Source organism: Eriocheir sinensis, chromosome 10 (genome assembly GCF_024679095.1).
Source record: "Eriocheir sinensis breed Jianghai 21 chromosome 10, ASM2467909v1, whole genome shotgun sequence".
Classification (NCBI taxonomy): domain Eukaryota; kingdom Metazoa; phylum Arthropoda; class Malacostraca; order Decapoda; family Varunidae; genus Eriocheir; species Eriocheir sinensis.
The window spans coordinates 13,808,658-13,879,545 of record NC_066518.1 but is presented as its reverse complement, the minus strand read 5'-3'; the positions used below and the strand labels follow the sequence as shown (position 1 = coordinate 13,879,545).

Genomic DNA, 70,888 nt, shown 5'->3' with positions numbered 1-70,888 from the left:
AACCTACCAAGACTACATCAGACAGAGAGACGCCTGCACCAAGACACTCAGGAAAGTGCGAAAAGACTATGAGCAAAAACTTTTTGAAGAGGTGAAAACAAACCCCAAAGCACTCAATAGATATGTGAATAGCAATAAAAGGGTCAAAGAACATGTTGGCAGGCTATTGAAAAGCAGTAATGAACTCATTTCGGACAACCTAGACACAGCAAATGAACTGAACCTCTTTTTCAAGTCTGTTTTCACAAAGGAGGATGACCAAATGGAACTTCTACTCAATGAATCTGCCCCCCTCCTGTATGAAGTAGACACACCACAACCACTCACTGCCAGCGTAGTTGGAAACACGATTGATGTAGACATAATCCACATACGTGAAGCCACAGTTAAAGCAAAGTTGAAAGCCCTAAATGAATACAATTAAGACTCCAGAACCAGACAACCTTCACTCAAAACTGCTGAAAGAACTAGCAGAAGAGCTTTGCCACCCACTCACCATCTTGTACAATAAATCCATACAAACAGCCACTGTACCCAAATTGTGGAAAGAAGTCATAGTATCCCCAATCCACTAAAAGGTATCCAAGAGCCAAGCCAAAAATTACAGACCTATAAGCCTCACAAGTATTTTATGCAAAGTTTTAAAAGAAATAGTAAGAGACACATTGATAACCAATTATGAAGAAAAACAAACCCTATGCGACAATCAACATGGCTTTCGAAAAGCAAGATCCTGCCTTACAAATTTATTAACTGCAATCACAGACTGGTCAGACTTGCACGACAACAACCACCCATTTGATATAATCTATTTTGACTTTGAAAAAGCTTTTGACACTGCGCCACACAAGAGACTCATCCACAAGCTCCATCAAACTGGTGTTAAGGCACACATACTCGGCTGGATTGAAGACTTCCTCGCAAACAGAGTCCAGAAGGTGAGGGTGAATGGAGCCTTGTCCGCTCCAGCCAGGGTAACCAGCGGCCGTACTGGGACCCTTGCTCTTCTTGATCTACATAAATGACCTCCCTATCAACATTACTTCACAATGCAAACTCTTTGCAGATGACACAAAATTATATGGCAAAAGCAGCACAATTGCAGAAAAGAACACCATACAAGAAGACATCAACAAACTGATGGAATGGTCCAAAACATGGCTGCTTAGATTCAACATCCCCAAATGTAAAGTGATGCACATTGGCCACCATAATGACAGACACCCTTACAAGATGGAAGACATCTACATAAATCAAATAACAGAAGAAAAGGATCTGGGTTCTGTTCTCAGAAGATGAGATGATTTACGCATCACATTGAAAATATAACATCGAAAGCAAATAGCATGTTAGGCCTCCTCAAACGTACTTTCAAGCACTGGACAGAGGAAGGCTTTGCCAGTGTATACAGAACATACATACGCCCCCATCTGGAATACGCTGTGCAAGTGTGGAGTCCACAAGGTAGAGTAAACATCAATAGAATAGAAAAAGTACAAAGAAGAGCCACCAAAATTATCCCGTCACTTAAGAACCTCCCTTATGAAGAGCGGCTGAGAAGCATTCCCAAGCTGGAGGATAGGAAAGAGAGAGGGGACATGATCGAAGTCTTCAAAAATAACGAGTGGCATGGAAAACATTGACAAACACACACTTTTCCAAACCACAAACACAACACGAAGTGGCCACTCCAAACAAATATACAAACAGAGATGTAAAACGCAAACACAACACACTTTCACGCACAGAGTTATAAATACATGGAACTCGATCACTACCAGAACACGTAGTAAATGCTACATCCACAACATCATTCAAAAACAAAATGACAAACACAAAACACAGATGAATATGGAGGCGGGCAACAGGATCTATGTAGATCATATGTAAATCCCGTGGATTTTATTGGTAAGTCTTATTGGTAAGTCTCTTTCACTGCTTCCATCACTCGTCCATTCTTGACTCGGATCCACTCAGCCCCGACAGCAGCAGCACCATGGTCCACTCTCTTCCAGTCCTCGCAACAAACACATTAATTCCACTCTCCTAAACAGTCAAAAACACTTGCAGTATTTTCGTTCACATGGAGAACACTATTGAGGTGGTCCCTTAGTCTGAGAGGGTGACTCCCGACCTCAAGTTCAAGTTCAAGCTCCACAACACTGAAGGGACTGAAGAAGAAGAAGAGGAAGGCGAGCTCGTGTTGACATTTGACAGGCCGCTGCTGGGCTTTGGTGCCATCATGGAGAAAATGGACGTCACCGCGGGCAGCACGACGGACGGGGTGCACCTCAGCAACGAAGTGGTGGGTTTGAACGAGGGTGCAAGACTAAAAGGGGGCCAGCAAGAAACCAGTCGGCCTTCCCTCCACGGCTGCTGCGGGGAACGTGATACTATTCACCGCCAGCTGCCTTCCATGATTTACTCTCAGTCCTCCCCAATTCACCATCTGTCCTCCTCCTTTCAACATCTGTCCTCCCCCATTCACCATCTGTTCTTCCCTATTCACCATCTGCCTTCCATAATTCGCTATCAACCCTCCTTATTTCACCATCTGCTCTCCCCAATTCTGCATCTACCTTCTTTATATGCGTGTTATGCACCTGAAAGGTGCCCTGCGCATCATTATCCAGATCCAGATCCATATCTAATTCACTATCATCCTATAGTGCTGCTTTCTATTTTTGTTTTTTTCTTCCATCTGATATTTTTTTAGTTCGAGTAATTTGAGGCCTCATTTGTTGTGCAAATGAATAATGCAACAATGTGGAAGCACAAAGGGGTTGAAGGGGTGGAGCCCTGCCGTTAGGAGGTTACATATATATATTCACTTGTCTTATAGTGACCTTAAGTGGGATCAAGGGCAAAGCACCCCTGTTATTAAGAGCATGAACACTGTAGGGTACTCCACCTCTATATCCGGATTCATTTATGTGCAGTGATGAAGAGGTAGAATAACCTATTAATAAGTTGCTTTTGATTTAACAGTTCTGATAAAATAAAAATTTAGCACAAAATAAGAACGTTATATTATACTTGGACAGCTGTTTTTTATCTTTATTGTATTTTCAGTTTATGTCTGAGCTGACTTTGATGTTCCACAATGCTCGAGTGAAGGGAGAAGTAGTAACAACCATAAAACGATGTGAGTATGAAACTTGATGCAACTCTTTAAGGTTTTTACACTCATGGCCGCTGAGCTGTTTTAGAAATTATTGAATTGAATCACACCATTATAAGGCATTTATTCTTTTGTTGAACATGGGTATATCTTTTTAAATTGTCATTTTAGTTGTTTTAGTATCGTGATGTTTTATTGCTTCACGTCTTCTTGCAAAGATATGTTATGGGGCTTACTGGCTTGGGCCTTTTCTCAGCCACCATAGATACAGAGTTGCCCAGTGTTATTTACTTGATTTGCAGGATTATTAATTCACAGTGTCCACCTGATAATATCTATTACTCCTAAATATGTATCAATTTTTCCCAGATGACGGGCGAACTCGTCCTCACCCCAAGCCAAGGAAACTCAAAAATGGAAAAATGTCCAAGGTCACTCCCCTCCCTGAGCCTGATGAGTACACTTGTTTAGTGAGAGCCAAGGCAAAACACAAGAAAATAAGCACAGTTGTAAGTAATAGCAGAAGCTACTGTATGGTTAATGGCATGCATAGCAATGGATGAAGATGCAGAGAGGATTCCTGAATTGTACATGACAAAAATTAACTATATTCTGGAACAGTCTTCCTTCCACTGTATTTCCTGCTCCTTACAACTTCAGACTATTCAAAGTGGAAATATTAAGACACCCCTGGTACTAAATTTCCTTGCATTTTTTACTTTTGATTTTTGGAGGAGTGCATTGTGGGCATTATAATTTTCCTCCCTTTGGTGGATGTTCTCTACCATAAAAGGTGTGGAACTAAGTTTCCACACTGAGTGTGGTAGGACATATTAACTTAAAGGCAGGCATTGTGGCTGTGCTTTGGTTGAGTTGTTGTAGTGAATGTGTTGGTACAGAGTGGAAGGTCCATATTTATGTACTTCAGTTCTGATCTTGCAATTATCAAATCACTCATAAAATATAAACTAGGCCTCAGCAGGCACTCACTTTGCAAAGCAGAATATATACTCTGTCCATACCCTTCAAAAAGAACCCAGATCCCAGAATTGACTGCCTCAGCATCTCAGCTTGTGATGAGCATAGTAATAAATCTCAAAACATTAGGTAATTTTTTCCACAGCATGTTTAATTATGCAGGACACTGTTCGAATAGTTATTTTCTTTGATTTACTTTGCTCCCCTTTCATCTCATCATAGAAAGTAAAGGGATAATGGATGTTGTGAAAAAAAAACTGAAAATAAAGGAAAGTATAATTTGTTTCAGGTGTCTGCAGCAGATGCTATGAAATTTCAACTTCAGTTTGCTCAGTTCCTTCGTTCCAATATGGATGGACTCAGGAAAGAGAAGAAGACCAAGAAAAAAGTGAAAAAGGCTGCTCAGTAGACACTTAGGATTGTAGGAGTAAAGTATGTTAACTGTTGAAACCATCAGGGAGTGATGGCACTGTGAAGGGCTTGGGTTTGTCAGTGGCATCTCTCCATTGGTCAAATTTATCTAACGTGATGGTAAAAAATATGGAAAGAAGAAACACCAATGTGCTCTTAGGATTTTTTATCACTTTCATTTTCACAATTCAATATAAGAAAATGAGGGTGAGGTTGTGTCTGGTATTGGTGCAATATGTATTGGTGTATTGGAAGTGGCCACATTTTTTACTCTTTAATATCCCAGAGGGACTAAAGCTGAGTCTAGCACTGTATGATGACACAATACAGGCCAGCAGAATGGCTTTATAATGACTGTCACAAATACTCATGACAAGAACTTGCTGCAGGTCTCTAAAAGTTGGTGTTAGAATAATAATGCAAAGCCAATACCTCCTGTGAACTGTTTCATTTTATAGAAATTCTGTTATTAAAACTTTGATAATCGCAAACACTTTTTATGTAAGGTATATTTTCAAAGTTAACCCGGTAGCAGCGGGGATCATGTGTCTTGATGGTCCCTCCAAGCGAGAAAAATGAGAAAAAATCATCACTCACACAAGCCATTTCAAAATGTATATCAAAGCATTTGTGATCAGTTTATGCATCATCTATTTTGGGGGGTTTATATCATGGCACAAATTTGGCCCGTCGCTGCTACATGATAAAGCCACAAATTTTGCCGTCACTGCTACCGGGTTAAAGTTATAAAGTAGTTAATTTTCATGATCCAGTAGCCACATCATAAACAGAAAGGAGTGAAAAGCTCCCACCAGGTTCCTGAAGCTTAGGCACAGGAAAGGATAATGGCTGTGATAATTGATTGGCATCATCATTCTTTTGAAGTTTTGAAACTAGAAAAAAATATATAGGCATCATATGAGAGATGATTGACAAACTATTTCTTGGACTTGTATATAACATTTTGCCTTTCATTAAATTTTGTATTACTATTGTATTTACTGTTTTCTAATAAATATTCAACAGTAAACAAATTAGTCATTTGCATATAGGGAAAACATATCATGTATCTTAGGGAATCTAAGGTAGACTTGTGGTGTTCTTACATGTACGAATAAGTAGCATGTGTGACTCCAACAGAGGCAAACCTTCTGGCATGGAGACACCCACTCTTGGAGCCCTGCAGCTCTTTGTTGGTTTAGTCAGACTCAGCTATGAAGCCTGGTTGGGCGGAGCACTTGGGGAGTCTCCTGATCATAGCGCTGCCAACTCTTATGTATACAGAATATTTTATACACTATTTCAAACATTATGCAGCTGACATTTGAGAGAGAGAGCGATGTATTGGGGGTGATGCAGGAGTGCTGTGAAGAGGTACGGGCCTCACCCTAATGGACTTCATAATTGTGTTGGAATATAGTTTTGTCATGCTTCAGTGTCTTCATGTTCCATATCAAGGTTGTCTGAATGGACTTGGGGTTTTCTACTTCTTAAGGTGGAAGTGGACAAATGAGCTGCTTTAAAAGTCACCTGAATTGTGTATGAAGCACATCCAGGCTGCAGCTTTCATCCCCTTGGCCCGAGGACTACAGATATAGGAACATTTTGATTTGTCAGATGCCACCATTGGATGACAGTAAAATTATCCCTGCCCTGGTTGCCATGCTAAGAATGTTTTTGATTTATGATACACCATCTATGGAACCTCATTTTCATGCTTGTTTTGCTATATTCCTAATAAGAGCCTAAATATAATTTGTGATTTGATTATCCCACACAAGACTCAAAGCAAAATGTCACTATAGAAGTTGTTGCCACTGTACTCTTTGTTATCTTAATTCTTCTGAAAACTAAATTACTAGAGAGAGAGAGAGAGAGAGAGAGAGAGAGAGAGAGAACTATAGCATAAGTTCCTGAGGTCCCTCACCAGCTCTATAATAATTAAAGGCTCAGAGGTTGCCAAGGCACTCATGGATGACACTGAGGCCTACCAACCTAACTCGAACTGCAGGAACATGACCTTCAATGACCTTCATTGAGTACTCCATAGGCAAAAGATATTATGGTTTATAAACATGGGAAGAAAATATAGGGCTACACGTTTAAGTACAACAAAATATGACTAATTTCCTACACTATTATTGCTTGACAGGAGTAAAAAAAAAAAAAAAGACCCGCACAAAGGTATCTGATATGACTCAGTGTCCAGCCAGATCCTCATTGAAGTGATAAGTAGGTATATCTAATCTCAATAGACTTTACAGTCTCCTAGTGGTGCTCCTCTTTTCAGTGAACCTGGGTATTGGCACGTGAGAGGAACACTACCCTAGCCCAATACCCATATAATAGTGAGATGGTGTGAACAGGAAGAGAAAGGGAAGGGAAGAAAAGGAGAGAGAGAAAGAAGAAAAGGAGTGAGCGAAAAGAAAGTACTAGATATATAAGAGAGAGGAAGATGAGTAGTGAAACAAGGGGGCTCTTTATGCCTTATCTCCCCTAGAATCTGCCCTCGTCAAAGGAAATGATGACCATATTGTTTTAAGGATAAGGGTGGAAACAGTGTGAGCAGGAACTACTCACTGATGGCCTTATTGTTCAACTAGAGGTGGCAACAGAGAGATGGTGTGAGCAGGAACTGTTCAATGAGGACCCAATGAAATGATGGCCATATTCTTCTACTAGAGGTGGAAACAGTCATCGTCATTGCATTAGACATAGAAAGGAAAGAAAAGAAAGTTCAAAGGTACTTACAGAACGCGAAAGGAAGTAAAGAAATCATAATGGTGAAATATATATAGGCTGGAATGCTTATATGCTAACATGAGAAGGGGAAAACGTGGGCTCTCTCAGGAGAATAAATGTGAATAGATGAAATAGTGAATTCCAAAACGGGGACAGACAAGGACGTATTCAAGGATGTATAATTTTCCATATGAATCCGGGGAGATGGAGCCTCGACACTACAAGCTGGAGGTTAGTAAATTATATGATGTTTTTTTATGTTTGCTTTTGTTGATGAAAATAAAGTAACGCTCCAATACCCAAGAGTTTCACTGGCACAAATCACAGAGCCTTGTTCATTTATTTTTTAGCTCATAAAGATGACTCATCAGTGCAATTCTTGAAACCCCATTGTAGTAGTTGGCTATATCTCAGCATAGTTTAATACCCTAGTTTATGATAAGAGCTGAAACGTGATAAAAAAGGGCGTTCACTATTATGGAGTCTCTCTCTCTCTCTCTCTCTACTTTCTTTTTCCTTTCCATTTTTGTACCATTTTGCTTTTTAATTTCTTTCTCTCGTACGTACTTAAATTCTCTCTCTCTCTCTCTCTCTCTCTCTACTTTCTTTTTCCTTTCCATTTTTGTACCATTTTGCTTTTTAATTTCTTTCTCTAGTACGTACTTAACTTCTCTCTCTCTGTCTATCAATCTTTCTATCCATCTATCTACCGCAGTGGTTGTCCATGCTGGGGGCCGTGTCCGTCGCCCTCGTCCTCCTGGCTGTGGCTTACTTCATCAACAACCACGAGGGATTTCAGAAGATCGCCTTTATCTGCATTGTGATAGCCGGTGGGTAACCTACTACTATACAGCCATCACATAATAATTATATCTTTAACCAGCCAAGATATACGAAACGTGCACAACTGGATGAGACCTCTATATCATGGCTACTCAACTGGTGGCCCGCGGTCCGAATCTGGACCTTCTGAGTGTTGTGGTTGGACCCCAGGCTCCAAGGAGTAGAAAAATATAAGTAAATAACATGAAGGTACTGGCAATGGATTCTTGCAAGTGTATTTCCTCAACTGACTGTAGGCCCCACAATCAGTCGAAGAAATGCACTTGGAAGAATCCATCGCCAGGACCTTCATGTTGTTTAATTATATTTTTTTACTCGTGGAGCCAGTCAATATTTATCCGGACCTCTGCATACATTTGAATTTTTCTAACCGGACCTTTGCTTATAATAGTTGAGTAGCCCTGCTCTATATTATAAGCTTAATTTAGTCTGGAATTTTGCGTGGTGAGGACCTTGAATTTTTTTGTAATGTTTTTTTTTTCTTCATCTAATTAATACGTCACAGCTTGGCAGCCCCAGCCAGCCCTCGAAGGTGTCTATCTGTCTTTTTCTTCATCTGCCTGTTTGTTGGTCTGCTTTATTTTTCCTTTAATTCCTCCCTTTCTTCTATTTTACCTCATTCTCATTTCTCATTCTCTGACAATATCTCGTGTTTTATTTTATTAGTTTCCTTTCGTATTCCCTTTTCTTTCAAGCTGTCTGTTTTTTTTCTTTGGTTGTCTGTCTGTCTGTTTGTTTCTTTTCCTCCCTCCCTCCTGTATCACCTCATTGTAGCCTAACTCCTCCCCTCTGAACTATATAGGCTACAAGGGCACATATGATAAAGCAAGGGCATCTCAAGTAATGGACGGCTTTTACTACTCTTTTGATTTTGCGGTTCCCTTGTCATTAAGCCGCGAATTTAGGAAAATCAACCGCTTTGGTGCGAATCGCCATAACTGATCCCTTATTTTTGGAGCTACAGTAAAAAATTTTGGTATCAATCGACGTCAAAATGAAAGGGCTATATTTGTTTAAATTAGCGACCGGGCTCAAAAACCGACTCGAAAAGGTAAACAATCGAATAAATTCGCAAAAAACGACTGAAAAACAACAACTATTTTTGAGTTCCCAACTTTGAAACCCACTCATTTTTTGAGAATTTAAAAAAACTTATTTCACAAAGGATTTAGCCCTGCCAATGTGCTTTCCAATGTGATACATAACATATCCTTACTCCCAGTAATTTTGTCGCTAGAGCTCGAAACGTAAACCCTGTCGAGAGCGATTTTGACGAACTCCAGACACTTTGCCGTTTTTGTCTAGTGTGGCCTTGCTAATGCCTTTAGAAGGCTGTAATATGCCATGTAGCCCCTCTTGGCAATGTAGTTTGACCAACTTGAAGGATTTGTTGATAGCTTGATTCCAAGTTCGTCGTCGAGCTGTCACAAAATAGCCTGTTTTTCGGTCCTTTTGCCGCGATTTGGATACGTCCTAGTTTTTTGCTTATAACTTTTTTTCATTTTTAAATGCTTTCCTTTTTTTCTGATTATTAATCTGTATTAAAAGAGCTTTCATTTTCCACCAAGCACGCCTTCCTTGCTTCAGTAGTTTTCGCTCGAGCTCGACCAGAAGTAGTATACGTTCGTGTTTAACTAACTTACTTGATTTTTTTCATTATATTTTTGATGTGTTCTATGAAAGCAGATCAGTAGATATCATATATCTGGATTTTCAAAAGGCATTTGATAAGGTCCCCCACCAACGATTGCTCAGCAAACTATTGGCGCACGGTATCTCGGGTAACATTCACAATTGGCTTGCAGGACTGGCTTTCTGAGCGGAAACAGAGAGTAGTTCTAAATGGTGTTACATCTAACTGACTCGATGTCAGAAGCGGCGTACCACAAGGATCAGCGCTTGGCCCCATGCTCTTCTTAATTTATGTTAATGATATCGATGATGGGCTCACTTGCAAAGTATCAAAATTTGCTGATGACACAAAAATTGCTAGTAAAGTAACTGCGACACTCGACGAAGAAGCTTTACAATCAGATCTAGATCGACTTGCACTTTGGGCCAATCAATGGCAAATTAGATTTAACGTTGACAAATGTAAAGTGTTGCACATTGGAAAAAATAACAATCGCGTTCGGTACGTAATGAATGGCAAACAACTTTCTGCAGTAAGTAAAGAAAAGGATCCTGGAATCACTATATCAAGCGATTTAAAGCCAGGTCAGCATTGTTTAGAGATAGTTAAAACTGCAAACAAATTGGTTGGCTTCATCGGACGAGTCTTTAATAAAAAATCGGAAAAAGTGATATTAAAACTATAATTCGTTGGTTCGACCCCGTCTAGAGTACTGTGTACAGTTTAGGTCTCCCTACTACAGAAAATACATAGAAAAGTTGGAACGGGTTCAACGAAGAGTAACAAAGATGATTCCTAGGTTGAGAAATTTATCATATGAACAAAGGCTTAAAGAAGTAAATTCATTCAGTCTATCAAAACGAAGAATGCGAGGCGACCTAACAGAAGTGTTTAAAATGTTTAAGGGATTCAGTGATATTAATGCGGAAGATTACTTCACAATTGATCGATCAAATAGAACAAGAAGAAATCACAATTTGAAGATAAGTGGTAAAAGATTATCGTCGCACGAAGCTAAACACTTCTTCTTCAATCGAGTTGTTAATGTTTGGAACTCTCTACCCTGTGATGTCGTTGATAGTACAACAGTTACGGCCTTCAAGAATAGATTAGACAAGTATTTTGAATCCAACCAGCAACTAAGATATTACTCATTGTCGTAATAACGTCAAGTTCTTTCGAATACTGGTGTCCTTGTCCGCCTTTATCGCCCGGTTAGTGGTAGCAGTAATGGTAGTTCTTTCCTCTTTCCTACATAAATTCCATGCAGTTTTTCCATGCTGCATGGTTCTTTTTCCTTTCCTGCCAGCTTTGGCTGGGGGGATGGGGGGGTGGGGAGGAGCCTTCGCCTTTGCTGTCCTTCATCTTCCACCTTTGATTAGATAGTTAGTGTAGCTTGTCACAAACAGCCTCGTAAGGACCAGCAGGTCTGCTGTTGTTTGTTCTTCCTTTGTGTTTCTTTGTGAACATTCGCCGAATGACTCATTTCACGCGCCGCGACGAAAAACCTTCCTGACGCCACAAAAATTAATACATCTGCATAAAAAATCATATATGAACACTTCAATATGTTGAATAACTTGTGTTAAAATCATTTTAAGATATCTAAATAAAAAAGTTACTATTTTCTTATAATCATTTCAATATATAAATCAACCTATATTAAGGGCCTTATTATATATATATATATATATATATATATATATATATATATATATATATATATATATATATATATATATTTGGTATCAAAAGAAAGAAAATTAGATGTATTATTCATAAATGAGAAGAAATATGGTTGAATACTAAAAAAAAAAAAGAAGTGTATAATAAGGCGCTTAATATAGGTTGTTTATATAGTGAAATTATTATAAAAAAAATAGTAACTTTTTTATTTGTATATCTTAAAATGGTTTTAATAGAAGTCAGTCAACATATTGAAGTGTTCATATATTAATTTTTATGCATATATATTTATTTTTGTGGCGTCAGGAAGGTTTTTCGTCGCGGCGCGTGAAATGAGTCAGATTCGGCGAATGTTCGTCGCGAATTCTGGTCGAGCTCGAGCGAAAACTACTGAAGCTAGGAATGTGTGCTTGGTGGGAAATGAAAGCTCTTTTAATACAGATTAATATTCAGAAACAAAAACTGGAAAGCATTAAAAAATATGAAAAAGTTATAAGCAAAAATCTAAGATATGTCCAAATCGCGGCAAAAGGGCCGAAAACAGGCTATATTGTAACGGCTCGACGACGAACCTGGAATCAAGCTATCAAAAAATCCTTCATGTTGGTCAAACTACATTGCCAAGATAGGCTACATGCCAAATTACAGCCTTCTAGAGGCAATAGCAAGGCCACACTAGACAAAAACGGCAAAGTGTCTGGAGTTCGTCAAAATCGCTGTCGAAAGGGTTTACGTTTTGAGCTCTAGCGACGAAACTACTAGGAGTAGGGAAATGTTATGCACCATATTGGGAAGCACATTGGCAGGGATAAATAATTTGTTAAATAAGTTTTTTTGAAATTCTAAAATGATGAGTGGGTTTCATGGTTGGGAACTCAAAAATAGTTTTTTTTCAGAGTCGTTTTTTGCGAATTTATTCGATTGTTTACCCTTTCGAGTCAATTTTCGAGCCCGGTTGCTAATTAAAAAATATAGCCCTTTCATTTTGTCGTCGATTGATACCAAAAACATTACTGTAGCCCCAGAAATAAGGGAGTTATGGTGATTCGCACCAAAGCGGTTGATTTTCCAAAATTCGCGGCTTAATGACAAGGCTGGGGCAAGTGTTCGTTCCATAGTATAGGGTTCACTGGATGAAGGTATAGCCTATTTATAATCTTGGCCTAAAAATCATGGAATAGCGAAAATCAAATGGAGTAAGAATAAGCTGACCAGTCCTACTGTAATCATTATAGAAGGTGTATATTGCAACCTAACTTCTCCCCACCAAGCAAAATATATATATATATATATATATATATATATATATATATATATATATATATATATATATATATATATATATATATAAGGGCAAATGATGAAGATATTATTATAATCTTGGCCTGCAAACCATGGAATAGCGAAAATGCAATATGGAATTTAGGACAATCAGCTCTCCCAACGGATGACCTTTCAACAATTATGCTTATCTTCTTAGAGTTTTTCTTTTTTATGGAAAGAGATTAGATTACAGTGTACGCACGTTGTGTACCCATTCTTTTTTTTTTTTTTTTAATTCTTCTCCTTGCTTTGTTGTTATTGTCTTTTATTTTTCATCTCCGCAGGTATGGTCATCTAGGGGAATCTATTTATAGTCTATGGGTATATTTTTTTTCCCTTGATACTCGTTCGATCATGGATCTCATTAACAATGGTAATAATAAATTCTGAATCTCTCTCTCTCTCTCTCTCTCTCTCTCTCTCTCTCTCTCTCTCTCTCTCTCTCTCTCTCTCTCTTATTTGATGGCGCCAAATGACCTTGATGTTGCGGCCGCTATGCATGGTTCAATAATAATGTTTTCTCGAACGGATTTTATAGTATAGGTACCTGTTTAATGAGAGAGAGAGAGAGAGAGAGAGAGAGAGAGAGAGAGAGAGAGAGAGAGAGAGAGAGAGAGAGAGAGAGAGAGTTACTGTATCCGTCACTCCTAACGTGAACTTTTATGTCCCCTTTCCCAGGTTTCACTGTGACCCTGTGCCTGGTCTCGCTTCTCGTCCACCTCTACGTTACGAGGAAAAAGCGCCCTAAACCGGACAACGACGCCCCGCCGTCTTACAAAGTCGCGTGGCGCAGAGATTTCTTCTCCCGCAGGTAATAACCCCAGGACTCGTATTCTCAATATACTTCGGGCTCTTAATACTAACATTTCTGAAGGCCACGTAGAAGCTAAGGCAGTTTCTCATAAGTTTTTTTTCCCGTTCATGGCACAAAAACCTCGCAAATCTACCGCCAAGGTCATGAAACCACCCATGAAAATCCCTATTATTCTACTAGAGACTTTTTAACGAGATGTATTAGTTTAAGGTGTCGAAACATTTGAGAATATGGGCCAAGGCTTTGGTGGTGGAAAGATAGCCAGGCCAGTCTCAGACGCTTTCGGTTCTGACAAATTTCAGAGGCCACGGAAGAGATTAATTAGTTTGGTGTTCACGCGTTTTCTTTCCACGTTGATGGTGCAGGAGCTTGTCAAACAATCACTGAGCTCACAAAACTACTCATGGATATACTAACACAACCTCTACGAAAGCCTGATTAGATGTGGGTGTGTAAGCCCCGAAATGTTTAAAAATTGCGAGCCCAAGATCGGCTGAGAAGGGAGAGGGGAGACGGAAAGATGTTAACTCACTTCATCAGAGCAATTATTCGATGTTTTCCTTTCCACAGAATGAGTGAGGCCGCTGACCAAGCCGAAAGCGTCCCCGGAACCTCTGCCACTGCTATCCCTCTCACCGACTTCGAACTTCAGCCCGCTTCGCTTCCTGGCGAGCAAGAAGAGCCTGAAGATTCCTCTTCCACACGCCAACCAGAGTCATGCGCCACAGACCTTCCTCCTCCCACTCCCCACACAACAGGAGGTCAAGTCTCTCGGCCCTCAGTTCTACCCTTCTACCAAAAGCCATACCCAACCTTCACTGGCAAAAAACGCATTCGCCGTTACTCCTACGATGAATATTACTCGACAAATGACCCACCATCGTATGAGGAAGCCATGCAGTCTATAGATCTGTCCTGTCTTCAGAGCCTGAGATTCAGTAATGAGAGTGAAGACGATGAGTGACGGACGGAATCCATGAAAGTTGTGTACCGATCTATTAACTAAGTCTTGTAACGAGGAAGCATCACGTAGCATGTATACCAAGGGGACTATATTCTCTCCTTGCGTACTACTGATCGACAGCCCGACACAATACAGGTTTCAACTCCAAGCGATTCAGTTTCAGTTGGAAGTTCGAATCGTTCCGAAACTCCTGCAATACGGTAAACACACACGCACACACACACACACACACACACCTACTGATCGACATACACCAGCAATCGGATGAGTAGAAGTTAGTTTGCTAGAGGAGATAAAGTATGAATATCCTTCTTAAACTTTATAATTATATATTTTGTTAGTGTGTTCATCGATACGGCATTTTTAGCGATATCATGTGCGTCGATATTTTCATTTCTCTTTCACTCCCGCACATCAATATACTTTTTTCTACATCATTCATCGGGCTAACCTTTCATTCATCTATGTTTAAACTTATAGCGTTGTAAATTCATCATTACACTATAAGTCCAAATCACTGATCACCAACTTTACTGAGGTACTAAACCACTTCGCTTACCACACTGGACTAACTCTGCTCTTCTGAAGATGGTCAAATTTTTAGCAACATTCAGCCTAGTTATAAAGGAGAGAGCTGACAGTATTCCCTTCAGTCTCCAGCTTCCCTCCCGTATACTTGTTTCAAGCGACTAAGCTCCTGTTCCAGCTTTTGTTTGAGAGTCAGCTTCTCCTCGAGGTCTCTGGCGAGCATTGGGTCAAGGAGGAGGCGAGAGGAAGGTTGAAGATGTCTTTGAAGCATTTGTGTCTTGGCTTGCTTTTGGGACAGCTCCTTTAGTTTTTCTCTCTCCTGCAAACAAATAAATGAAATGTCTTTGATTATAAGGACCAAGTTATGTGTCTATAAATGTTTATGAAATGTATATAAATAACCAAGTGATAATGAAAGTGATTTGTGTACTAGAGTAACTACATTCATCTTCATGCTTGATCATTTAAAGTTTATATGCATGGCTCTAGCGATAAAGAGCTCTATTTACCTAGTCTAGTGTGTTAAGTTTTAGAATATTGGTAGACTGAGTCACAGAGCTTTTATTTCTATCTTACTGAAGTGTGTTTCCCATGTGGTATAAATCATCATGAGTAAAATGCCTTACAACGAAAAACGCATCCAACATGGTCTATTTTTCCTGTTTTCTTGCTTCCTTTTTTATATCACACAAATAATCTAGGTATAAACTTCTGTTACGGTATAATCTTCTTCACTGCAGTTCTGTATCTGCAAGGTTGCATATATTGTACTTGCTCGATCAGTACTACAACTTACCAGAGTCAGCTGTGTGCCAAAGAGATTCACTGTTTCTTCCAGTTTGGAGATCTCATCATCAAGGTCCTTTTTTTGCTGATTAAGCTTAGCTATTTTCTCAGCAGTTTGTTTCAACGAAGTCTGATGGGTGAAGATGCTGTTCTCCTGAAAAAAAAAAAAAAGAATCTTCTACAATATAGGCTAAAATAGAAGAAGAAAAAAAAAAAAAAAAACGTTGAGGAGGATTGCTTCAACTTCCCATACTGTATGTTGCGTTATTTTAGGGACCTAACAAAGATGTCAGACTCTGAGAATAAAATAATCTTAAAATTACTCGCCTGCATGCTGCTCTCCTCCGTGAAGGCCTCCGTCTCCACCACCAGCTGCAGCATGTCTGAGACGCAGACCTGACGGTGAAATGGGTTTTGTAAAATTATAGGTAAATTGGCCTTTGAGAGCAAGATGTGAAAGAAGGTCAGTATATTTGACGGTTATCACTGCCTCAATTTCTTACAGGAGAGATAAACGATTGCCGTAATAACATTCGTCTGTATATACAAATTGTATGAAGGTGCTACCTGGTCGTCAAAATCTTCCTGGCTCTCCCGTAATTCCTTTTCTTCTTGCTGTTTCCTTAAGAAGAGGCTATAATATGAGGTTCTGGCCTGCTTGACACGTTGTTGCGCCTGTAGCTGGCGATCCAGGAGGCTCTCGACGACCTGAACAAACAAGGAAAGTTACTCAACAGTGTAGTCAGTGGCGGATCTAGAAAATAACTTTGGAGGGGACATTAGGCACTCGGCTAGCAACCGAAATTTCTCGGTTGAATAGAGATTTTGGGTTCTATTCCCTGGCAGAGTGAGAGTTAAAATGGGGCCTCCGTGGTTTCTGTGACCGCCTACCACTCCTCGGGGCACCGGTTTGAGTCCGATTAGGTGCCTTCTGCGCACAGCACACCCAGCTATTGCTCCTGTTCATTCTTCCTTTCGGGTTGGTCGATAAACCGGTACCTGAGGAAACTTTGGGAAGGTAAATTGTGGGAATCCGGACGGCATGAGGCCATGTGACCCCGGGCTAGTGGATACGAGTCCACCACAGGCTCAAAAGGTCAAGAAGGCGGAAATAAGCACCGATGCAACGCGCAGCAATATCGCATGCTCCCCACTTTACCCACGAGTATTATATACTTTGTTAGGCAGACATTGTAGGCTAGTCTCTGGGTTACTGATTTTTCCCATCCCAGCCTGTCCTCCATATTGTAATTCTAAAATATGTGTGGTTACAAGAGGAGCTTCATTAGCTTTATTTATGAAATGAATGTGGAAGAGAGGCTGGGGTATGAGGTAAATATTTGCTCTTGAGTTTACTTATACTTGATGTAATTTGTATTAGCAGTGCTTTGGTAAATAAAAAAACAAATGAAAAATTATTTGTCAAGAGTTGAGCCACAGTAATGAAGTAGGGGGTAGGCTGACCAACTCAGAAGTGAAACTTTTAACTCCAACTGGCGAGCAGTTATTCATTTCAAAATATTTTCAAAAGCAGGCAGTTTCTAGAGTTTGGGAATTATTTATTTTTTAGAATATTTTTGAGTATAATCAGATTGCAATTATATGCATTAAGAATTTTAAATTTTGCTAAAAAGCAAACCAATAATAATATAAATTAAAAAAGGCCTTAAATAAAATCAAAAAAAATGAAAAATTCAAATGATTTGCATGGGAGGATGGAAGGGATCACCCAAACGCAAACATACGCCAACTGTTCAGAGCTGAGATGAAAGTGATGATACTGAGCCTGCATACAGTTCGAATAAAGCCGGGGCCAGGCCATCCCTGCTCTCCCTCCCCCTGTGCCTGTAAAAAAAAAAAAAAAAAAAAAAAAAAAAAAAAATTTCCAACCCACTAGACTTTTTTTGACTTTGACCAACCAACGTTGGGGTGACCCCACCTCACCCCACCCCTCAGCATCCCTGACAGTAATGTATTGGATAACAATAAGTTACTTTTTTTTTTGGAGGAACTCACTGGTACTTAAAACTAATTTACTTCACTGTAGCATAAGGAGCACAAATTTTATGACAAAAGCAATGACTGAATAAATAAATAAATATAATATATATATATATATATATATATATATATATATATATATATATATATATATATATATATATATATATATATATATATATATATATATATATATATATATATATATATATATATATATATATATATATGGTTGTCACATTCACTAACATCCAAACAGGGAATTTGTGTATCAGGACAACATATAAACCAGTGATTTCACGAAATCCCTACAAAATTTAGAGATTTCATGTATTTGCTGATGGTCACAGCGATTACATGAAATCCCTGATTATTTCAGGGTTTACGTGTAACCCTAGTTTCACATATTCCTGTAATATATATATATATATATATATATATATATATATATATATATATATATATATATATATATATATATATATATATATATATATATATATATATATATATATATATATATGTATATATATATATATATATATATATATATATATATATATATATATATATATATATATATATATATATATATATATATATATATATTTGTGTGTGTGTGTGTGTGTGTGTGTGTGTGTGTGTGTGTGTGTGTTGTGATGTACACATTACAGAATAAAGTTTCCTCTTCTTTTTTTCTTTTTTGAAAATATATCAGTGACAGCCGTAACAAAATTTTCAATCAGATCACCGTTGGTCAGTTCACGGTGAATGCATATTTTTGCAAGCCCATTCAATCTCTCCTCACCCACAGTTGACCGTCTATATGACTTTATATAGTTAAGTGAAAAAACTTCGTTCAGCTGTAGCAGATGAAATGGGCAAAGTGGCATAAATAAGTAATAATTTCTTTGTAACAGGATAATTTTGTGAGCACTGCTCATATGTATCAAGTACAGTATTTGGCAAGGAGCTTTTAGGTACAGAAGACCAACGTGATCTCCACATTCTGAATTTAGTGACATAATCATGTAAATCATCCAGGCCTAGAACTGGATCATTCAAAGAGGTAGTCTTTGTACATCAATAGCGACCAGCCGCAGCTCTCTGAGCCTCTCTCTCCCCCTTGTCCAGTATCCACCCGATAAGCGTACTAGATAAGTCAGCGAGGTGAAACTCGCAGAGCGTGAATAAACTGTAGTGTAGATGCTTGTTCTTGGGGAGTATTTCACGTTTTTTTTCTTTTTGGCTTTAAAACATATGTTAACGCGAACTAGTAGATAAACATTAATTTATTCATTTTAATAATAATAATAATAATAATAATAATAATAATAATAATAATAATAATAATTATTATTATTATTATTATTATTATTATTATTAACCAGGTGCCCCCCTCTCGATCCGCTACACTGACTCTAGTGGCGTGCCTCTCCTCCTTCCCGACCTGCTTCTCCACCTACAGTTTATTTTCTTTGATATTTACGGTTGCAGATGAACAGCCATTACTTCATAGGTAACCCCTTTGCTTTTCCCCTGTTTTCGATTATTGGTGAAAACGTTCTGTGCTTGCGCTTGAAAGTACTTGTAAATGATGCACCGACACATGTTCATCAACTCTATAGGAACACAACGTACGGTATCTAGGTCTCTCTTGTACCCCCAGTAACGATGCATGATCTTTAGATACCTATGACTCAGGGGACGCTTTAGTCATCTTTATGCACCGCAGTATACGTAAGTTATGGACCAACAGTGTCATGTACGGGTGAAAATGCAACTTACCTTCTGTCTGTCTCTTGCTGGAGGTAGCGAGGTAAAACTTCGCTTCACCATTTGTCTTTGCTCATCGATGAATTTTTCCGTGCTCGCTGAAACCTAATAATGATAATAGAGACCTGCGATAGAATATTTTCAACTCAATATATTTAGCTGCATTTTGTCACATTGTTCAAGTTCATATCTATCCATTTCAAATATCAATAAAAATTCATGGAAAACCGACGAAACCAGACGAGAGTATTTTATGGTCCATATTCATAAACGTATCAAGCTCGCCCCCATTACGACTTTTCCTCAAGGCCACAGAGGAGATGAGCCGGGTGTTCTTGGGGGGTGATTTTCCCGTTCAAGATGCAGAAGGCGTGTAAAACTATCACAAGAATCACAAAAGCCTCCATGAATATCCCAGCAACTTCTACGAGAGAGCTTTTCAAGTAGGGGAACTGAGGCGCCGATACGTTTAGGAATACGGGCCTATGTAACCATCTATATACCTGCTTGGCGGTGGCGGCAGTGTTGTCCCGAGCCTCCTCCAGCAGCAGCCTGTAGTGTAGCTCCTGAGCCTGCGCTGCCCCGTCGGCCTCCACTAGGGCCTCGCGTGCTTGCGCTGCTTGACTTGTCCAGTCCACTTGGCCCACCTCTGCTGCCTCCTCGTCTTCTTCGTCCATCTCCTCGCTGCCTTCATCGCCACTCTAGAAAGAAATAAAGAAGTCGAAGCTCAAGTTACCCAAATGAATAATAAATAAAGTCAGTACTACGGTATATATCATGAAAAAACTCTGAGGCATGAACCATATTTTGGAGACTATTGCCCTCCTCTACATTCCGTATATACGCGCATACTTGTCCTCGCTACTACAAGCTTGTCAAGACTCGGAATCTGAAGAACACTGCCACACTCTATACCTTATACATAAACACGTAACCTATTGAGTACATGTCTTCGCCGCCGCAAGCTTGTCAAGACTGGGAGTTTGAGGACCATTAACAGAGTCTATCTTATGCGTAGAGATGTATTGAGTAGCTACCTGTCTTCGCCGCCGCAAGCTTGTCAAGACGCGAAGTTCGGCTTTGCGGTGAATTCTGGCCAGGCGGTTTCGTTCCCTGTAGAGCTTTGTGACTTCCTGTACCATTTTTTCACGCTCCCCGGGACCTCCTCCACCTGTTAGAGACAGAATGATGGGACGTTGCGGACTAACCGGGTTTACAATACAAATAGCCTTTCACATAGCCTTGAACAATGAAGCATATCCAACAGTCCGGACGGAAAGGAACTAGATGATATATGATAGAGTAGCGTACATAAGGAGCCAAGCATCACACAGTTCTGAAGAAAAGAAGATCCTTATTAGTAAACTATATTCAAAGAGTGAAGACTGGGTCGAGCAATGAAGCATATCCACCAGTCAAAAAGAAAAGAAAGAAGGAAAGAAAAAAAAGAAAAAGAGAAAGTCGGAAAGTAGTTGATATTGACTGATGGTTTACTGTTGCAAAAGTACACAACAAGGAAGGGAAGAACATACCATTCCGACCCCCAGGTAATAGGTTTGATGAGTATATAGACGCACTGACTCATCATTATTGGCTTATTAGGTATTACCTTTGTGGGGGGCTGTGATGGTGGGCGTGGGGCTTTGTATAGCCGGGGGGGAAAGCACACTCTCCCCGCCCTTGCCGGCTGTCACACCCACCTCATGGTCAAAGGAATCGAACCGGAACGGGGCGGAGAAGGTTGGGGAAGGCGACCCTGTGATACTCTGCGCCAGGACACACGGGGAGGAAGAATGAAGACGATGACGAGAAAATGCCTAGAATATTCAGTTGTTATCGATATGCTTGTAGTGCTAGGGACCTATGTTAAGTTAAGGACGGATTTTTTTTGTTTGTTTGTTTCCCACGCCGCGAACCCATGGTAGCGGCGTGGAAAACAAAACAACACAAAAGACAAAAATGTAACGGAAGAAGTGAGGGGGACGGAAGTCTGAACTTAAGAGGGGACTTAGTACTTCCTTGCGATCAATGTAAGTTCCGTCCTTAACTTAACATAGGCCCCTGGCACTACATGTTCGGTTTTAGACAGCTTCAAACCTGCATATAACCATTTCTACCAGATTAGCAGATTATATGTATTCTTGATATTTGGTGTTGTTGTTATAGAGCTCTGTCTGTGGTCATATTAATGGGTTCTTGGGACTCAGCACATTATATCATCGTGGACTACAAGGTATATAAGTAATAATATAACTGAGGTAGACCGCGTACTAGAGCATCAATTTGGCTTCTCGACCAGTCATTTTAAATAGCACGTAAAGTTCACGCGTCCACACATGTTGACTGTTGTGAAATACCTGTACACGAACACATCAAGGTGATCATTTGATGTATGTATATCCCGGACTTCACAGTGAACAATCATTACCATGTTGTTGTTGTCCAAGGCAGCGGCGGCGTGGCGTGGCGTCCCCGTTGTCATGACGACCAAGAAGCATAGCGCCAGCTCCACAGACACACACACCATAGCCAAGGTATTTAAAATTATATAATTGTAAAACTGTCTTTAATATGTTGGCAACAAACCTTTACTTACTTACACACACCTCTCAATACCAAGCTCACGATGTCACACTTACTCCGGTATTATGTAAAAGCCAAAGGGAGTCGGACAAATGAGCGCGTATATTCCCCAGACTTTATATTGATTGACTGACTGATAGTTTATTGTTGGAAGTAAACAACAAAAGAGAAGGGAGGAGCATGCCATCCCAACCCCCAGGCAGTAGGAGTACAGTGTGTGATTATACAACTAAGGATACATGTGGAAGTAGCACCAGGAAACTAAAAAGATACAATGGTTTACTTCCCTTCACAAATAAAGGCATTGAGACTATAACCATTGCAATTATCATCAATTTTATTATTAAAAATATTCTAAAAATGTATAAAATATAACTGCCTACTTACTATTCTGGTATGTTATTCTTTTGCTGTATAATATAGTGTGGGCTGAACCTTTCTATGCATATACACACAAATCATTAGCACTGTAAGTGGAAGTTTTGGAATTGAAAATTTTTGACAGGGCTTCACACACAAAAAGTCTAGTACTTCAGGAGCTGCATGTAGTACCTGTGTATGTGTGAGTCTTGAGAATAATGAAAAAAAAAAAAAATAAAAAAAAAAAAACACTAAATCTGACTAGCCTGGGTAAGATTAAAAGAAAACACAGCCTCTTCCCATCAACTGTGCTGCTGTGTGTCATCAACTACTTACGACATCACATTAACAAAAGCATGGTTACCTGGCCATTGCAAGTCTACGTGCTTTAGTCCTCCTATCCTCATACCAGCTAGGGCTTCAGCGCTAGTGGGTCTGGCAAACACTAAGACACCTGGCTCAGCTTGTGCAGGGTTGGGGCAGCTGGGTCTTGGTCGAGGGATGTGTCATGGGTTGGAGCTTCACTCTGGGGCCCCTCAGAGCTCTGGCTTACCTGCAGAATATCACATGGCACTGTTTCACTTCCTCAGACTAAAATTACATGTCAATCATTATTAGTTTCTTTTCTTAATCAGGTGACTTATGTAATGAATTGTACACACACTCACATATACACCACTATACAAGCACACACAGACACTCATCACTTCTTTATTATTACAAGCAAATTACTCATACAAACCATTTTCAGCTCCCTCAGCATCTTCATCATCTTCTGGTCTTCTCGTGGGATGTACAGCATGACCTCCTCATCAAGGAAGCAACCATCCTCATCCGTTAAGTAGCTGGCTTGGAGTATTTCTGAGGCTCTTCGGATCTTCCCTGTAAGTAAGGGATATGAAGACAGTGGGATCACCAGTTTTCTGAAGGTTATGAATTTAGTTTGGATATTACTTCAAGGTAGTCATTTTCCTTCCTGTATTTTTTCTTTTTAGTCTGCATCCAATACCAAGGTAAATGTGAACTAAAATAATCTGTTGTTAGATGAATGTTGGGTTGTAATTTAGCTTCACCCCAATCTTCAGCTTTCATGATCATGCCTTACCATAATCTGAGGAAACTACAAGGTCTTTCTCTTGGTACTTCTGGTAAAAATTTTGTGAAGTAACAGTTTCAGGAGGAAGACACTGCTGCGAGTTCTCACTGAAGTGCCTGGCTGTCTGTTTTCCTTCTGCAAATAATGATGATCCAGACTCACTTGAAGATGAGCTTTTAAATTTGAAATGAGGCAGCTTTCGAGGACTCTTGTCACTGTAATGGAAAAAAAAAAAAAAAAAAAAAAAAAAAAAAAGAAGCCTGTATTATAACGCATTTTCTTCTCCATAAATGTCTTGATAATTTACTCTACTATACACTCCTCCAAGTAAAAAATCAGTCACTAAACACACAGCATATAAATATGAGACTACTCCAAGCCCCATTGTGCTAGGTTTCTACATACCTGGTGGGGTGAATACCACTTGTTGAGGAGCCATTCCTCACCACATTCAAGGAGTGACTGCTGGCTCCTACTGGTTTAGCTGAGCTTGGGTGCATCGATGGGCCATCACTCATCTGAACGGGAGTATGATACTGTCTTACAATATTTATTAGTTTAATTAATAGATTTGATACATATATCAGCACTGCTATCTCTAAAGGACTTACCTGGTGCTCCAATCCAAATATGGAGGACACAGCGGACACAACGCCCTGCCTCTGTAGCTGCAAGTGATCATTTTCCTGCTTTAATCCATTCACCTCAGCGTGCAGCTTTTCCAGCTCACTCTCATAAGAAGTCTTTATGTTCTTGATTTCATTTTCATGCCTGTGGTAAAAAATAGTGCTTTCAGAGATGAAATACCAACTTTTAACTTAATAAGTAATTCAAGAACTGACTTAATATATAACTGAGCTGGGAAGGAAATACTGAGTAATGTTCATGTCCACAGTGGACTTATGTACTGAACTTCACAATAAGAAATGGCCTTTGATCATGTTTATATCATGTATGGCAGGAGACAGGTTATGATGAATGATGGTATGATTCTTAACTAGTTCATCAAGTTATTTATCAGAAAGGTGGATAACATTTTACCTTTTCTTTAGCTTTTCACAGGCAGCTTGGTGACTTTCCTCCAAGGACTGCAGTTTCTCCTCAACATTCTTTTCTAAGTTTGACTCTAATGATTTCAGTTGCTTCTGAAACATCAATACTGAAATAATGTAACACATAGTACAAGAGAGTTTGACATTACATTTTGAGTGCCATCATCATCTGAATTTAGTAACACTTTGCTAGACATCTAATTGTCTTGTGTTAATCCAGGAAGGGGTACACTGGAGCAGTGATTCTTAACCTTTTTGGAGGCGCCGAACCCTAACGAAAACCTCTGCACAGTAGCCGAACCCCTCAAGTATGAAGAGAAAACTAAACAAAATATACAAGTGGAAGAAAAATTGGCTCATATTCAAGAGTCAAGAGTATAGTAATTTTGCATAATACAAAGAATGGATTCCATTTTAATTCATAAGAATATGGAAGAAAATTTGCTTAGAATTCAATTGCAAAATTGCAATGTCTTTAGAGAGGATCTTCGCCGAACCCAGGTTAAGAACCACTGCAGAAGAGGGTTCTAAAACATAATCCTCCTTCGATATAATTGATGGAAAAATCACCCATTTCCATACACTTGGGAGTCAGTACTGAACCAACACTCACCTGGAGGGTAGCAGACTTCTTGGCCACCAGCTCCTCCACCTGAGCCTGGTAGTGGAGGTGCAGTTTTGTTTTCATGGCCTCCACCTTTTCTGATGTTCCCTTTAACTCTTTCTCCAAGATAAGCTGCCAAAAAACATTGAGACTGATCATACTTGCATATTAATGTCTTATCCAGCATATTCAATGAGCAATATAAAGAAATTAACAATTAGGATCACACAAAAGCTGCCTCTTCAGAATTACAACTGGTAAAAACTCAGACAAGTGAACCTTTTGTTGCTCAGCTTTTGTTGTTCTTTCTTGCTCTTCCACTATCTTCCCAAGGAGTATTTTGTATTGCTCCTGCAGCATATGTAATTCATCTTCCACTTGGGCTTTTCCATGAGACAGCACCTCATTTGTGTCCTCCAGCCTTCCAGCTCGGGTCTGCACATCCTTCAAGTCTCTATGCAGTTCAGGAATTTTTACCTGTAATGCAAAAGCAAAAAATTGAGAGTGGGATTAGTATGGAGGAGGCACACTCAACAAACCTCTTTCCATTTTTTTTTTTTTTAACTTTCAACTCTGACATGTGCTTTAAGATCCTAGACAGAAATGGAAGCTTGAAGGAGTAAGTTCAAGTATTTTACTAGTAGAAGAATATCATTGCCTGTCTTGGGGTGAATAAGTACTAAGTTTGAGTCACATTCAGGGGTTACACGTGAAGTATGAAGGAGGACTGTGTCATATTACTAAGGCTGCTCACAGTACATATGCATCAATCAGCAAGGGCAATGAAAAAACAAAACAGGAAGAAATGGATAAAGAGCATAAGTATATATAGGAACAGTAAATTTTACAAGTAATTTTCTTTACATTTTATTTGTTGTTTTGTGATTTATTTTTCTTTTGCCTACCTCTTCAAGCACTCGTAAGCATTTCCTGTTTTCTTCCAGGCAAAGGTTCACTCTGGCGTTCTCCTCTAAGACTTCCACGACCTTTTTCTGGCTGGCTGCTAACAACTCTTGGGTCTCCTCAGCCCGAGTCTTAAAGATGAGAAAATATGCATAGCTGGGTGTATGAAAAATTAGAGTGGGGGTGAAAGGTATAGAGTTAAACTACATCTTGAATGGATTTGTTAGTCCCTAGTAGTGTAGTGCCGCAGCGACTAAGCCTGATGGGCGAGCCTCCCGTAACTCCCTCTGCCAGGGGGCTACCTCTTTGGCTGACTGGTTAAGGAGTGGCTCTCCCATCTCGCTGGTTGCGGGTTTGATCCCCGGCGCTGGCAAAACCTTTCCTTCTCTGGATTAATTTCTCGTGTGTTTCGTTACATGTAGTGGTCAGGTGGGAGCACAGTAAAGAGCAAATTCTGGCATTTCACTGGTGGCAAGACAGTGGCATCCTCTCCTGTGGTTCTGTTGTGTCACCCCGAGTGGGTAACAGGTAGAGTGATGGCCCATGCCCTCTGAAGTTCATAGAAAATGGGAAATCTCAACACACTGAAATTATTCTACATAGGAAGGGGAGCCGTGTAGTGCCGTGGCAACTAAGCCTGATGGGCGAGCCTCCCATAACTCCCTCTGCCAAGGGGGTACCTCTTTGGCTGACTGGTTAAGGAGTGGCTCTCCTGTCTCGCTGGTCACGGGTTCGATCCCCGGCGCCAGCAAAACCTCTCCTTGTCTGGATTAATTTCTCATGTGTTTCGTTACACGCGGTGGTCGTTTGAGAGTGTAGTAAAGAGAAAATTTTGGCATTACAGTAGTAAGAATCCTGATCCCACTGTACTGCTGACCTAGAATAATATTGGAAGAGTTGTAGGGGTCAAGTTTGCCACACTGCTTTCTCATACAGAAATATAAGTCACGTGAGGCAGTTTGCTTCATAGCTGCTTAACACCAAGGTAGTCTCACCTTTATTAGATCATGCTGACGAGTGGTGGCTTTTAGCTCCATCACCTCCATCCTCAAGCCTTCTGTTTCCTTTTTCAGGGAGGCATTTTCCTTATAGTGAAAACAAAAACAACAGTTACTTTGGTGGTCATGTGAAAATAAAATTATTAAACATTGTCTGCCCTAATACTAAAACTAATGTAAAAAATAGGAAAATTTGAGTTAAGACAGTGACAGAACAATAAATATTAATGTTTAAGACCTGATACTATTCTGGTCACATATATAAACAGCTACAAATGATTAAAATATCAGAAATAGCCAGAAGATGCAGAATAAAAAGGAGCATTGATTGAACTGACTAAAACTTTATGAAAACTGAAGTGACAAGAGAGTGAACTGTGTAGTAAAGGACTGATATATAAATTGACAAAAACTTAATGAAAACTACACCATGACAAGTGAACTGGGTAACAATGGAGGGAGTGATACAAAGACAAACAGAAGGTAAAACTGAAACTCCTTTTATCCTACTTGTATCAGAGCATGGCAGTGGCTCCTTAACTTGGCCATTTCTTGCTGCCCAGCCTCGTGAGTTGCCGCCCAAACCTGCTGCAACTCCCCAAGCTGTCTGTCGGCCTCCACCAGCCGAGCTTCCCTCTTCTCATGTAGGTGCCGCTTGATGTAGCATTCTTCACTTAGGAGATTTAATTCCTCCGAGGCTGTTGCCAGTTCTTCCTTCAGATGCTAGAATATAAATGACAGTCCCATGTCAGCATACCGTACCTGTTTGTAAAATTGATAGGTTGAGGGATACTACACAAGAGCTGGGAGGGGTGGTATTATTGCTGAAGGATGGGAATGCACGAAGAAGACATGGATATGTTCCTACTGTAGCCACCTCAGTATGGAGGAATCACAGAGGGAACAAGACATAAGGATAGGTACTATATAACAGCTTTCACTACTTCACAGGTATGGCATATACATTCTCAAATCTATTAGCAAAATCTCATCTACCTTCTTCTCCAGCTGAAGTGTCTGGAGAGAATTCAGTAGGTGGTGTAAGAAGGCAAGGGAGCTGCTGCTATCAGTGGGAGGGGAACTCCTTACATCAGCCCACCCGAACAGGCTCCAGCGCAGTCCAGCAAGCTTCCTGGAAGTCACAAAGATATGAAACAGAAAAAGAAAAGCATACAAATGATAATGAAGCAAAGGAATATGACATGAATAAAAGAAAGGGGGATGAAAGGAAAGAATAGCAATCTTGAAGAGGTGAGACAGCGATGGAGAGATACAGAGAATTCTTATCCCACTGTTACCAGACATATTCTTTCTCCAAGAGTTCAAGAAAAGTCATCCCTAGAATGTCTCTCCTCACATCTACCAATCTCCATAAAGTTCCTTATAAAGTACACATTATTGATTGCTGTCACAGTTTTGAAAGCATTCATACTTACTGCAGAACTTTGAGAGATTGATGAGTGTTGCAAAGTTCCTTTTTGCCATCATACTCATCACCTTCAGCATTCATTGGAGAGTCTTGTGCACTGCTTGTTGGTAACTGAAGCTTGACATGCCTCCCATAACTTGGTAACTTCTGTAAAACTTCCTGCCCTGTTGGCTTAGAATTGGGCATGGTAGTGCAGACATGTTCCTGTGATGATCCAGAGATTGCATGAGCCTCATTATAGTCTAACTGAGACTTCATTAAGGATTCAGCTTCATTGAGCACATGGCTTCCTTGATCAAAATTAGTGTTGGATGTACACTCACTAAAATGACTCTTAGGACTAAACATTGTAGATAGCTGTGAAGGGAACTGTTTATCCAACACTCCTAATGCATTACTGTTTCCCTTCAAATCATTGTCCATGCATTTTTCATGAGTATCAATTTTTAGTTCCCTCCCTGAGTATGGGCTTTGAACAGACACACCAGGTTCAGGTTTCTGTTCAATTTTCTCACCTAGGGACTCCAACAGATCTTTGAGTAAGTGTCTATCACTGAGCAGGTTGCAGTGCTGTTGGAGTGTTCCTCTTACAGCATCTAGGGAAAGGCTTGGCAGGCTTGGAACTGCTTCACCTTGAGTGGTATTTTTACTGGGGCAAAAATCTCTTGATGGCTCTTCGTCAGAAACGATGCCCTCATGTGTATACCTTTCCTTACTTATACGTGAGGGCATTTCTCTGAATCTTCTATAAGTACTGGTTTCAGTTATGGAAGGTTTCTCCATTGAACTAACAGACTTTTGAGAGTAAGACAACATACTAGAGTTCAAAGTATCACTGGCTATCTTTCTATTTTCTCTTTGAAATATTTCATGTGCACCATCATTAAAATCACCACATGGTCTTGAAGTGAGGATTGTTGGTTCATTCTCAGCTTCAGAGTCAGTGAGGTCTGAAGCAAGACTCAGATCAGCAAGTTTGTTTGCTGAGGGCAGAGATATTATGCCACTACTCAAGGACAGCTCTGGATGACCTGGAGACAAATAACTTTCCTCAGGATCAAGAATATTTTCTCTAGTTCCCATTGTGCTAAGGTTTATCTTTCACCTAAGGAAAATACCATTTTTGATAATTCAACTTATTCAGTGGCTGATTTTCTTATTTCTTCTTTGCCTTACACCATTTTCTGTGGTGGATTCATTCATAAAAAAGTTCATATTATATTTTCACTCTATATTTTCAGCCAAATATGGGATGCATCTTTACTCGCATGGATCACAGGGACAGCTATGTGTTGCTCCAGTTCTATAGGCCAGGTAACCACCAGATAGACAAAAAGACAACTGAATAAGCTGATTATTAGCTGGATGGGCTTGGATTTGAATTTTGAGATTTAGCCATTTTACAAAAAATTCTCTTGATGGCAACCTGAAAAAAAAAAAATAATAATGATGCTTGGCAAGCAGAAAAAAAGGCAGTATTTATATCTATGCTAGACATATATACATGTTAAACCTATCACAGCTTCAGTGGTAGTTAACTTACTGCCATAAAGTGGTATTTTTTATTTTATTTATTTTGAGTTGCTCAAAACTGACAGACAAGTAATTTTAAATTAAAAGGATTATCAAATTGATGATTGGCACATTAAAATCTATGAGAAAATATCAAATATATAACATTGGCCTCCAGACAATACTAGGTACGCTAAGTAAATAAACGTGTTAATGACCAAAGTGAGTTAGTTGCAATTTAAGAGTAATACCAAAAACCTAAAGATCCTATATACATCCAGGCTGGCATATGTGAACGTAAACTGATCAACAAATTGCAAAACGAGGAGAGGCCCTGTGGGAGGCATGACTAGCCGCTCACTGAACACACAAACTTCCTGACAACAGTGCTAGATGAACTCCCACACCGAGCGTCTGAGCATAGGTGCAGGGGATAGGCATAACTTGAAAAGAGGCATAACTCGAAAAGTAGACCTTTGTGACGGAAATGAGGTACAAAATCATGCAATTCACTACATTTATCACCAGAAAAACATGAACCACGTAAGAAAATCGTTGGTTGGGTGAAACTGTAAATTGTCCGAATAAACTACTTAAAAGTGTCGTACGTGGCCCTAGCGTCAACACCTTTAAAAACAGATCGGACAACTTTGAGAGAGATGCACAGAGAAGAGGCACCCTTAACCTTAGGAGTTAGCTCCCTGCCCTGACACCACCAGACTTGCCTTGTTTTGAACGGTTGCCCCGCGCGACCTCGTCTTGGGGGCGGGACGGACACACAGGGCTCCCTATGTGACACAACCACTCATTTCTCAACATTACTTTTGTAACTTGATAATTTAAACATAGATATATCCTAATAATTCTTTTGGAGGAGTTCTGCAGCAGTAAGCATAGTTTTCATTCTCAAGTGGAGATGGTCCGTCACCTTTGTTTACGTCCGCCATGGCCGCCGTCCTCTGCAAGGTTAACTCGGCCCTGGTGGCGGCTGGCTTGCGGCCCGTCACCACCAACAATGCCCTCTTCTACTACGCGCCACTTAAAGGATGTGTGGCCTACGGGGCGCTGAGCGTCCAAGTATTCAACCCGGAACTGTTTCAAAACTTCAGGTTCCTGTGAGTGCCGCGGCTGATCGCCCGATAGGTGCTCGCCGGTGTTGGGTCAGGGCTCATCCCTCTGTTGTAGTCCATACCATCCTGATCTGCGCATGCCCGGGCTTCTCTAGTTTGACCATTTCATTCACTGTACTGTCGTTTAATAGCTTATGATTGGCTTACCTGTGATCCTGTTATTTTTCATGAAAAAAATGGCCAAATTCCAGGCTGACATGGACTCCGTAGCTCAGCTACTATTGAATGGAGAGTATCCCATAAACCTGACCTTGAATCAGAAGAGAACTCTGAGGAGACAGAAGGACAATCAGAAGATCAAAAGTAAGCTAATTTTTAGCTACTAAGAGTGCAGTGAATAAAATGGACAAATTAACAAAGCCCACACATGCGCAGATCAGGCTATGATGGACTAAACCAGGGGGATGAGATTTGACGCCACACCAGTGTTGGGTCCTTTTTTGGTCCTCTTGCCCCAGGTGATCCCTAAATAACATCTAGGCACCTGCAGCCCAGCTCACCCCAAGTCTTCAAGGCATGACACACTGAACAAGACACATATGTTAGCCCTGCAGTGCCTGAGATGTATCCCACTCTACTGAGGGTCACTGTACCCACACTTAACCCTTTCATGGCTAAACACTCGCAGTGAGCATTAGGCGTATTCGGTGGTGGTGCTAAACGCTCGCTGCGAGTTCCAGCCGCACTCAAATCTCCTGCGTATGATAGTGTTCCAACAATATTTCTCACAACACAGCATTACCAATTGAGTGGGTTCTCCACTAAATTTGGTGGAAAATCATGTCAGCCCAGCGCGGAAAATCTACGGACAAGAAACTGGTGGATGTTGTCCAATAGAGCGACATTTTTGCATAGCTTCACCTATCACATGACTGATATTTTGACCAAAACGTGCCTGTACTTTTGCAGGAGAGGCTTACATTACCGAATCGTATAGATCTCGGCCTCCTCTTTCCAATGGTGTTTTTGTTTTTTAGCTGTGATAAATAGTTTTTTGAGATACAAAGGTTAAAAGAATGAGCACTAGCGTCACTTGCTGGTGGTGCTAAAAGCTTGCTGCGAGCGCCAGTCACACTCACAGCAAAAAACACCCCCTGAATGTGCCTGTATGTTCGCAGGAGAGGCTTACATAACCAAATCTATAGATCTTGGCCTCCTCTTTCCAATGGTGTTTTTGTTTTGTAGCTGTGATGAATAGTTTTTGAGATACAGCGGTTAAAAGAGATTCCCTTCCCCTGCTGGGGTGCCCTAGCGCGCCTGAGGGGATAGTCTCGTTGCGAGCGCTTAGCAATGAAAGGGTTAAGTGCCAACCATAACAACACACAGCATTTGTAACTGGGTTGAGCTGGGCAGTCTCCAGATCTTTCTACACTAAGGACTTCCAACAGTACTTTAGATTATATTTACTCAAAAGAACACATCATAAAGAAATTCTATTTGTGTATTTGTAAACAAGTAATACCATGACTGTGTTCTTCCCAGGTGTGTTCCAAAGCACATTTCACTCACCAATGTTTGCCTGCTCAACACCCTGACTGGAGTTGGCCTTTACCTGTACTCCCGGCCCCACATGGCACAGGCTGCACCAAAAGCAAAGCTGATCTACTGGTAAGACTCATGTTTTTGTTGTATATGATAAACCAAGACAAACAAAAGTCTGTTAATAAAGTAATATAAAACATCCAAAACACAGTTCCCATAAAGAGAGTAGAAGAGTGTACTTAATGAATGATTATTGTATGAAATTATATTGAGAGATTTAATTGGAATTTCACACCATGTGTAATTTAAGGGAACAATATCCCAGCATCTTAAGAGACTAGTATATTATTAACACTATTTTTTACATGATTTTTGCTCTTTACAGTGGCTTTGGAAGTGTGATGTTTAATTTTGGCTCAATGTTGTTGTGGGCTCTGGGACGCACAGTCGCGCCTGAGAGCCCAGTTTTGCGCACACTAGTGGGGGTCGCAGGCGCTGCTGGGGCACTCTACCTGGGGAAGAACTATGTTCTCTATTTGGATGGCCTTGTCAAGGACAGAGAAGAATAAATAAGATCCTTGTCTTTTTACACCATCTTCTTTATCATAGGAAGAATAACTGTTCTCAAAGGATTAAGTGTCAAATATTATGATATGAAGCACAAGATAATTAATAAATCAAATAAACTTTTTTAAAAAGTAATATTGTATGTATAGATGCATGTTCTTATGTAGCACAATAATAAAAATCCTTTGTATTGCTTTGTATTGTAACTAAACATAAAGGTTGGAAACACAGTAGGCAACCTGTTTTGTACAAGCTGTACTGAGTGTTATCTGTTGTGTATTCCACTTGGTTTGGTAGTCATTACAGCAGAGTTGCATTTTTTTCAGTAATATTTGGTGAAATGGACAACCCAGCTCTTAAATATATTACTGTGATGCTACATCTACATGCTCTGTAACATTCTAAAACTGCTGCTAAATATGTTTTTACTGAGGGACCTTTATATGAAACCTTTTCTTTAAAACTGATGAAACATGTATTTCTTTTCATCTCTTGATAATTTAAATTACACAAATGAAAATGATATTGTAACTATGTACTTTCTAAATTGCAGTATACTGGAAGCATTGGAATGATCTGGTAACCAAATTGATATTACTCAGTCTTGTTGCTGAATGTTCAATAGAATAATTTTGAGACAGGTGATCATGGTGTTTTCTTTATATATTTTGCAATTAGACACTTCTTCTGTTTACTGTGATTACTTCAGTTGTATTGCATAGCTAGTCAAGGTACAAATTATGATTGAATTAAAGACACACCTGTGATTAATTTCCATGTATGATGTGAATACATAATACATATATACATAGTGTACATGTCAGACCCTAACATCTCCAATGTGAGCTCCATTTCTTATGGGAACATTTTCCATGAGATTACTATCACCTTTGCTTTGGAGAGTAATAGTGATCAATAACAAAGTGTCAAATTGTAACTGCCAAAGCAGTGAAAAACATAATCTTGGAGATGAAGAGTATTGTAATATTAGGCTAAATGATTGCTGTATAAATAAAGCTTTTATACATTTCACATCCCTAGTTTAATGGTCACTAAGATCCAGATTTCAGGTAGCTATTTAATCTTAATTTTAAGGTTGGGGAAACTTCACACAGGAACAATTTTTGAACACTACTTTTAAGTTTTGTGGTTCATTATTTTATATTTGAATTCCATAAGATCAACATGAAATTGCATGATAGAAAAAATATATTCAGTGCCTAAGGAATGTGATGAGGTATCTTCCAAAAAGCTATACAAACTGATAAAAAAGAAGTCCACATTTAAAGTGTTAGCTGGATAATAGCTGGTATGGAGACAAGAGGACATGATGTCGCAATGACAAAATCTGGAAGGCACATTCATAAGAAGGCAATCAACTACATTATTATCCCCTATTTCATCGTTTCATCATGTTGAGCATTTGGCTTGTATTCAGTCTGGGTGTGGTGATACAGCATGGTTAGAGACGCTTCGTTATCTGGTTGGTCATTTGGCGATGTCAGGAATTTACCTCCCTTGAAGACTCTCCACACGGCGCGGTGAAGCTTCACACAGGAGGGGCTCATCAACTTCTCGTCCACCTCCCCAGGAGCGAGTGGCTCTGAAAGTTAAGTGCCAGGCAACATGCAGTATTATTTGCTGAGGACTGCCACTACCTGATATAATAATATTTGGCAATAAAGACTGATGAAAGGACAAGTACATTATCATATGTGATTGAGCTTAACAAAGTGAGTTACCTTCTGTTTGTGCAGTGTAGCAGGAGTTTACTAAGGAAGTTCATATGTGTCTATTATCCATATCAGACCCTTGACTACCGTTTTTCGCAAATATCTTTCAAACGAAGACTCGGATCAGCATGGTGCTTTGGCACAGACTGTTTCACACACAATTTTTGACGCTATTGTGTATTGCCAGACGCGGTTAATTATGGCGTTTACTCCTGACTGTGATGACAAAACCTGCGTGAGCCACTTACACACTCGAACAGGTGAGGCGTGACGTATTTGTGGCGTGTATCCACCAACTACCTCCACCCCTGGGTTCCCCTACTCCCATCCCTTTCCCTCCCTCCTACCCTCCTCCTTTTCCCCCGCATTCCCTCTCTCCCCGCCCTCTTTCCCTCCATCCCCCCTCCCTTTCCCCTACTCTCTCTCTTTTCTTCTTTTCTTTCTTTATTTTTACATCTTACATATTGTAAATTAGTACATATATTCTCTCTCTCTCTCTCTCTCTCTCTCTCTCTCTCTCTCTCTCTCTCTCTCTCTCTCTCTCTCTCTCTCTCTCTCTCTCTCTCTTCCACTTCCGCTGTACACGAGATATGAATCCATGCACACGTATGGCTTGAATTAATGGCAGATAAATAGAAATTATATGCCGAATAAGGTTGGATAGTTTATGCAAGCAATCGTAATTGATGTTATTGCTTGTTTCACGTTTTTACTCTGCACTAAATTCCCGCTTCAATTCCACCCTTATTCCTTTCCGTCCCTTACGTGATTTCCTATAAATGATCGAGCGTCAGCTACGTACTTCATCCCATCATACACTCAACGTAACATGTGGGAAGGAGGGTCATATACTCGTACAACTTTCAGTGGTTGTATAATTGCCAAACAAACCTCATACAGTACTTAAGCAACATCCAGTTACGCTGGAACAAGAATCAGGGTCGTGTGCATAAAACACCCTATCATACTTATATATACTTTCGAGTTATCCGCCATTGTAGATAAGTCATATGTGTGCATAGCTTCACATCTCATGTACACCGAGAGAGAGAGAGAGAGAGAGAGAGAGAGGGGGGGGGGGGAAGGGAGGTATGGGGGAGAAAGAGGGCGGGGTGGGGGGGGGGGTAGTAGGGGAAGCCAGGAGTGGAGGTGGATACACGCCTCATCTGTTCGAATGCAAGTGGCTCACGCAGGTTTTGCCATCACAGTCAAGAGTAAACGCCATAATTAACCGCATCTGGCAATGTACAATAGAGTCAAAAATTTGCGGAGTGTGTGAAACAATCTGTGCCAAAGCACCATGCTGATCCGAGTCTTCGTTTGAAAGATATTTGCGAAAAACGGTATGTCATAGTGTCTGATATGGATAGTAGGTACTGGAGCCTAAAAATTGTTTCCTTTAAAGACAGTCAGTGGATTGTTTATTTTTAAGATTTAAGTTCAAGTCACTTACTTGTACAGAGAGATACGAGGCTGCTGACCACCATGGTGATGACGATGCCGCTCGCCCCAAAGAAAGCGTAGGAAATGTCATATATCGTGTGTCCTGCCGGCCTGAAAATACACGATTACTTTAACCACCAGTTACCTTCTATTTATTCCACTCATAAGTAATAGCTAATATATTGATAGATAGATAAATAGATAGACAGGCCGATAGACAGATTGATATCGATTCAACCCACTCATTAACTATATAAGTTGTATACATTACAATTATCTACTGTCTAATGCTAATTACTTTTGCCTAGTTTTAAATGGAGTTACGCAACAACTCATTCTTACGTGTGTGGTGGTTCTGCGGTTGACAGCACCATTGGGGAACGGGTTGTAAAGAGAAATTGTTCATCTTCACCGTCGAACAGATTCTCGATGAGGGAAGTGTTGTCCGGGAAACCAGTAATTTGTGAGGTGTTTGTGAAGAAGGAGGCAAAGGAGGCGTTGCTGAGGTTTTCGGGACAGCCGTCAACGCTAAGGGGGAGGCGGGAAGGTGAGCCTCCTCCCCGCGCGAACTTGCCCACCACCACGCATATGTTGTACGTGAAGGACACCAGGAAGCCCACCACAGCACCCTGAGGCCAAAGTTAGGTAGGTATAAGGTTGGGGGCATACTCTAAGCTGTCCATGGTCTCAGTGCTCATCTCATCACACTGACCCATGGATTACCATAACAGGATTACTATAGTTTACCTTCCCCAGCTTCCCCCCAGGTACCCGTAACCCATTAATCGACCAATCCGAAAGGGAAGTTGAACAGCTGGGTGGGCTATGCGCCGACTGCCCACGCCAGGATTCGAACCCTGTTCCGCGGATTTGTAACTAGATCTGTTAACAACTGTACATGGAGGCGTACAAGGAAATAATTAACACCACCGTAAAAAAAGGTCTAAAGAGCACTGTTATGAGCCACGTTTCCTCACTAAGTACTCCCCAAACATATTAGCCCCGTACCTTTGCGTTCACCCATGGCATGCACGTGCCTGCCAGGAATACGCCCTGCATGGGACCCATGATGGAGCCCGACACACTGCGCGTCACGTGGATGATGTTGCCCATCTTGCCGGCCAGGATGCCCAGGAAGATGCCCGACAGTCCCGCCAAAGCAGCTGTAGTGGATTGAAACATAAGACATGCGATAATGAAGTCCTACTGTCATAATTTTAGTCGTAGCTTGGAAATGGTTGAGGCCAGTATAGTACAGCAGGACAGCAGGAAGTATTAGTTACAAAGAAGCTTGACGACGTTGGTGGCGGCATTGTTGGACATCCGGGCGAAGTAGGGACGGTGCTTGAGGAAGTCCTCCCAGATGAGGCACGCGATGGAGTTCCCACAGCTGGACAGGGAGCTGACGTGGAAAAGAAAAGACCCTATAAAAGTACATCTTGTTCTCGATCTCACCTAAAGATGCATACAAAGCCTTTGCCAAAATAAACCATGAACCCTTGATTGAATGTGAAGAGGCTTGAAGCTAACTCACTAAATGACATGGAATCGCTGAGGTGGCTGGAACGGGAATAGGTATTAGATATCAAGAAGAGAGTAGATAGAGGAAAAGCACATATCACGCACACTTTTTACCCCCAACCCCATCCACTCTTTTTTTCCTTTTAGATTTTTTTTTTTTCAGAATAACTCTTAGGTGATGTAACTTTTAATTTCGATGTGTACGGACAGACAGACTGACAAACAGACGCATACATTTAAGAAAAAAGCTGAATTCTTTATCCTCATGCAATATTTGCTATACTTTTTATACTTTTTTTCTCACAAAGATATCTGAAAACAATAACAGCAATCGCTAAAACTGCTAACAACAACAACAACAACAACAACGTCATCATCACCAACGACAACATCAACAACACCATCATCAACAACATGTGCACTAACACCACCACCACCAATACCACCACCACCACCATCACCACCACCAAGGCTACCTGAGCACCCCCCCGTAGACGGCCGCCACGAACACCCCGGGCAGGCCAGGCATCCGCGTCAGCTTCTCCATCACGAGGTACGGCAGGATCTGGTCGGGCTTCTGGACGCGGCCGGAGGTGATGGGGTCGCAGTCCTTGTAGGTCGCGTACGCCACCAAGCCCACTAAGTAGCAAAGGAGCCATAGCGCGTACAGCATCACCAGGAAGGAGATAACCAGCCTCGAAGAAAAAATGGTACAACGCAATATTAAGACAGGGATATGTAAAACTTGTAGGTCGTGTTCGCCATAAGCTACATAACCTACTAGTAACCTGACCTACCTTGACCTAACCTAACCTGACCTAACCAAATCTAACCAAATCTAACCAAATCTAACTTAATCGAACTTGCCCTGACCTTACATAATATAACGTGTACTTATAGCATAACAACGTAGTGCGACATAATCAGTTAAGATAATAATTAATCCGAGTAAAGCAATATTTAAGGAAACTGTTGTAGGATGCAGACGGCAAGAGGCTAGAGAGTAATAGAGAACCAGACAAGTTATATAAGAACCTCTCCCGGAGCAGGATAAAGTATAAGAACATCAGAGAGAAAGGTCAGGTAGGACGTTGGAAAAAGTCTTTGTATACTGCAGTGAATTAATTATGGATGCTAATGATGATATTGATCCTTATGTATATACAGTTAGTCAGAGCAGCAAAACAAATTGACACAAAGATCTATGATTTGTTTTACAGCTTGAAATTCACCCCAAAAATAAGTATTGCACCGAGTCATGTAATCTTACGAATCTGTTTCTATGTCATTAGCAAGGTCATAAGGCTACCCAAGGATGATTACGTAAATGTTTCCTGCGTGTCACTTCTTGCATTTTGTTACTGGGCAATTTGATTATACCGCTGGAGGCAAAATAACTTAGAAGGACAATTAAGAAAAAAAAACTCAGTACACTCAAACCAGATTATTAGGTTTATTATTTATTCGACTGCACGACTTCAGCTTACCAGGGCGTCGGTGCTGCTTCTCTTCCTATATAATCATTTACCGGTTTATATAAGGTTATGCCTCTCTCCACACACACACACACACACACACACACACACACACACACACACACACACACACACACACACACAGATAGATAGATAGGTAGATATGTAGATAGAATGATAGATATATAGACAAATGATTGCTTTTTTAAATATGTCAACTGCATAATGTCTTCATGTTGCGTCCTTGACATGTATACCTACCTTTGAACCTTAACTCTTATCCCCACTTTTTACGCAATCCAAATAAATGAATAAGCAAGTTCCTCACTCCATCCCTTAATCTGACACACAAAGACGATGTAAGGCACTGATAGGTAGCCAAATATGTATGGTATGGTATGGAATAGTACGATATAAAGTAGATTCGGTAGTCTGAGAGAATCGACAATCATCCTTGGGTAGTCTTATTACCTTAAATTTTGTTTATGACATAGAAACAGATTCGTAAGATTACCTAGCTAGGCGCAATACTTATTTTTGGGGTGAGTTTCAAGCTCTAAAACAAATTATAGATCTTTGTGTCAATTTGTTTTGCTATTCTTCAACGTATCGACACCTCAGTTCGTCTGTTTTGAAAAAGACTCCCGTAAAAGTTCCTGCTTTTTTCATGGCCTGTTTTGTAATCCTAATGATATAGCTTTACACGACTTCAGCATCTAGAGCGCGAAAAACGCCCATGAAAACCCGGTTAATCTTGCCGTGGAATATAGCCGTAGGGGGACCCAGATACCTTTAGGACCCTGAACCACACTTCCCACCCGAGAGGCAGACCAACACAACAACTTGACCTCACCTTTGCGCCACCTTGAGGCTCCCCACCGAAGCAAACCGCTGGTAGCACGGCTGGTAGAGGCCGACCTTGTTGATCATGAAGTAGACCCCGAGCACGGAGGTGGACCAGAAGGTGTGGCGGATGAAGGGACTTGTGTTCATGCTGTGCCGATGGAAGAAAGGAACCATTTTTTTTAACGTCTAAGAGACAGAAGGCTAAGGACAAAGGGTCGTATTCTAAAAAAAAAAAAAAAAAAAAACGAACAATAAACAAACAAAAGTAGCCTCCTCGCTCTCCTCGTCTCTCCGATTCACATTAGCTAACAAGATTTATACACGTCACCATATATTAAACACTTCATCGCTCAAGCACACATAATTGACAAGGCTTTTGTAGGAGTTTTGGGCATTTCCAGGGGTAGTTTGATGACCCTTCTTCTGTACCATGAACCTAAAAAACACTAATTATCACCCTACTGATATCCTTCTTGGCCTTTGGAAACAGTTGACGTGAGGGGTAATGAAATTATAATAATAATAATAATAATAATAATAATAATAATAATAATAATAATAATAATAATAATAATAATAATAATAATAATAATAATAATAATAATAATAGTAATAATAATAATAACAATAATAATAATAGTAATTTAGTATCTTTAGTCACTGTGGTATAGACGCATGATGCAGGGGATACGTTTTATTATTGTTTTGATAAAAAGAGGAAATAGCATAAGCGGCAGTAGGTTAAAGAATACATATACCCACTTGAAGAACTCCAGCCTCGCACCGTCGTCAGCCGCCGCCCATACGTTGCCGATACCGCCGAGGTCCGAGCAGCACACGGCCACGACGATGATCACGCCGCAGAACATGAGGAGCGTCTGCATCACATCCGTGTACACCACCGCCCGCACGCCGCCCTGCAGGCAGACCGTGACAGGTGTTGAGGAGGCCATAGCTTTGTACAGTTGGTATAAAAAAAAAAAAAAAAAAAAAAAAAAAATTGTTATTTACTTTACCAACACAACACCATGTCTCTAGATTTTGCTCAATTATATTCAGTTGATGCAAGGGTATGAAATATTTTTTGGTTGTTGTTGACTGTACAATAGAAACACCCACACCGAGAATTCTAACCTAAACTCTTGACTCTTGACTTCTTAATAACCCATACTGTGATATTATAATATCCGTAATTGTGATTTTAGTGCGTATGAGGTGTTCTCTATTGTAATCTTCTCAAAGTTATGGTAATACTAACAATAGTATTAGCATTGTTAGTCGTAACGATGATAATAACCCCGCTATTTATCTATTCACTAATCACTCTAATCACATATAGTATCTATCTGTGTTTATCTATTTACATATTTATTTTTCTGTCTATCTATCCATATAGTGGGGGAATTTTCCACTACCCTCCTTAGTGAGCCCCTCTATCACTGTCAGAATTATGACCTCGTAACTCTACTGTCACTCTTCGCCTCGGCGACTCCCACGTCCCTTTGCAGCTCACGCCACTCGCAGACGCACAGCTGCTGCCCGTCAGGCCGCAGCTGGGCATCCTGGGCTTCCTGTTTGTTTCGTGCAGTTTTGAGAAAGAACGCTATATTTGATATATTTTCCCTCTAAGGCCCAGGTGTTCTTAAAGTAGTGCCTCAATACCCCCAGGTGGTATCGAAACCGGTTCTTGGGGGTATTCTAAAAGGCATCCTGGACCATTCTGTTTGTTCATAATCGGCCTGTTTTGTTATGTAGTTCTGTAATAGGTGAAGTTATGTAAGAGGTGCAGTCATGTAGAAGATGCAAATTTCATGTCTTTAGGTAGCGGGTATCACACGCGCACACACACACACACACACACACACACACATACACACACACTTACCACGGTAATGTAGAAGGTACAGATGCTTCCCATGATAATCATCGACGCCAAGGTGGACAGATTAGTGACGGTGGACAGCGCCAGCGAGGGGGCGTACAGACAGATGCCCATGTAGAAAAACTTATTGATGAGGTTGCAAACCGTGGCCAGTAGTCGCAGCGGCCTGGATTTGTACCGCATTTCGATGTACTGGAATGAAGTTAGACAGCCAGTTAGATAGCACTCCTTTTTAATCAGCTGTCATAAACAAAAACTCCCGTGGAAATGTCGAACTTATGTAAGAATCGACCCGTGAAGATTCGATTATACATTAAGATTTTATTGTCATTTGTTACTATCCTGAAGTTGAAGAAGACTTATAGTTACATATTGTCGCTCACTTGAGTCAGAGAGATAATCTTGAGGTTGTAGAAGATGGGCAGGATGAGCTGGTGGATCACAATACAACCTGGGACCAAACCAACCAAATTCCCGGCGATCTGCGTGCCGTACAGATACACCTCCGTGGGGTTACCTGGAGGAAGGGAATGAACTTCACTGGAGCGCTGTCTCCACATGAACAGGCAAACATTGGCTGCAAAAAACACTCTAGAATAGCCTGTACGACACACAGACTAGCTTCCTATCATGATTTTGTCGTGTATAAACTCTTACTGTTATGCCTTGACCCTTACGATATTTTAAAGTATCAGGAAGTAGGTAGTGTGTCATATCTTACATTTGCTTTCTATTTTTCCGTGTATTGGGGAGACTTCCAAAAGGTGTGAGGCATTTTTTTCGTACACAGTATATGGCGTTTTTACCTAGATAGTTACATACACACACACGTAAAATTGCATATATATTTCTTTCTCCACGTATAAAATCTTTGTTTCATATAAGCCGCAGAATGATGATATATATATATATATATATATATATACACATATATACATATACATATATACATATACATATATATATACATATACATATATATACATATACATATATATGTTACAGTAAGATTGTGAAACTAGGGATTTCGTGAAATCCCTAGAACTTTCAGAGAATTCGTGAAATTACTGTTTCACTTAGGGACTTCATGAAATTACTAAAATATTTAGGGATTTCATGTATTTACTGGTTTCACTGTAAACCCTCGTCACCTCAAAGCATCGTCATGAGTAAACAAAATGTACAGCCATGGCTGATAGTCCTTGAGCAGGTGGTGGTGAATAACTGTACAGGGTGCTCCAACCAGTTGATCTTTCAAACCACTCTCAACTTAGAGATGGAATGGTCGGAACTTCAGTGGTTCCAAAACTTGCTTCTAGACCTGTCAGTGTAAATAATGATGCGCTGCCTAGTGAACAGGTGTACGTGTGCTATTGTGTGGTGAAGGGTTACAACTTACTATTAAAGGCCAGTGTTAACTTTAAGTGATTGTGTCTGCCTTAACCCCAAGTTTGACTGCAAGTGTGGCATAACCCATATTAACACAATTAACCTACGTATAACAAGGGTACTTTTGATCATCACTTGAACTTTACACAGTTTGTTACTTGAACTTTACACAGTTTGTTTATTCAGTTTGTTTGTTTGTCTCAGATTGCTTTTGAAACATAACCATAGCTAAATACGGGGACGGTAGAGCATGCTGAATCAGTCTATTCTTGCATTGCAAAATAACATGAATGTTATACTAATACATTCTACTTGATTTTATACATGATTTTTATGATATGATGATTTATGAATAAAATTTCAAAATAAATCTTCTGTTGTTCTATGTATTTACTATCATCAGGGATTTCATGAAATAACTGTAGTATCATTTCAGTAAATACATGAAATCCCTAGATATTTTAGTAATTTCATGAAGTCCCTACGTGAAACAGTAATTTCACGATTCTCCTGAAAGTTTTAGGGATTTCACGAAATCCCTAGTTTCACAATCTTACTGTAATATATATATATATATATATATATATATATATATATATATATATATATATATATATATATATATATATATATATATATATATATATATATATATATATAAATATATATATATATATATATATATATATATATATATATATATATATATATATATATTTGGTATTTCGTTGGGGATATACCCCAAGGGAGGAAGGCGGTGCATGCCTCGCAATAGGAACAATTACGTAACCATTGACACAAAATCACACGTTTATGCACCCTCGTAGGAATTAGTATTACCTAGAGTACCTACAATATATACGCACTCTTTACCTTTAGAATTCAAGTACGACATACAATCATTGTAACTAACCCAACATGGATATAGCGGAGATCACGCCGCCCAGGAGCGAGAGGGCAACGGGGAGTGCAGACATGGACCCTTTGCCAACCAAGAAGTCATGCGTGGACTCCCGCCCTCGACTCCTGATGGCACTGTAGACGCCGATGCCCACTGACACCAACAACATGAGGCTGAAGAGGGTGTAGTCGACGGCCGTGAACCTCGACTCTTCCAACACCCCCAGCGGCGCCTCCTCGGGTTCAGGGGTTGTCATGATGTTGAGGTGAAGTTCAGGTGAAAGTCGGGGGAAAGTTTGGTTCAGTTCAGGTGATTAAAAGTCGGGGGAGAGGTTGGGTTCAGTTCAATTGAAAGTCGGGGGAAAGTTTGTTGCAGTTCAGTTGAAAGTCGGGGGAAAGTTTAGTTCAGCTCAGTTAATCAAAAGTCGTAGAAAAAGATTATGTTCACTTCACTTGAAAGTCGGAAAAATAGCCTCTAAAGCGGCCCTTTCTTTGTGGTCTCTTTCCGAGTCTTTCGTGACTATTTTCGAAGGTCAGGTCTATAGATTTAACCTTTGCAACGACTTCCCTCTTACGATTTCACTTTCTCGTCTACTCTTATGTGGTTGGAATTGTCTTTCGATGTTATTTTCTCTTCAGAGGAATATCCTTTTCAAGCGACGTCCCCACTGTGGTTTCTTTCTTGCCTATCTTTGTGTAGTAGTTGGTGTTCAATGTTACTCCTTTTGTCACTCACAAGAGGTAATGGAATTGAACCGAACTCCTTAAAGGCTACGTAACCACTGAACATTGACCAGCACAGACCGGGAATACTTTCAGAGAGGAGCAGCAGGGCACACTGACACGCAGACAAGACCTGATGGCGCATAAGTTTGCCCACAGCGCTCAAGTGTAGAAGAAGTTGGTTACAGCCTTCAGCCAGGCACAAGGACAATCTATTGGGCTCGCCCCCCCCCCCCCCTCTCTCTCTCTCTCTCTCTCTCTCTTATTTAAGCATAATATTTCTACAAAAAAGAGGCTGAAAGTTAAACTTTTTTGGTATAACTATTTTAAGAGCCTATGTATGGGACAAAATTAATTATCGACTATTGACACATATAAACATACAAATACAAAATACGAAAAAGAAAGAAAAACATGTCAAAACAATTTGTAATAGTGTCAGTTTGTCACTTTATATTTATAGGCTACCACCAGCGCACTTGGGTATCCATCACGGCACCTGAGAGCAGCCAGCTTCACCTGCTGCGTGTTCATGTTCTCCACTTGGGGGGGTGGCTCAGCCACTCAGCCACTCATGGCGTAGCCAGGATTTTATTTTGGGGGGGGGGGGGCATATATTAATGTAAAGGTCAGTGACCCCTTATAGGTAAGGAATTAAAAAAAAAAATCAACTGAAAAATTCTTGTGAGTATATTCTGAGGCATTAAATGGTGTACCATTTTGAATATAATGTCCTAAACAAATACATGTTTTATCAAATGGATGAAATGCTTCGTGGAAATAATACCGTAAAATAATCACATTATTTTTTAAGGAGTCTTCCTTCCAGACCCGGTCTGAGGAACTCCTGGACAAGTACCGTAGTCTCATCCAGCAGTATAAGTCTAAATACCCAAACATTTTGATTTCGGGAGTTCTACCAAGGACTTGGGCGGAGAGCGACTTTTTCAGTAAGGCCTTCAGCCTAAACAACCGCTTACAGACTCTTTGTAGGGAGCTTGACGTGGAGTTCTTCAACGCCTGGGACAATTTCTATAGAGAAAGTGAGCTCTTCCACAGGGACGGATTGCACCTGTCTCCCATCGGGGCAGCCAGATTCGGAAGGCTCCTCAACGACGCAGTATGTGACATTCGATCAAAAAACGAGTCTCAGCCACGTCCTTCCACCCCGCCCGTGTAAATAGACGCCGTGCATCGCAACAAATCCGTAAGCGTGATCCCGCAAGTACCACCACCTCTATTACCAAGCCTGTAGATAACTTAAAAATCCTTAGTTTCAATGCACGTAACCTAAGAAACAAATTTGATGAACTGAAATGTCTTCATTATATATATATATATATATATATATATATATATATATATATATATATATATATATATATATATATATATATATATATATATATATATATATATATATATCTATATATCTATATATCTATATATCTATATATATATATATATATATATATATATATAATGAATTTCATACGGCGAGCTGAAGATTAGGCAAATCGTTGGATCACATCTTCTACTGAAGGAGTGTCTGTTCTGTGCACTTGAAGAAGAAGCAGAGCCTCCAAGCGGTTCTCCTCCATCGTTGAGCGTATTGCCGTTAGAGTTCGCTCAAGTTTTGAAAACATACGCTCAGCCTCTGCAGTAGTGATTGGCAATGTGGCTAAAAGCTGAAGAAGCAAATGTATATTTGGGAAGAAAGTACTACACTTGTTTAGAGCAGATAAAGCAGTAGTTGGTCGTTCATTACTTTACACTTTCTCCCATTTATCTCTCCACAGCTTGAATTCACTTTTGATAATAACTCTGGGGTCTGGGAATAAGGCAGTGTACAAATCCAATGCTGACTGGAGTTGTTCCCACTGTTCTTCCATGCTCAGCGATGATGAACATGATACTTGGGATTAGCCAACCAATCCTGACTGCTTGTTGTTGGCATTCACCAAACCGATGTTCAATATCCGCAATTACAGAGTCAAGAGTCGGATAGTAATAATTGACTCTGTAATACTCTTCAGGCGTTGAATTACAGGTACCAGCTGTTGGTCGGTACATTGATCGTGAAGCTGTTCTGGGTTTGGTCAACTCTTCACCGATACTTTCAGCAACTTCTTTGGCATCAGCAAACAAGCTTGAAAATTCTTCGTCATTCCTAATACTTTTCAGGCAGTTTAAGAGATTGGTAATACTAGACATTGCTTCCACGAGGTCACACTCTACTTTCTGAAGAGAACGAGTTGCAGTTAACATAAGAGCTGAAACATTCTCAAGAATTAGCAAAAAAGACAATAAATTCAGATTTAGAAATGGAATTTTCCAGAAGATTAGCTGTCTTCCTGGCATCACTTGAGTGCCAGCTTTTCATTTTGTTTAGAGCTTGCATCATATATGGGAGTAAGCTTTTCAAGGTGATTATAGCTGTGTGCCTCTCAACGAATCGTGTTTCACATAAAGTGGTGAGCTGCTTCTTAAGAGATTGTGTGTTATCAGACTTATTGATGCAGCCCTTCAGTAAGTCTGTTCTCTTGGCGCTGGATCTGAAACATTTTGATATATCCCGCACAATCTCCTGTGCATGCTGAACTGGTAAGATGGAAACTGCTTTAGAAGCACTCAAGTTTAAGCAATGCATAACACAATGAAAATAATGTGCATGTTCAGCATGGTTTTGGAATGTGGTAGCAGCACCTACTCGTTCACTTGACATTGTACTGGCACCATCATATCCTTGTACAATACAGACAGAGATCCAGACCAAAGCCTTCGACCGTTTTTAATAGAACTCGTCCAATATTCTCACCAGTTAGAGCTATTTCATCTTCATTTCTTAGATATTCATTTGCTTTCACTTCAGAGTACATGTCTTTGATTGATATTGGTTCTTCATAACAATTCCAAACTCCTAAGGCGTCCTGAAAAACAAAATCTGATTGCAATCGCCATCTGTTCCCTCTTGTGTCTGTCAGTTGTTTCATCCGCAATCAATGACCAATATTTTGCACTTTTTATTCGTTTGATCACTTTCTCTTGTACCAGTGAACCAGCTGCTGAAATTATTTCATTTTGGGTTTGTGGTGAATGGTCATAAATACATGAATCTCCTCCTCTGAACCTGTAACGAAGCAATGCACGAAAGTTTCCATCGTTTTCACAAGGTTCCTGTCCATCAGCATTTACTGTACAGGCTCCACTTTCTCCACGGTGGCCTCGTAAAGGGATGTTTTGTCGAGCACAGGTTATTATTGTGTCCACAATAGGTTCCAATATTTTTCTATTCCTCTGTACTTCTTTTCTGTGACTATCTAATTTTGATTGTATGTCACTGGTACCTTTCCCTATTATGTAGGTTCTTTCAAACTCTTTCATTAACAGTACACTGGTCTTGTGATATTCATTCCTTGGATGATAGGATAATGTGCCGTTTTTTCCAGTCAAATCATCAATTCGTGTCAATGGCTGTGTGACAAATGTGCGAGCACTTTGACTGTGTACACCAGACCGCCCACCCACTCCCGTTGAGAGAAAAAGTACACATGGAACACAAAATGCACCTTCTTTGCCATTAACTTTACTGACTGCTAGCCAGGGAAGTCCTGCAAATGATGCGGAAGCAAACGACGTTGACGGGAAACACCTGATTTTGTGTGTAGAACACGGACAGTCTTCTTTTGATTTGGTACCCAAGGATTCTTAAAGAAAGCTCGATCTTCTGCCGTAAGTATTCGAGAAACTGCATGGCCAATATCGTTGTTAGATGCAGATTGTTTGTTTTCTTCCTTGTCAACCACCACATCATTTGTTTCCATTTGTAACTCTATTTTTTGTTGATGAGGATGCAGCTTCAGAACTTGTCGAAGGGTTAGCCCTATCTGCCTCTAAGGTATTGGCAGAAAAAAATGAAAACAATGTTGATTGACATTTCACAGCTTTCGTAGCTGGAGGCTCTGAAGACATGGTTGCAATTAAGGGTCCAGGAATGCGAACTTGCGACGGAGTCTCTGAGAGCTATTGCGTCGATCCGCGCCTGTAGAACAACAGAAAAAGATTTTACAGATAGACAAGCAGTTAGCAAACCTATGCGACTTTAAAACTTTGAAATTTTAAAAACGTGAATATGGGGAACCCTTGTCTAGTACTCAACCGGCTGCCGCCTGGCGCCACCAACACCCCTCATTTCAATGATTTCACCATGTCCGACAGCATTCCATTATCTTCTCATGACGGTGATGGAATAGCCAGACACTTGTAATGATTTACTTCCATCCATTAATATTTACCCACGAGGGGGCCAGGTGCGGTGTAGCTCAGGCTGTTGTTGGTGTTGCCAGGTGGGAGGCTGCTGGGTGTCCTGAAAGGGCTGCTGAGGGTGGAGGGTTTGCTGCCTCCCCAACCTTCCGTCAGGACTCTCCTGAGCAGCATCTGCTGGCGATGGTCAGCACCACGGCCGTAGACCGCCTCGGTTGTGTGTCCGGGGCGGAAGTAGTATTCACATTGGCGTCTTTCCCCTCCTCTGACCTCCCTCGGTGACCTGACGCCCTGTGAGCGAGAGGTGGGCTCTCTCTCTCTCTCTCTCTCTCTCTCTCTCTCTCTCTCTCTCTCTCTCTCTCTCTCTCTCTCTCTCTCTCTCTCTCTCTCTCTCTCTCTCTCTCTCTGATAAAGTCCCACATCATAAATTACTTTATAAATAACAGCAAATAGGCATTGACGGTCAAGTAAACCAATGGATCGCGAATTGGTTGAGCAACAGACAACAAAGAGTTGTGATTGACGGATTTAACTCAGAGTGGGCGCCGGTCACTAGTGGCGTTCCTCAGGGCTCGGTTCTTGGCCCAATGCTCTTCATTATTTACATCAACGACGTGGATGTTGGACTCAATAATCGCATTAGTAAATTTGCAGACGACACAAAGATTGGTAACTCGGTTCTCACTGACGAAGACAGGCAAAGCCTCCAAGAGGATTTGCACAAAATTTCAGCTTGGTCGGATAAATGGGAGATGCCCTTTAACGTAGACAAGTGCCAGGTCCTTCAAGTTGGAACAAAAAATAAGAAGTTCGATTACGAAATACGCGGCGTTAAACTTACAAGCCCTCAATGCGTTAAGGACCTGGGGATTAAAATCGCGTCAAACCTCAAATTCTCACATCAATGCATCGATGCAGCAAATCAAGCGAACAGAATGTTGGGCTTCATTAAAAGAAACTTTTTATTCAAGAATAAAGATGTAATACTTCCGCTCTACAATAGTTTAGTCAGACCCCACTTGGAATATGCGGTACAGTTTTGGTCTCCCCACCATGCAAAGGACATTGCTAAACTAGAAGATGTTCAGCGTCGAGCAACAAAAAATGATCCCTTCCTTGCGCAACAAATCCTACGAAGAGAGGCTTTCCACCCTTAACATGTTCTCTCTTGAGAAACGTTGCCTCCGAGGAAAACTGATCGAATGTTTTAAAATACTTAATGGTTTCACGAATGTAGACAGAACAAAATTGTTTATGATCGATGACACTTTGCGAACGAGGAACAATGGCACAAAACTCAAATGTAGACAAGTAAATTCAGACTGTACCAAATTTTTCTTCACCAACGTTGTAGTACAAGAATGGAATAAGCTCCCACCATTAGTGGTCCAGTGTAACACGATTGACTCCTTTAAAAACAAGCTCGACCGTCACTTCCTTGAACTTAATATTAACTAGAGTAGAAAAGCAACGTTTTGGAGCCATCTGATTAATGTAAAATCACTTAAGTTTAAGGATAGACCACCTAGTCTGGACCATGGGGTCTGTGTGGTCTGATTTTCAATGTAAATCTCTCTCTCTCTCTCTCTCTCTCTCTCTCTCTCTCTCTCTCTCTCTCTCTCTCTCTCTCTCTCTCTCTCTCTCTCTCTCTCTCTCTCTCTCTCTCTCTCTCTCTCTCTCTCTCTCTCTCTCTCTCTCTCTCTCTCTCTCTCTCTCTCTCTCTCTCTCTCTCTCTCCTGCAGTGGTTGTCCTTGCTGGGGTCTGTGTGCACCGGTCTCGTCCTCCTGGCAGAACAGGTTGTTGATACTTTCCTATTATTAGCTTTAGTTTAGCATTCCAGGTGGTGCGGACCTTGATTTTTTTTTGTAATGTTTATTTTTATATTTTACGTCATGCCTTGGAATCCCCATCCCTCCCTCGCAACTGTCTGCCTGCCTGCCTTTTATTCTTCATCTGCTTGTTTGTTGGTCTGTTTTATTGCTTCCCTTCCTCCTTTATTTCTTCTATTTTACCTCATTCTCCTTTCTCATTCTCTTAACCTTTGACAATAACTCGTGTTTTTTTTATCTTTTCCTTTCTTATTCCTTTCCTTTCAAGCTGTGTCTGTTTTTTTTTTTTATCGTCTGTCTGTCTGTTAGTTTCCTTGTCTCCCTCCCTCCTATACTACCTCATTGTAACATAACTTCTCCCCACCGAGCTATATTTAGGGGCATATGATGGAGGTATAATTGTAATCTTGGCCTGCAAATCATGGAATAGCGAAAATGCAATGGAAAGGAAAACTCTCTCAACTGATGACTTCCCAACAATTATTCTTATCTTGTTAGTGTTTTCTTTTTATGGAAAGAGATTAGATTGAATTGAACGCACGTGATTTTCCTCATCATGAATAGCTGTGTCCCCATTTTTTTTTTCTAATTATCCTTGCTTCGTTGTTATTGTCTTATTTTTCATCTCCGTAGGTATGCTCATCAAGGGGACTCTGTTTATAATCTATTGGAATATATTTTTCTCTTTGATGCTCTTTCATGGATCTCAACAATAACAATAATAATAACCTTCTAGATGTTCACGCCTCTCTCTCTCTCTCTTTCTCTCTTTCTCTCCTTCTCTTTCTCTCTCTCTCTCTCTCTCTCTCTCTCTCTCTCTCTCTCTCTCTCATTTGATGGCTTTGATGGCGCCAAATGACTTTGATACTGCAAGGCTTAATAATCAAACCTAGAACGGGTTTGAGACTATCTATTTAAATAACGAGAGAGAGAGAGAGAGAGAGAGAGAGAGAGAGATTTGATTTGATAAATTTATTACGCCTCATGGCGACAAACAAAATACAAGTTCAATATCCACAGATGTCTCGTAGGACACGTTGAGATACACACACACACACACACACACACACACACACATATATATATATATATATATATATATATATATATATATATATATATATATATATATATATATATATATATATATATATATATATATATATATATATATATATATACATGAGACTGAAAGATTCACATTTAATATCCCCCAAAATAAGGAAATCTTATGAGCATTAAGTCCAAATTATCATCCTGAAGTAGATATTTACAAACATTAGTTAAATCCTGTCCCTGCGGTAATAGGTCTTTCACTGTGGGGCAGGCAAGACAATAATGTTGAAGGGTATTCGCGTTCACTTGGTCACATAGTTTGCATGTAGAATAGTGTGGCACATTCTCGACCTGGGAGATCTGCTACACTGGTCGATAACCCAACCTAATCCTCGGACTCACGACATTGTGTCTACGGATCATGAGGCAGTGACGACGATATTTGTGTTTTGTGTCCATGAAGGCGTCGTAATGTCGGATGGATACACTGTCAGCACGCTCTGACATCAGCGTATTCCTGTAGCACCGTAAGGAGAGCGGGACACGCACTGCAGGAAGGTTAAGGCCACACGCAGCCTTAGCGAGACCGTCCACAATATCATTGGCCGCGAGTCCAACATGAGACGGCACCCACAAAAAGGACACAACCAACGCTCTGTCCCGTGCGGTGGCTAGCCGACGTAGGATATCTTGAACCACGTGATCGTAAGCGGGTCTCGGAGATGAAAGGGCGAGAAGGGCAGACTTGGAGTCGCAGATGATCACCCCACTCAGTCCCCTGTCAGTAAGGAGAGTAACAGCATCCAACAAGCCGTTCAGCTCACAGTAGGTGGAAGACGTCGAATTGGGTAAACGACGGCCAACCCACCCATCTCCCGGCGGCGCCACAGTGGGGGAGAACACAGCACACGCCGCACTCCCGTCCGCCTGCAGTGAGCCGTCAACGTAGAGATGGTGTGCAGCAGGAACCGAAGCAGACACACTGGCGATGGCCTCAAGGGACAACTGCTTCTGTAGGAGAGTATGGTCAGTTTTAGATGTACGAGTGAAGGAGATGCGTGGATTAGATACTCGCCAGGGTGGCAAACCAGGAACAACCTCGACTGCAGGGACATCAATGGCGAGCCTTCGGAGATCAGCACATACCATGCGGACAAGTGTGCGTCCGCCTGGCCGAAGTGGAGGTCGGCGCGTGTTCGGGTCGAGTGCCGCTCGGATGACATGAGTGTAGTGAGGAGCAAGATGGGGAAGATGCAAACACTTGATGCTGAAGTACGTGACATTCATGTAGATCCTATCAACAAGTGGAGTCAAAGTTAGCTCTGACAGCATATTGACTATTCTGGTCGAAGTTGGGCAACCCAGGATAAACCGCATGACTTTGTTTTGAAAAATTTCAAGTGGTTGCAGTGATGCCCTGGAAAGCTGGCAGAGCGCAGGGGAAAGATAGTCGACAACTGATCGAAGAAACACTATGTAGATGGTCTTGGCTACAGGGATAGAGACTCCTTTCATGTTGTTTGCAAGCCACTTGACAGGGATGAAGCGCTGCTCTAGTCTGTCCAGTAGCTCCTTAACGATGGGATGGATACGTTGTTGTGCAGGCATAGCTGGGGTGATGCGCACGGGTGAACCTAAGTAGGTATACTGTGTGCAATGAGGGACAATACTGCCTCCCACGGTGAAGACAGGGAGTGTCTGAGGGTTGCGTGTAGAGAAAATCCTACTCTTCTCAGGGGAAATAACGAGGCCACAAGCAGTTGAGGATGCATAGAACGCATGAAGGAAGTGCTGAAGATCCATGGGTGAGTAGGCGTGGATGCAGATGTCGTCAGCACAACAGGTAATTGCAATGCCAGGGCTGTCAGGAAGGAGAGAAAGAAGGCGATGCATGAGGACGTTGAAGAGAAATGAACTTAGTACGCCACCCTGTGAAGTACCCAAATCAAAGCCTTTAGAGGTACTGCACGCGCCCCTAAAAAGGACCCGAGCAGTTCTGTTGCTGAGGTAGCTACGTATCTTTCTCAACAAACTTCCTTTAACACCAAAGGCCACAAGCTGATCAAGTATGACTTCTTTACTCGCAATATCAAAAGTACTCTTAAGATCGATAAATGCTGCAACACTGGTGGGTGAAAGGCGGGAATAAAGCTCATACAGGTGGTGGTGCGTCCCCCGCTGAGGCCGGAAACCATACAGTAGCGGCGAAAGCTTGTTTTGCAGGCGGAACATCAGACGGTTAAGGAAGATCCGTTCAAGCACCTTGCTGAAGCACGATGTCAGGGAGATGGGGCGGAATTTATCAGTACCGGGTTTGGGTATGGGCACTATGGTGCTAGAGGTCCACGCCCGAGGCACACAACCCTTCCGAAAACACGAGTTAAAAAGCTGCAGCAGGGGATCGCCAGGAACTTTCTGGAGAAGACGTAGGACAGAGTAAGTGATCCCGTCATCACCAGGTGCTGATGACGTACCTCGAGTCAGGGCACGCTGCAGCTCATCAGACGTGATGGGAACGTCATCCTCCTCATCTGTCCGCAACAGAGCGTCCACCAGGCGGAGAGAACGAAGGCTTGCCTGGGAGGAGAGTGCAGCTTGTACAGGTGCTGGAAGGTTGCTAGGTCGTGATTGTGCAGACCAGGAGTCAATAAGGGACTCGGCATATTCCGTTGGACTGTGATGGAAAGCAGTGCAAGGCTTTTTCTTTACAATCTTGTTAATCTTGTGCCACATGGAACCCACGCTGGTGAGATGATTGATGCTATCAGTAAAGTTGTGCCACGAGTCAGTCTGGGCATGCTGTTGGAGAGTCATCAGCTCGTCTCGAGACGTCTGGTACTGGTGAAGATGGGCAGGAGTTGGATCTCTCTGGATAGCAAGGTCGTTCTCCACCGCCTTCCTTTCTGTCTGAAGCACACGGTCATCGAGTGGCCCGATACGAACCCCAGGTCGACGGGTGAGATGAGGCCGGGTGACATACCGGGTGTAAAAGTCATGGGTGGACTTCACCAGCGAGGAATACAACTCATCAGGGGAGCTGGTGTTAAATGTAGGAAGCATAGTAGTCATGTAGGAGATGTATGTTGGACAGTATTTTGGAGGTATCTGGATGCGGGTGCGGGCGTGAGAGGGAGGGGGTGTTGCTGGTACGGAGTATCGGAGGCCCAGAGCAACGTGGTTGGAGAACAGCACGGAGATGGAGAAACACTTGGCACGTGGAGCTACCAGTCCTGACGTAAAGATGTGGTCCAGGGTACCTCCACGGGAGTGGGTGGCGCCGCCAGTATCCCATCGTGTGAGTCGGTATCGTCTGACGAAATCAAGGAGTCGAGGCCCATTCCGGTTCGGAGCTGGAGAAGAGTCACCAAGTTCAGGATGGCGGGCATTAAAATCACCCATGTACACAATGCCACCAAGTGTTGGAAGGGGCAAGGCCGCCAAGTTTATTCTTCCCGGGGCAGAATAGACATTACATAAACGAATCTTGCCGTGTCCCATCGCTACCTCCAGGAGTTGAAAGGTTATGTCTGCTTCAACGGAGGTACGAAGCATCTGGTGTGGTACTGAGGAGTGTACATATGTGACGAGACCGTTTCGAACTGGGTGGACGTAAGAAACGTAGCCAGTAAGTAAGGGAGCTTGTCTGTCACCAATAAGAGGACCAACAAAGGCCTCCTGAATGAATATGACTGTCGGGGAGTGCTCGTTAACATATCCCTTCAAAGCTGAGAGTCTTGCCAGATCTCTTGATCCGCAGGCGTTCCAGGAGATGACATGAAGCTCAATATTACGTGCGAACTCTACCCTTCGGTACACGGAAGCCAGACGTGGAAGAGGTGGTGGGGCGCGCACGAACACGCTGTGCCCCGCCCAGGGGGGAGGAAGGTGTCAACGACTCCATACCCTTCTTCTCTAGGTGGGAAACGATGGCGTCAAACTTCTCGGTGAGTGTGGTGACCGTAGCAATCATTGCTTGCTGCCCTTCAACAAGTGTGGTGAGTGTGGTGTCTGTGGAGACTTGTTTGGCGGCGAGATCAACAAGGCTAGTCTGGAGTGCATCACACCGCTCTGCGAGTGAGTTGCAACGAGTCGTTAGAGCAGCAACAGCCTCACGAAGCTCACGAATCTGTGCTGACTCCGAGGAGAGAGAAGCTTCATAATGCGAGGTTTGAGGCAACGAGGCTGGCGGAGGAGGAGGAGGAGGAGGCGAGGCTGCTGGTTGCCTCGCCGAGCGCTTGATACAGCCGTGCCATACATTAACTCCCTGCTTGTTACACCGAGGACACTTCCAGTTGATGTTCGTAGATGCGGGCAGGTCGGGTTGTTCGGTGGCTGCGGTGGCTGAAGGTGAGACAGGAGGCGGCTGAGGAGCGACGCGGTGTGAGCAGATGCGAGAGTCGTGGTCACTAGCGCACCAAGCATATTTTTCTGACGCACTGCAGTAGCGGGAGATGTGTCCGAATTCCCAACATCTTAAACACAATGGACGGTCATCACTAATTCTGCGGATATCACAGTCGGGGAGGCAGGGGAGGAAACTGAAGGAAAAGCTGGAGGGAGGCGGATCAGTCAGGCTCCAAGAGACAACAATGCGGTTGATAGGTAAACCGTCTTGACGAAAACGTCGGGCAGAGTGAACACCAGGGAGTTCCCGGGCGAGGGAGGGATCAACACCGACAGGGTACCGAGTTATCAGATAGTTGGGATATTTCCTGGGCCTCTCAGGGGAGTCTTGCACATCAAGAATGACAAGAGACAAACTCACCCTTTGCTACTCGCTCCACGATGTCCTGGCGGCACCTTGCAATATAGACGAACCGTGATGTCACAGATGCCATCTTCACCTCGGCGATATCCCGCTCAAGCTGGAATGTTTTCTTGACCTCCGCAAGCCAACGAGACTTAATCTCCACTGGTAAACGCTCCCTAAAAGCAAGCTTCACGTAATCAGCACGCCCAGGCTGGGGAGCAAATGCTGGTAAGGGAGGTTTGATAGGAGCAGCAGCTGAGGTGCGTTGAGGAGGCGGCGGCAGCAGAGAAGTGGGTGTGAAGGGTTCACTGTGTTTTGGTGTCTTGGTAGCGGGTAGGTGTGTCTCGCTGTCACTGTCTGTTGTCTCACCCATAGACCGCTTGCCCGGGTTGGCACGGCGGGAGCCGTCAAGTTTGGAAGCAGCTTCAACAGAATCACTTGACACTGACGAGGGTAGAAGTGGCCAGTGTTTCACGCTTACGTCCTCGTCTTCACTGAGTGCAAGATCCATCTGCACGTCAGCAACAGTGCCGGGGCCAGAGTACTCCATGACGGCAACGATGAACTGTTGCAAGGGGCAAACAGCCACACGTCTTCACCCAACCGTAGGTTGGGCTAGACAGAGATACAGAGAAATATATATATATATATATATATATATATATATATATATATATATATATATATATATATATATATATATATATATATATATATACAGGTGAATTACATTATACCCATTTGAAGTTTCGCAACAGCGCATAAAATTCTTAAAATGTTGGTTTGGTGGTGGTAATGGTGGTGGTGGTGGTGGTGGTGGTGATGACCCAAGTAAAGGTGGTGCCGGTGGTGGTGGTGGGGGGGAGGGTGTTGGTAGTGGTAGTTACCCTGGTAAAGGTGTTGGGGGTGGTGATGGTGGTGACTTAGCTGTGATGGTGGTAGTGGTGGTGGTCGTAGTGGTATCTGTGGTGCTGGTAGTTGTAGGAGGTGACTGCCAGTTGTGGAAGTGGTAGTGGTGGTGATAGTGGTGGTTGTGGTTGTGGTGGTGGTAGTGGACGTTGGTGACTGTCATTTGTGAAAGTAGTGGTGATGGTAATTGTGGTGGAGGTTGTGGTGGTAGTGGTAGGGCTGGTGGCAGGGGTGGTGGTGGTTGTAGCGGTGGTGGTGGTGGTGGAGATATAAGCTGGCGAGTGTCATTTTTGTAAGTATTGGTGGTGGTAATGGTGGTGGATTTGGCGGTGGCTGTGGTGGTGGTATTGGTGGTCGTGGTGTGGTGGTTATGGTGGTGGTGGTCAAGGATGGATGAGGCCCTGGGTCGCGCGGCTTGAAGTCTCGCTGGCACCCTGTCCGCCAACACTGAAGGGGCAAGAAGGAGGCTGACGGCCGGGAGGGATGTTTAATTTAACCTCCTTGGGATTGGCCGGATTGAAATGTTTTGTCCTTGGTTTTTAGTCTTTTCTCTGAATGTAGGTCACCAAGCTGAACAAACAACCACACCAAAACAGGCAGGTAGGCAGGTACTTAAATAGTTAGTTAATAGCTAGTCAGACAGCTAGGAAGAGTTAGCTGGTTAGATATTCAGTTAGATAGTTACTTAGTATTTTTTTTCAGTATTGTGTTTTTTATCATTTTGTTGTGTTGATCCTGTTTTTTTTATTATATGTTCCTTCTCTTTAGTCGTCTGTTTTACGATTCATTTATTTGTTATTTCGCTCGTATCAAATAGATGAATGAGTGGAAATGTCCGGAGGGGGAAATGTTCAAAAGGGAATATGTTAAGGGGGGAGTATCTCCGGCACCCACTACTACTACTACTACTACTACTACTACTACTACTACTACTACTACTACTTCTACTATTACTTTTACTACCACTACCACTGTACTACTATACTACTACTACTACTACCACTACTGCTACTGCTACTATTATTACTAAACTATTTGCTACATGGTAAGGCCAACATTTGATATCGTTTGTCTTATGTAAAATCTGAAGCGGTCTTCGTAGCCACGCATGAAGGCAGGGCCCTCACCTCACAGTCCATCGGGGACCCTCCACTAATACCCGAGGGGTCCCCCGTTAAATGTAAATGTTCGTGGGTCTTGTAAGCGGGAAAAAGCTTCATAAAACTACATGCATTCATCTAAAACAGTATATTCCAAAATAGAGCATAAAATTTAGTAAGTTTTTCAACTCGGTCAAACATGTGTCCATTTGCTTAACTATAAAGGAATAGATAAAATATTCTTAGTTCTTTTGAATGGCAACTATTCGCAAATAAATCTTGATAAGTAAGAAAATATAATGCACTCTTAGCCATGGGTCGTTAGATCAATATAGATTTGTTAAACATGCAGGCAGGAATTGGTTTGCTAATAGAATGGTAGACGAATGGAAGAGACTTGGCAGTCGTGCATGTGATGAATTTCACTGTGATAGGCACACTATTATTAATAGGTAAGGTAAATTCATTAATAGGATAATAGTTTTATTGTAAAGGTTTTCATTGATAAGATAAGAAATACAGCTGGAGCTCCTCCCCTGAAGGTGTAATAAGAGCGACGGTCACTAAAGGGTGTCTCGCTCCCCGGGAGTGTGGCTCACGATGTGGCTCGCGCCTGCGCCGGGGGTCACTGGTGAGTGTGTTACCAGGCTGCTTAGTGAAGCAAGACAATGTACACAACGACAGCACAGATGGCCGTGACGTCCAGGAAGGCATCAGCCTCATCATACCAGTCATCACTGGTTATCAATTCGAGGGCATCCCATGGATCATCAGCCTCATCAGACCAGTCATCACTGGTTATCAATTCGAGGGCTTCCCATGGATCATCATCCTCATCAGACCAGTCATCACTGGTTATCAATTCGAGGGCATCCCATGGATCATCATCCTCATCAGACCAGTCATTACTGGTTATCAATTCGAGGGCATCCCATGCATCCTCATCCTCATCGGTGATGGCGGTCACCGATTCGGCGGATGCCCATGGATCATCACCCTCATCAGACGAGTCATCACGGGTCGTCACTTCAAAGAGTGCCCGTGTATCATCACCCTCATCAGACGAGTCATCACGGGTCATTGCTTCAAAGGCTGGCCATGGATCATCAGCTTCATCAGACGAGTCATCACGGGTCGTCACTTCAAAGAGTGCCCGTGTATCATCACCCTCATCATTGATGGTGGTCACCAATTCGGCGGCTGCCCATGAATCATCAGCCTCATCGGTGATGGTGGTCACCAATTCGGCGGCTGCCCATGAATCATCAGCCTCCACGGACCAGTCATCACGGGTCATTGCTTCAAAGGCTGCCCATGAATCATCAGCCTCATCGGTGATGGCGGTCACCAATTCGGCGGGTTCCCATGAATCATCAGCCTCCACGGACCAGTCATCACGGGTCATTGCTTCAAAGGCTGCCCATGAATCATCAGCCTCATCGGTGATGGCGGTCACCAATTCGGCGGGTGCCCATGAATCATCAGCCTCCACGGACCAGTCATCACGGGTCATTGCTTCAAAGGCTGCCCATGAATCATCAGCCTCGACCATAGCAGCGGAGGTCACCAAGTCTGGGGCTGCCCATGAATCATCAGCCTCCACGGACCAGTCATCACGGGTCATTGCTTCAAAGGCTGCCCATGAATCATCAGCCTCATCGGTGATGGCGGTCACCAATTCGGCGGGTGCCCATGAATCATCAGCCTCCACGGACCAGTCATCACGGGTCATTGCTTCAAAGGCTGCCCATGAATCATCAGCCTCGACCATAGCAGCGGAGGTCACCAAGTCTGGGGCTGCCCATGAATCATCAGCCTCCACGGACCAGTCATCACGGGTCATTGCTTCAAAGGCTGCCCATGAATCATCAGCATCGACCATAGCAACAGAGGTCACCAAGTCTGGGGCTGCCCATGAATCATCAGCCTCCACGGCCCAGTCATCATGGGTCGTCACTTCAAAGGCTGCCCATGCATTAGCCTCATCGGTCCTGGCCACTTCGTCAGTGGCCGCACGCGGTGCATGGCTCACCGCCCGGACGGGCGCGCCACACCGCCTCCCGTTGCACCGGAGGCTGGTGAAGGCGGGCCCGTCGTCACAGAAGAGAGAGAAGTGTAGGCCGCTGATGTTGTTCAGCAGCCAGGCCAGCGGCATGGAAGAGGTGAAGACTGGCTTCCTAAGCGAGGCGCATTGTACCCTGACGGCCGCGTTGCCGTCTTTCTTGCACAGCTTTGCCAAGGGCACTCGCAGCTCACCCTCGGCGTGGCAGCCTTGAATCCCTGCAACGCAAGACCAGCCTTCCACGGGGAGCTTGACGGAGGCGACCGTACGCCTCCTCTTCAGGCAGCAGGTGGAGTCCTTGCACGAGAGCTTGATGGAGTCCACCAGGGAGGAGCCTCGCTCCAGGGTTACCCACACGTTGAATTTCTGTCGAGATGCAGAGTTTCCCATCGTTGTTTCGATGTGATATAAAAAAATTATCCGAATATTGAGGAAATCGGTGTTAGGTAATAAAAGGAGGTGCTATGTCCATGAAGACCGACTGGCCTCCAGCAAATTCTTTCTGCTATAATCTTGCCTAGTCGGCTAAGTAGTGCAGTTCACGCGTCGGATGGCGGGTGACAGGGCTGTTGCTAAACTATAAAGGAATAGATAAAATATTCTTAATTCTTTTGAATGGCAACTATTGGCAAATAAATCTTGATAAGTAAAAAAAAATAACCTTGCTTAACTTTTATTTCATGCATAATGCGTGGATAACATGCCTTGGGTTCTTCATACATTAGTTATTTCCCAGTGTGTCGCGTAGGTAATCTTTCCCTCCATATCTGTTCCCTTTATCCCGTGTCCGTCCATTGCGATTTCTTAATTTTAGTTGCCTTTCTGCCTACTACACCCCTGGATTGTTACTAATGAGACCAGAGGACACCCAATACCTACTTGCTCTATTATTGTTATTATTACTACTATTATCATCATCATCGTATACAGTAGTAGTATTACAACTCTTATTAACCTATGCCTCTCCATGTTATACTCAGTCTTTCATCGCTAAATACAAAGTTATCATTTACTACTCAACGGCAGGTTTTATAGTTTTCACCTTCTTTGAATTCCACATACGGTACTTTACACCCAATTACTTTTTTTTGCTTTGCACATCTGCGTCATATTATTACTAACAGTGGATATCAGATTGTTGGATCATTATTACAGTAAATATGAGATATATGGATAATTTTTAGAGGTGTTCATCATCTACTAAAGTGGTTTGTGGAAAGTTGATATCATAGGAATAAGGTCTGGAAACACGTAGTTGGAACTTGGTGTATGGGCGTTGTGCTGAGTTTTAGCGTGGTTATGGTCTAAGAGTCTAGAGGAACGGTCAAAGGGAAATCAAGAATGAGCTCGGGAGGCAGCATGAGCCAAGAATAGATGGCGTCACTATAAACCCTTGCCTGCGCCACGATGGGCTCGAGCCGACCACCAGGCCCCCAAAGAAAACCTACCGGCACCATAGGCCAAGATGTAAAAAAAAAAATTAAATAAAGATAGTAGCAGTAGTAGTAGTAGTAGTAGTAGTTTTCTTGTACTGTATTCCAATGTATTTAAAAAGGTGTAATGTACAATATGACCGTAACTGGTGAGTAAAGGAACGCGTGCCGTAAAAAGGGTTGCCCTTAATGATTTTATCTTGTCTGCCTTCCCTGATTAGTCATTTTTCTTTTTTTTTTACATTAAACAAAAAGGTTTTGCTAAATGTTTTTTTTCCTGGTATTTGGAAATTTATGTTCAGTGTTTATTTATTGATATTTTTCTGTGTTTGGTTTATGGCTTTTGTTTTGTGGTCAGCTTTTGTTCATTTGCTTCCTTTTCAGTCTCGTTATAATTCTGATATTTTGACGCGTTTCCATTTGCGGGAATATAAAAGATTCTGGCAGTCGCTCTCCCTTTAGTATATGCACTCCTCTGGTTTCTTCCTCTTACACTAACACCACCTCTTCTCTCATATCCTCTCCTCTTCTCTCCTCTTCTCTCCGCTCCTCTCTTCTCTTTTACTGTGATTTCTTTCACCATGAGATCTGTCTGAGCAGTCCTCCCTCCTTCACGCTTCGTCCTGCTCTTTTCTTGAGGCTAATTTATACGAGAGAGAGAGAGAGAGAGAGAGAGAGAGAGAGAGAGAGAGAGAGAGAGAGAGAGAGAGAGAGAGAGAGAGAGAGAGAGAGAGAGAGAGAGAGAGAGAGAGGAGAGAGAGAGAGAGAGAGATATATATATATATATATATATATATATATATATATATATATATATATATATATATATATATATATATATATATATATATATATATATATATATATATATATATATATATATATATATATATATATATATATATATATATATATATATATATATATATATATATATATATATATATATATATATATATATATATATATATATATATATATATACAGGTGAATTACATTATACCCATTTGAAGTTTCAACAACATAAAATTCTTAAAATGTTGGTTTGGTGGTGGTAATGGTGGTGGTGGTGGTGGTGGTGGTGATGACCCAAGTAAAGGTGGTGCCGGTGGTGGTGGTGGTGGTGACTTAGCTGTAATGGTGGTAGCTGTAATGGTGGTAGTGGTGGTGGGGGGGAGGGTGTTGGTAGTGGTAGTTACCCTGGTAAAGGTGTTGGGGGTGGTGATGGTGGTGACTTAGCTGTGATGGTGGTAGTGGTGGTGGTCGTAGTGGTATCTGTGGTGCTGGTAGTTGTAGGAGGTGACTGCCATTTGTGGAAGTGGTAGTGGTGGTGATAGTGGTGGTTGTGGTTGTGGTGGTGGTGGTGGTAGTGGACGTTGGTGACTGTCATTTGTGAAAGTAGTGGTGATGGTAATTGTGGTGGAGGTTGTGGTGGTAGTGGTAGGGCTGGTGGCAGGGGTGGTGGTGGTTGTAGCGGTGGTGGTGGTGGTGGAGGTATAAGCTGGTGAGTGTCATTTTTGTAAGTATTGGTGGTGGTAATGGTGGTGGATTTGGCGGTGGCTGTGGTGGTGGTATTGGTGGTCGTGGTGTGGTGGTTATGGTGGTGGTGGTCAAGGATGGATGAGGCCCTGGGTCGCGCGGCTTGAAGTCTCGCTGGCACCCTGTCCGCCAACACTGAAGGGGCAAGAAGGAGGCTGACGGCCGGGAGGGATGTTTAATTTAACCTCCTTGGGATTGGCCGGATTGAAATGTTTTGTCCTTGGTTTTTAGTCTTTTCTCTGAATGTAGGTCACCAAGCTGAACAAACAACCACACCAAAACAGGCAGGTAGTCAGGTACTTAAATATTTAGTTAATAGCTAGTCAGACAGCTAGTAAGAGTTAGCTGGTTAGATATTCAGTTAGATAGTTACTTAGTTTTTTTTTCAGTATTTTTGTTTTTTATCATATTTTGTTGTGTTGATCCTGTTTTTTTTTTTTTTATTATATGTTCCTTCTCTTTAGTCGTCTGTTTTACGATTCATTTATTTGTTATTTCGCTCGTATTAAATAGATGAATGAGTGGAAATGTCCGGAGGGGGAAATGTTCAAAAGGGAATATGTTAAGGGGGGAGTATCTCCGGCACCCACTACTACTACTACTACTACTACTACTACTACTACTACTATTACTTTTACTACCACTACCACTGTACTACTATACTACTACTACTACTACCAGTACTGCTACTACTACTACTATTACTAAACTATTTGCTACATGGTAAGGCCAACATTTGATATCGTTTGTCCTATGTAAAATCTGAAGCGGTCTTCGTAGCCACGCATGAAGGCAGGGCCCTCACCTCACAGTCCATCGGGGACCCTCCACTAATACCCGAGGGGTCCCCCATTAAATGTAAATGTTCGTGGGTCTTGTAAGCGGGAAAAAGCTTCATAAAACTACATGCATTCATCTAAAACAGTATATTCCAAAATAGAGCATTAAATTTAGTAAGTTTTTCAACTCGGTCAAATATGTGTCCATTTGCTTAACTATAAAGGAATAGATCAAATATTCTTAGTTCTTTTGAATGGCAACTATTCGCAAATAAATCTTGATAAGTAAGAAAATATAATGCACTCTTAGCCATGGGTCGTTAGATCAATATAGATTTGTTAAACATGCAGGCAGGAATTGGTTTGCTAATAGAATGGTAGACGAATGGAAGAGACTTGGCAGTCGTGCATGTGATGAATTTCACTGTGATAGGCACACTATTATTAATAGGTAAGGTAAATTCATTAATAGATTATAGTTTTATTGTAAAGGTTTTCATTGATAAGATAAGAAATACAGCTGGAGCTCCTCCCCTGAAGGTGTAATAAGAGCGACGGTCACTAAAGGGTGTCTCGCTCCCCGGGAGTGTGGCTCACGATGTGGCTCGCGCCTGCGCCGGGGGTCACTGGTGAGTGTGTTACCAGGCTGCTTAGTGAAGCAAGACAATGTACACAACGACAGCACAGATGGCCGTGACGTCCAGGAAGGCATCAGCCTCATCATACCAGTCATCACTGGTTATCAATTCGAGGGCATCCCATGGATCATCAGCCTCATCAGACCAGTCATCACTGGTTATCAATTCGAGGGCTTCCCATGGATCCTCATCCTCATCAGACCAGTCATTACTGGTTATCAATTCGAGGGCATCCCATGGATCATCATCCTCATCAGACCAGTCATCACTGGTTATCAATTCGAGGGCATCCCATGGATCATCATCCTCATCGGTGATGGCGGCCACCGATTCGGCGGATGCCCATGGATCATCACCCTCATCAGACGAGTCTTCACGGGTCGTCACTTCAAAGAGTGCCCGTGTATCATCACCCTCATCAGACGAGTCATCACGGGTCATTGCTTCAAAGGCTGGCCATGGATCATCACCCTCATCAGACGAGTCTTCACGGGTCGTCACTTCAAGGAGTGCCCGTGTATCATCACCCTCATCAGACGAGTCATCACGGGTCGTCACTTCAAAGAGTGCCCGTGTATCATCACCCTCATCAGACGAGTCTTCACGGGTCGTCACTTCAAAGAGTGCCCGTGTATCACCACCCTCATCAGACGAGTCTTCACGGGTCGTCACTTCAAAGAGTGCCCGTGTATCATCACCCTCATCTGACGAGTCTTCACGGGTCGTCACTTCAAAGAGTGCCCGTGTATCACCACCCTCATCAGACGAGTCTTCACGGGTCGTCACTTCAAGGAGTGCCCGTGTATCACCACCCTCATCAGACGAGTCTTCACGGGTCGTCACTTCAAAGAGTGCCCGTGTATCACCACCCTCATCAGACGAGTCTTCACGGGTCGTCACTTCAAAGAGTGCCCGTGTATCACCACCCTCATCAGACGAGTCTTCACGGGTCGTCACTTCAAAGAGTGCCCGTGTATCACCACCCTCATCAGACGAGTCTTCACGGGTCGTCACTTCAAAGAGTGCCCGTGTATCACCACCCTCATCAGACGAGTCTTCACGGGTCGTCACTTCAAAGAGTGCCCGTGTATCACCACCCTCATCAGACGAGTCTTCACGGGTCGTCACTTCAAAGAGTGCCCGTGTATCACCACCCTCATCAGACGAGTCTTCACGGGTCGTCACTTCAAGGAGTGCCCGTGTATCACCACCCTCATCAGACGAGTCATCACGGGTCGTCACTTCACTGAGTGCCCGTGTATCACCACCCTCATCAGACGAGTCTTCACGGGTCGTCACTTCAAGGAGTGCCCGTGTATCACCACCCTCATCAGACGAGTCTTCACGGGTCGTCACTTCAAGGTGTGCCGGTGTATCAGCACCCTCATCAGACGAGTCTTCACGGGTCGTCACTTCAAAGAGTGCCCGTATCATCACCCTCAACAGACGAGTCTTCACGGGTCGTCACTTCAAGGAGTGCCCGTGTATCACCACCCTCATCAGACGAGTCTTCACGGGTCGTCACTTCAAAGAGTGCCCGTGTATCACCACCCTCATCAGACGAGTCTTCACGGGTCGTCACTTCAAAGAGTGCCCGTGTATCACCACCCTCATCAGACGAGTCTTCACGGGTCGTCACTTCAAAGTGTGCCCGTGTATCAGCACCCTCATCCGACGAGTCTTCACGGGTCGTCACTTCAAAGAGTGCCCGTGTATCACCACCCTCATCAGACGAGTCTTCACGGGTCGTCACTTCAAAGAGTGCCCGTGGATCAGCACCCTCATCAGACGAGTCTTCACGGGTCGTCACTTCAAAGAGTGCCCGTATCACCACCCTCATCAGACGAGTCTTCACGGGTCGTCACTTCAAAGAGTGCCCGTGTATCACCACCCTCATCCGACGAGTCTTCACGGGTCGTCACTTCAAAGAGTGCCCGTGTATCACCACCCTCATCAGACGAGTCTTCACGGGTCATTGCTTCAAAGGCTGGCCATGGATCATCACCCTCATCAGACGAGTCTTCACGGGTCGTCACTTCAAAGAGTGCCCGTGTATCATCACCCTCATCCGACGAGTCATCACGGGTCATTGCTTCAAAGGCTGGCCATGGATCATCACCCTCATCAGACGAGTCTTCACGGGTCGTCACTTCAAAGAGTGCCCGTGTATCATCGCCCTCATCCGACGAGTCATCACGGGTCATTGCTTCAAAGGCTGGCCATGGATCATCAGCTTCATCAGACGAGTCATCACGGGTCGTCACTTCAAAGAGTGCCCGTGTATCATCACCCTCATCGGTGATGGTGGTCACCAATTCGGCGGCTGCCCATGAATCATCAGCCTCATCGGTGATGGTGGTCACCAATTCGGCGGGTGCCCATGAATCATCAGCCTCCACGGACCAGTCATCACGGGTCATTGCTTCAAAGGCTGCCCATGAATCATCAGCCTCATCGGTGATGGCGGTCACCAATTCGGCGGGTGCCCATGAATCATCAGCCTCCACGGACCAGTCATCACGGGTCATTGCTTCAAAGGCTGCCCATGATTCATCAGCCTCGACCATAGCAGCGGAGGTCACCAAGTCTGGGGCTGCCCATGAATCATCAGCCTCCACGGACCAGTCATCACGGGTCATTGCTTCAAAGGCTGCCCATGAATCATCAGCCTCGACCATAGCAACAGAGGTCACCAAGTCTGGGGCTGCCCATGAATCATCAGCCTCCACGGACCAGTCATCATGGGTCGTCACTTCAAAGGCTGCCCATGCATCAGCCTCATCGGTCCTGGCCACTTCGTCAGTGGCCGCACGCGGTGCATGGCTCACCGCCCGGACGGGCTCGCCACACCGCCTCCCGTTGCACCGGAGGCTGGTGAAGGCGGGCCCGTCGTCACAGAAGAGAGAGAAGTGGAGGCCGCTGATGTTGTCCAGCAGCCAGGCCAGCGGCATGGAAGAGGTGAAGACTGGCTTCCTAAGCGAGGCGCATTGTACCCTGACGGCCGCGTTGCCGTCTTTCTTGCACAGCTTTGCCAAGGGCACTCGCAGCTCACCCTCGGCGTGGCAGCCTTGAATCCCTGCAACGCAAGTCCAGCCTTCCACGGGGAGCTTGACGGAGGCGACCGTACGCCTCCTCTTCAGGCAGCAGGTGGAGTCCTTGCACGAGAGCTTGATGGAGTCCACCAGGGAGGAGCCTCGCTCCAGGGTTACCCACACGTTGAATTTCTGTCGAGATGCAGAGTTTCCCATCGTTGTTTCGATGTGATATAAAAAAATTATCCGAATATTGAGGAAATCGGTGTTAGGTAATAAAAGGAGGTGCTATGTCCATGAAGACCGACTGGCCTCCAGCAAATTCTTTCTGCTATAATCTTGCCTAGTCGGCTAAGTAGTGCAGTTCACGCGTCGGATGGCGGGTGACAGGGCTGTTGCTAAACTATAAAGGAATAGATAAAATATTCTTAATTCTTTTGAATGGCAACTATTCGCAAATAAATCTTGATAAGTAAGAAAAAATAACCTTGCTTAACTTTTATTTCATGCATAATGCGTGGATAACATGCCTTGGGTTCTTCATACATTAGTTATTTCCCAGTGTGTCGCGTAGGTACTCTTTCCCTCCATATCTGTTCCCTTTATCCCGTGTCCGTCCATTGCGATTTCTTAATTTTAGTTGCCTTTCTGCCTACTACACCCCTGGATTGTTGCTAATGAGACCAGAGGACATCCAATACCTACTTGCTCTATTATTGTTATTATTACTACTATTATCATCATCATCGTATACAGTAGTAGTATTACAACTCGTATTAACCTATACCTCTCCATGTTATACTCAGTCTTTCATCGCTAAATACAAAGTTATCATTTACTACTCAACGGCAGGTTTTATAGTTTTCACCTTCTTTGAATTCCACATACGGTACTTTACACCCAATTACTTTTTTTGCTTTGCACATCTGCGTCATATTATTACTAACAGTGGATATCAGATTGTTGGATCATTATTACAGTAAATATGAGATATATGGATAATTTTTAGAGGTGTTCATCATCTAGTAAAGTGGTTTGTGGAAAGTTGATATCATAGGAATAAGGTATGGAAACACGTAGTTGGAACTTGGAGTATGGGCGTTGTGCTGAGTTTTTGCGTGGTTATGGTCTAAGAGTCTAGAGGAACGGTCAAAGGGAAATCAAGAATGAGCTCGGGAGGCAGCATGAGCCACGAATAGATGGCGCACTATAAACACTTGCCTGCGCCACGATGGGCTCGAGCCGACCACCAGGCCCCCAAAGAAAACCTACCGGCACCATAGGCCAAGATGTAAAAAAAAAAAAAATAAATAAATAAAGATAGTAGCAGTAGTAATAGTAGTAGTAGTAGTAGTAGTAGTAGTAGTAGTAGTTTTCTTGTACTGTATTCCAATGTATTTAAGAAGGTGTAATGTACAATATGACCGTAACTGGTGAGTAAAGGAACGCGTGCCGTAAAAAGGGTTGCCCTTAATGATTTTATCTTGTCTGCCTTCCCTGATTAGTCATTTTTCTTTTTTTTTTACATTAAACAAAAAGGTTTTGCTAAATGTTTTTTTTCCTGGTATTTGGAAATTTATGTTCAGTGTTTATTTATTGATATTTTTCTGTGTTTGGTTTATGGCTTTTGTTTTGTGGTCAGCTTTTGTTCATTTGCTTCCTTTTCAGTCTCGTTATAATTCTGATATTTTGACGCGTTTCCTTTTGCGGGAATATAAAAGATTCTGGCAGTCGCTCTCCCTTTAGTATATGCACTCCTCTGGTTTCTTCCTCTGACCCTCACACCCCCTCTTCTCTCCTCTCCTCTCCTCTTCTCTCCTCTCCTCTCCTCTCCTCTCCTCTCCTCTCTTCTCTTTTACTGTGTTTTCTTTCACCTTGAGATCTGTCTGAGCAGTCCTCCCTCCTTCACGCTTCGTCCTGCTCTTTTCTTGAGGCTAATTTCTACGAGAGAGAGAGAGAGAGAGAGAGAGAGAGAGAGAGAGAGAGAGAGAGAGAGAGAGAGAGAGAGAGAGAGAGAGAGAGAGAGAGAGAGAGAGAGAGAGAGAGAGAGAGAGAGAGAGAGATAGAGAGAGAGAGAGAGAGAGAGAGAGAGAGAGAGAGAGAGAGAGAGAGAGAGAGAGAGAGAGAGAGAGAGAGAGATTTACATAGATAGAAAATCAGACCACACAGACCCCATGGTCCAGACTTGGTGGTCTGTCCTTAACCCTAAGTGATTTTACATTAATCAGAAGACTCCAAAACGTTGCATTTCTACTCTAGTTGAT

General features: G+C 42.3%; 5 protein-coding genes and 1 long non-coding RNA gene across 10 annotated transcripts in view; 2 read left to right on the top strand and 4 right to left on the bottom strand.

The window, feature by feature from the left end:
• The window catches only part of LOC126996620 (uncharacterized), a 6,847-nt gene extending 6,504 nt beyond the window's left edge, over positions 1-343 (bottom strand). Inside the window, exon 1 of the long non-coding RNA XR_007751302.1 lies at positions 1-343. This exon is cut by the window's left edge and continues 497 nt beyond it. This is a non-coding gene — a long non-coding RNA (uncharacterized LOC126996620).
• Positions 344-2,131: 1,788 nt separating this feature from the next.
• On the top strand, positions 2,132-6,265 carry LOC126996349 (signal recognition particle 14 kDa protein-like). The gene is made up of 4 exons (XM_050856719.1): positions 2,132-2,305; positions 3,073-3,145; positions 3,491-3,630; positions 4,389-6,265. The coding sequence occupies exons 1-4, from the start codon at positions 2,243-2,245 to the stop codon at positions 4,506-4,508; spliced, it is 396 nt and encodes a 131-aa protein (XP_050712676.1). The 5' UTR covers positions 2,132-2,242; the 3' UTR covers positions 4,509-6,265.
• A 7,856-nt stretch (positions 6,266-14,121) lies between these two features.
• Positions 14,122-22,088, bottom strand: LOC126996348 (uncharacterized). The gene is made up of 7 exons (XM_050856718.1): positions 22,035-22,088; positions 21,216-21,423; positions 20,644-20,777; positions 20,110-20,307; positions 19,619-19,711; positions 16,397-16,537; positions 14,122-16,225 (listed from the first exon to the last, which is right to left on the bottom strand). The coding sequence occupies exons 1-7, from the start codon at positions 22,086-22,088 to the stop codon at positions 16,094-16,096; spliced, it is 960 nt and encodes a 319-aa protein (XP_050712675.1). The 3' UTR covers positions 14,122-16,093.
• A 684-nt stretch (positions 22,089-22,772) lies between these two features.
• LOC126996613 (uncharacterized) lies at positions 22,773-30,900 on the bottom strand. Of its 4 annotated transcripts, none has more exons than XM_050857281.1 (14): positions 30,829-30,899; positions 28,639-30,057; positions 28,199-28,334; positions 27,713-27,925; positions 27,200-27,289; positions 26,207-26,335; positions 25,581-25,778; positions 25,311-25,433; positions 24,687-24,790; positions 24,257-24,416; positions 24,051-24,181; positions 23,655-23,860; positions 23,292-23,431; positions 22,773-23,102 (listed from the first exon to the last, which is right to left on the bottom strand). In XM_050857281.1, exons 2-14 carry the CDS (start codon positions 29,712-29,714, stop codon positions 22,995-22,997), a joined length of 2,814 nt encoding a protein of 937 aa, XP_050713238.1. In that variant the 5' UTR covers positions 29,715-30,057; positions 30,829-30,899; the 3' UTR covers positions 22,773-22,994. The 4 variants fall into 4 exon arrangements, 2 of the variants coding, with proteins under 2 accessions (XP_050713238.1, XP_050713239.1); XM_050857282.1 differs by having other exon boundaries at positions 24,051-24,163; XR_007751299.1 differs by lacking the exon at positions 22,773-23,102 and having other exon boundaries at positions 23,293-23,431; positions 23,655-23,780; positions 30,829-30,900.
• Positions 30,901-31,060: 160 nt separating this feature from the next.
• On the top strand, positions 31,061-34,354 carry LOC126996615 (uncharacterized). Its single transcript, XM_050857285.1, has 3 exons — positions 31,061-31,258; positions 32,756-32,881; positions 33,141-34,354. Exons 1-3 carry the CDS (start codon positions 31,089-31,091, stop codon positions 33,322-33,324), a joined length of 480 nt encoding a protein of 159 aa, XP_050713242.1. The 5' UTR covers positions 31,061-31,088; the 3' UTR covers positions 33,325-34,354.
• A 136-nt stretch (positions 34,355-34,490) lies between these two features.
• LOC126996614 (sodium-coupled monocarboxylate transporter 2-like) lies at positions 34,491-45,352 on the bottom strand. Of its 2 annotated transcripts, XM_050857283.1 has the most exons (11): positions 44,525-45,352; positions 42,606-42,739; positions 42,226-42,414; positions 41,103-41,257; positions 40,348-40,488; positions 38,496-38,714; positions 37,782-37,900; positions 37,507-37,661; positions 36,841-37,127; positions 36,509-36,609; positions 34,491-34,925 (listed from the first exon to the last, which is right to left on the bottom strand). In XM_050857283.1, the coding sequence occupies exons 1-11, from the start codon at positions 44,766-44,768 to the stop codon at positions 34,717-34,719; spliced, it is 1,953 nt and encodes a 650-aa protein (XP_050713240.1). In that variant the 5' UTR covers positions 44,769-45,352; the 3' UTR covers positions 34,491-34,716. The 2 variants fall into 2 exon arrangements, with proteins under 2 accessions (XP_050713240.1, XP_050713241.1); XM_050857284.1 differs by lacking the exons at positions 34,491-34,925; positions 36,509-36,609 and having other exon boundaries at positions 36,985-37,661.
• Between the last annotated feature and the right edge of the window lie 25,536 nt (positions 45,353-70,888).

Coding starts and splice junctions, on each gene's coding strand:
- LOC126996614 (XM_050857283.1), bottom strand. CDS start 44,768: ATGACAACCCCTGAACCCGAGGAGGCGCCGCTGGGGGTGTTGGAAGAG. Junction 37,128..37,506: donor TGCCATGGGTGAACGCAAAG/GTACGGGGCTAA, acceptor CTTTGGCCTCAG/GGTGCTGTGGTGGGCTTCCT. Junction 36,610..36,840: donor ACCGCAGAACCACCACACAC/GTAAGAATGAGT, acceptor GTGTATTTTCAG/GCCGGCAGGACACACGATAT.
- LOC126996613 (XM_050857281.1), bottom strand. CDS start 29,714: ATGGGAACTAGAGAAAATATTCTTGATCCTGAGGAAAGTTATTTGTCT. Junction 24,791..25,310: donor AGAAGTCTGCTACCCTCCAG/GTGAGTGTTGGT, acceptor TTGATGTTTCAG/AAGCAACTGAAATCATTAGA. Junction 24,417..24,686: donor TGTGAAAAGCTAAAGAAAAG/GTAAAATGTTAT, acceptor TTTTTACCACAG/GCATGAAAATGAAATCAAGA.
- LOC126996349 (XM_050856719.1), top strand. CDS start 2,243: ATGGAGAAAATGGACGTCACCGCGGGCAGCACGACGGACGGGGTGCAC. Junction 2,306..3,072: donor TGCACCTCAGCAACGAAGTG/GTGGGTTTGAAC, acceptor TTGTATTTTCAG/TTTATGTCTGAGCTGACTTT. Junction 3,631..4,388: donor ACAAGAAAATAAGCACAGTT/GTAAGTAATAGC, acceptor AATTTGTTTCAG/GTGTCTGCAGCAGATGCTAT.
- LOC126996615 (XM_050857285.1), top strand. CDS start 31,089: ATGGCCGCCGTCCTCTGCAAGGTTAACTCGGCCCTGGTGGCGGCTGGC. Junction 31,259..32,755: donor TTTCAAAACTTCAGGTTCCT/GTGAGTGCCGCG, acceptor TGTTCTTCCCAG/GTGTGTTCCAAAGCACATTT. Junction 32,882..33,140: donor AAAGCAAAGCTGATCTACTG/GTAAGACTCATG, acceptor TGCTCTTTACAG/TGGCTTTGGAAGTGTGATGT.
- LOC126996348 (XM_050856718.1), bottom strand. CDS start 22,088: ATGACAACGGGGACGCCACGCCACGCCGCCGCTGCCTTGGACAACAAC. Junction 20,308..20,643: donor GCTTGCGGCGGCGAAGACAG/GTAGCTACTCAA, acceptor ATTTCTTTCTAG/AGTGGCGATGAAGGCAGCGA. Junction 16,226..16,396: donor AGGAAGATTTTGACGACCAG/GTAGCACCTTCA, acceptor TTTCACCGTCAG/GTCTGCGTCTCAGACATGCT.